At 34.7% G+C, this 63,877-nt stretch overlaps 5 protein-coding genes across 10 annotated transcripts; 4 read left to right on the top strand and 1 right to left on the bottom strand.

The window, feature by feature from the left end:
• Nucleotides 1-11,609: 11,609 nt before the first annotated feature.
• Nucleotides 11,610-16,001, top strand: LOC142555158 (cytochrome b-c1 complex subunit 9-like). The gene is made up of 3 exons (XM_075665867.1): nt 11,610-11,828; nt 12,080-12,127; nt 15,682-16,001. Exons 1-3 carry the CDS (start codon nt 11,709-11,711, stop codon nt 15,727-15,729), a joined length of 216 nt encoding a protein of 71 aa, XP_075521982.1. The 5' UTR covers nt 11,610-11,708; the 3' UTR covers nt 15,730-16,001.
• A 1,722-nt stretch (nt 16,002-17,723) lies between these two features.
• LOC142555159 (large ribosomal subunit protein uL1z) lies at nt 17,724-20,103 on the top strand. Of its 2 annotated transcripts, none has more exons than XM_075665870.1 (6): nt 17,724-17,833; nt 17,973-18,010; nt 18,682-18,901; nt 18,995-19,160; nt 19,341-19,546; nt 19,760-20,103. In XM_075665870.1, the coding sequence occupies exons 2-6, from the start codon at nt 18,006-18,008 to the stop codon at nt 19,811-19,813; spliced, it is 651 nt and encodes a 216-aa protein (XP_075521985.1). In that variant the 5' UTR covers nt 17,724-17,833; nt 17,973-18,005; the 3' UTR covers nt 19,814-20,103. The 2 variants fall into 2 exon arrangements, with proteins under 2 accessions (XP_075521985.1, XP_075521983.1); XM_075665868.1 differs by having other exon boundaries at nt 17,726-17,833; nt 17,970-18,010.
• A 10,161-nt stretch (nt 20,104-30,264) lies between these two features.
• Nucleotides 30,265-32,397, top strand: LOC142556521 (uncharacterized). Of its 3 annotated transcripts, none has more exons than XM_075667979.1 (2): nt 30,265-30,433; nt 31,735-32,397. In XM_075667979.1, the coding sequence occupies exon 2, from the start codon at nt 31,741-31,743 to the stop codon at nt 32,197-32,199; it is 459 nt and encodes a 152-aa protein (XP_075524094.1). In that variant the 5' UTR covers nt 30,265-30,433; nt 31,735-31,740; the 3' UTR covers nt 32,200-32,397. The 3 variants fall into 3 exon arrangements, with proteins under 3 accessions (XP_075524094.1, XP_075524093.1, XP_075524095.1); XM_075667978.1 differs by having other exon boundaries at nt 30,378-30,502; XM_075667980.1 differs by lacking the exon at nt 30,265-30,433 and adding an exon at nt 30,523-30,547.
• A 660-nt stretch (nt 32,398-33,057) lies between these two features.
• On the bottom strand, nt 33,058-38,194 carry LOC142555160 (double-stranded RNA-binding protein 1-like). Of its 3 annotated transcripts, XM_075665873.1 has the most exons (5): nt 38,081-38,194; nt 37,137-37,363; nt 35,996-36,258; nt 33,782-34,181; nt 33,058-33,682 (listed from the first exon to the last, which is right to left on the bottom strand). In XM_075665873.1, the coding sequence occupies exons 2-5, from the start codon at nt 37,336-37,338 to the stop codon at nt 33,324-33,326; spliced, it is 1,224 nt and encodes a 407-aa protein (XP_075521988.1). In that variant the 5' UTR covers nt 37,339-37,363; nt 38,081-38,194; the 3' UTR covers nt 33,058-33,323. The 3 variants fall into 3 exon arrangements, with proteins under 3 accessions (XP_075521988.1, XP_075521986.1, XP_075521987.1); XM_075665871.1 differs by having other exon boundaries at nt 33,058-34,181; XM_075665872.1 differs by having other exon boundaries at nt 33,058-34,181; nt 38,048-38,188.
• A 9,771-nt stretch (nt 38,195-47,965) lies between these two features.
• LOC142555161 (protein transport protein SEC23 D) lies at nt 47,966-58,186 on the top strand. Its single transcript, XM_075665874.1, has 13 exons — nt 47,966-48,445; nt 49,336-49,395; nt 52,999-53,052; nt 53,126-53,298; nt 53,442-53,628; nt 53,803-53,948; nt 54,024-54,178; nt 54,384-54,465; nt 54,539-54,654; nt 55,621-55,719; nt 56,848-56,971; nt 57,110-57,602; nt 57,825-58,186. The coding sequence occupies exons 1-13, from the start codon at nt 48,121-48,123 to the stop codon at nt 58,037-58,039; spliced, it is 2,229 nt and encodes a 742-aa protein (XP_075521989.1). The 5' UTR covers nt 47,966-48,120; the 3' UTR covers nt 58,040-58,186.
• The last annotated feature ends 5,691 nt before the right edge of the window (nt 58,187-63,877 follow it).

Raw genomic sequence — 63,877 nt, forward strand, 5'->3', positions numbered from 1 at the left:
GAAAGAGGATGCGTCGATGGCTAATAGTTAAGTGGTTTGGGAATGCTAGTTGCTAAATTTAGTGCTATACTCGGTGTATATAACAAATCTCATCAGCCCTCGATTTTCCCTTTATATTCTGCACGGGGAAGGAATTATGGGTTTTCTCTAGCGGTCTTATTTTCTTTGAGGAAGATTTGTGGCTTTGGATGTTACAACATTAATTCACATTGTCCCGACGGGGTGGGTAATGATGCGAAGATTACCAGATTGTTATAATAGTTAGTTAGGATAGTGGTTATAACAGCCAATGTAACTACCCGATGATATAAAAGAGGAAAAAGACTTGTATTGTTATTCATTAAATGATCTATCTGAAACTCTTGTTCTTATCTTCTCTCGATCTTCATTCTTGAGGAGGCATCGGTTGTCTGGAGACTCTATTTATTGCCTGAAGCATACTTTTCATTCTTTAGTGATAGACTTGCTACACGGGCTCTACCAGACAGGTTTGGATAGTTTGGATCATTTATTTTTTGACTCAGAGTTTAGTAGAGCATACTTCACATGAGGTTAATTACGACAGAAAGGGTGGAAAAGAGCGCTGAACAAAATCAGAAAGAGGATGCGTCGATGGCTAAAAGTTAAGTGGTTTGGGAATGCTAGTTGCTAAATTTAGTGCTATACTCGGTGTATATAACAAATCTCATCAGCCCTCGATTTTCCCTTTATATTCTGCACGGGGAAGGAATTATGGGTTTTCTCTAGCGGTCTTATTTTCTTTGAGGAAGATTTGTGGCTTTGGATGTTACAACATTAATTCACATTGTCCCGACGGGGTGGGTAATGATGCGAAGATTACCATATTGTTATAATAGTTAGTTAGGATAGTGGTTATAACAGCCAATGTAACTACCCGATGATATAAAAGAGGAAAAAGACTTGTATTGTTATTCATTAAATGATCTATCTGAAACTCTTGTTCTTATCTTCTCTCGATCTTCATTCTTGAGGAGGCATCGGTTGTCTGGAGACTCTATTTATTGCCTGAAGCATACTTTTCATTCTTTAGTGATAGACTTGCTACACGGGCTCTACCAGACAGGTTTGGATAATTTGGATCATTTATTTTTTGACTCAGAGTTTAGTAGAGCATACTTCACATGAGGTTTGCTATGACTGAATCACTCTCAAGTGGTTCAAGAAAGTATTTTTCATATCAGCAAGGCTAGATCTTTGGCGTGTCCGGTTCATGTGCACATTTATGAATGCTAAGATTTTCGAGGATATTGATTGATACTCATCTAAGCAAGACTTTATTTTGGATTAAGCTACATGCGTTTAGATTTTATGTACTATGATGCGATCATAGTAGGTCAAGCTCCAAGGAAAACCTGGGATCCGTTAGAGTTTCCCGAGGGGCCAATCACGAGAGCGCGACTGAAGAGATTCAAGGAAGCATTGTATGGATTCATGAGCAATAAAAAAGAAATTTCAAGTAAGGAACCAACTCCTGAGGAGTTCGTGATTCATGGGAGTAATTTTGGAAGTCTGAGAAGTATGTTGATGAGGTATTGTGTGATGTGATGTCAATTCATGCTTGTCATATTTTGTTATGGAGACCATGACAATATGATATACAAGTGACTCACAAGGAGTTCAAGAATAGGTATTCATTTGTATTGAATAAGGAACCCATTGTTTATCTTCCCTTGTCCCCAAAGAAAATGTTGGAGGATCAATTGGAAAAAAAAAGATGAGATCGAAAAAAAGAGTGAACGGAAAAGTGAGATGTCCTTTTATAACAAAAACAAAATGAATGAAAAAAGAGTGATTAAAAGAGTTATCAAAAGAGTGAGACGTCATACAAAAGAAAAAAGAAAGGAAAGAAAGTGAGAGGAAAGAAAATGAGAGGAAAGAGGCCAAGAAAAAACATATATGACCCAAAAGAGTGAGTTGAAGTAATTGTTGCACACACATGATCCACTTGTGTTGATTCTTTACAAGTAGATTCTCCTTAACACAAGTGATATAGCCGGGACCCTTCCGAGTATTGTTGTTTCTCTTTTGCAGGAATTTAATAATATATTTCCGGAGAAGCTACCTCAAGGGCTACCACCATTGAGGGGGATTGAGCACCAAATTGACTTTGTGCCTGGAAGTGCATTGCCAATCGTCTCGCCTATAGGAGCAATCCGGAGAAGACTAAGGAGCTTCAACGGCAGGTAAGTGAGTTGTTAGATAGGGGTTTTGTGCGTGAATTCATGTATCCTTGTGTTGTACTTGTTTTATTAGTACCGAAAAAGATGGCTCATGGCGTATATGTGTGGATTGTAGAGCAATCAATAATATGACCATCAAGTCTATGCATCTCATACCTAGACTAGATGATATGTTAAATGAATTGCATGGTGCTTGTATCTTTAGCAAAATTGATTTGAAGAGTGATTATCATCAAATAAGAATGAGAGAAGGTGATGAGTAGAAAACGGCTTTTAAGACCAAATACGGGTTATATGAATGGATGGTAATTCCTTTTGGCTTAACTAATTCCTTTTGGCTTAACTAATTCTCCTAGCACTTATATGAGGTTAATGAATAATGTTTTGCGTGTACACATAGGGAAATTTATTGTGGTCTACTTTGATGATATCCTAGTGTATAGCAAAAATTTAGAAGAGCATGTTGAACACTTGAGACTTGTGCTAATGACACTAAAGGCTGAAAATTTATACATGAATATTAAAAAATGTGATTTTTGTACAAACAAATGTGTCTTTCTTTGTTTTGTTGTAAGTTCATAGGGGATACAAGTTGATGAAGATAAGGTAAGTGTTATTCAAGATTGGCCAACGTCTACTACTGTTGGTCAAGTCTGAAGTTTTCATGGTCTTGCAAGATTCTATAGGAGGTTTATAAAGGATTTTAGCACCTTGACAGCACCGATGACGATGGTGATAAAGAAGAACATTACATTCCATTGGGACGAGGAGAAGTCCTTTAATATTATCAAGTAAAAATTAATTAATGCTCCTTTACTTGTTTGCCTGACTTTGCTAATACTATTGAAATTGAATGCGATGCTTCAGTTGTAGGTATTGGCGGAGTATTGATGCAACAAATACGAACGGTGGCGTACTTTAGTGAGAAGCACAATGGAGCAGCAATTAACTATCCGACGTATGATAAGGAGTTGTACGCACTTGTGAGGACTCTAGAGACGTGGCAGCACTATTTGAGGCCTAGGGAGTTTGTGATTCATACAAATCATGAATCCCTAATTCATCTTAAGGGACAATAAGAGTTGAACAAGAGACATGGCAAGTGGGTGGAATTTGTGGAGACATTTCCCTACATGATCAAATATAAGCAAGGTAAGGAAAACGTACTGGCTTACACACTATCACGAAGGTACATACTATTCTCTACCTTGGAATTTAAAATCTTGGGATTTGAGCATGTCAATGAGTTATATATGCTAGATGATGATTTTAAGGGTGTGTTTGAAACATGTATGCATGGTCCACATGACAAATTCTATGTGCATGATGGTTTCTTGTTTAGAAAAGATAGGTTGTGCATCCCTAAATCATTAATTCGTGAATTACTTGTTACGGAGGCACATGAGGGTGGTTTGATGGGAAATTTTGATGTGACAAAAACTTTGAGTGTTTTGCATGAACATTTTTATTGGCCACATATGAAGCGTGATGTTAAGCGTGTATGTGAAAAGTGAATAAATGTCGACAAGCTAAGTCTAGGACACGACCACATGGATTGTATACACCACTTCCCGTCCCTAGTGAACCTTTTTATGGACTTTGTTTTGGGATTTCCTAGGACTAAGAAGGGGAAGATTCAATATTTGTTGTTGTTAATAGATTTTCTAAAATAGCACATTTCATTGCTTGTCATAAGACTGATGATGCATCTAACATTGCGGATTTGTTCTTTAGAGAAGTTGTTAGGTTGCATGGTATGCCTAAGACTATTGTTTCTGACTGTGATGTTAAATTATTGAGTTACTTTTGGAAAACGTTATGAGCTAAACTTGGCACTAAGTTATTGTTTTCTACGACTTGTCATCCTCAAACTGATGGACAAACTAATGTTGTTAATAAGACATTATGAACTTTATTATGTGTTATTCTTAAAAAGAACTTAAAAAATAGGAAAGAATGTTTGTTATTTGTTGAGTTTACTTAATAATCGTACCATGCATTCTACTACAAACTATTCGTCATTTGAGATTGTGTAAGGTTTTAATCCTTTAAATCCGTTGGATGGCAAAAAGAAGGCTAATTTTGTAGCGTCTATCATTTTAAAAGCGGAAATAATTTTTTTTTATAGCTCGCAATTACAAAATAACATTTAAAATAATCGTATTTATTTGCCAACAAGAATAACGCAGTTTAAAAATAACTAACGTCATCCAAAATCAACGTAAACGTGTAAAAATCGTAATACCATCAACATATAAAAATATGCAACTCCTCTCAAAACACGTGAATCAATATGCGGAAAAATAATGGTCCTCGGGTCGTGTCACCGCACATCCGACCTGCCTACTCAGTCTTCGGCACCTCTGGTCCCCTGATCAAAATGCTCACCTGCATCACACACGCTCAGTGAGTATAAAGACTCATAACACCTGTACCAGTAATAACAAGTACACATACGTAGCACACAGCAGTGAAAAATAGCATAATCAACATACATTTCATGAGCTTAAAAACATGAACATAAGTGTGTCGTGTAAAATCGTAACGTGTTAAAACATGTCTCATCATGTTATCATATCGTATGCGTAACTGTGACCTGTCAAAACATGGTAATAGGATGTATCATCGTATCAGCATATCCGTGTTAAAATCTTAATTTGAATTTCGTTCATTAGCTGTGACTTTTGTATCATCATGTCAGTCGATGGATCCATCTACGTGTAACCACGGTAACGGACGACAGGGGACATCAGCGACACTTTCACCCGTCAACTGAGCCCGGGCCTATCATATCATCATATCATGTCAATGGAAATACGATCGTCGGGCTCCCTCTGGGGCCTTCTCCCGTAAACGGGCTCCTTCTGGGGCCTTTTTTCTCACGATATCTCCAATCATATCATCATGTCATCGTGTTAGTCACAACTAAATCACTTTCTTCAAGTGTCATCATATTCATCAGTTAATAAAAGCATGCATATACGTAATTTTTCCTTTAAAACAAGCATGCACCGTATTTATCATAATTGTGTAAAAATCATAAACATGATGCTTAAACATTTAAAATATCATAATTTTGTGCTCAGGGCGCTGCCAGGATCAAAATCTCACCCCGGGTGCAAAATGATCATTTTGCCCCTAGAAACCCGAAAATTATTGTTTCATCCATGGACCTCTAAAATCGACCCGAAACTTACCAAACTCCTTAAAATATCCCAAAATATTTTTAAAAGCATTCCTGAACGATAACTCGAGCCAATTTCAGAACTTAATCGATTCGTTTTAAAAATTGGATCGAGGTCTCGGTTTTAACCCGAATCGACTCGAAACTTCACCGAATTTTTTCCCAACTTTTTATCATAACTTAAAAACACTATAATGCTCCTAAACATATTCACCAGACCAAAAATCTCACATATGATAATTCCAGAAACTTATCAAATTCTCGGCCTTCCCTTATTTGGCACCCTCGTGCACTCCCTTTCCCAAGCTCACGCCACTAGCCTAACCCGACGCACCAGCCATATACCAGCCTACCATGGACCTTGACCAGACCCTAAGGAGCCTACTGAACCATCGCAACCAGCCCCATGTACGCTCATAACAGCTAGGAGCCGAGAATCATCAACAGCTCCTACCGCGGCTCACCCCTCTTCACTTGACTCAAGCGATCTTTCCATCAACTCCGACATGGTTCGAGCCATTCCAGACCCCAACTCAGACCCACCAGGGTCTGGTCCAGGGCTGGAGGAGGCCCTCGCGCGGTCAGAACCACGGAAGGCACTATCGAACACTCCATCTCGCACAACCATTGCAAAAATTCGATCGGCCCTCACAAACCCACCGATCTCGACCAAGCTTCCAACTCCAGCACCTAAACTCCGTTGATCACAACATGTACAGCCCCCTTACATCACGATACAGCAGCCCCTTGCACAAACATAGAAAAACCGTGAGCAACACAATACATGATGCGATAAAATGGTGCAAACCCGAAAGATTAATCGTGCTCTTGAATAGATCGAAAGATTTCGTGAAGAAATGCACACACAGCATTAATATGACGTGCATGATGCAAAGAAATAAGTAACAAGCGTGCCTTGGTGATTATTTAAGAGCAAATGATCGAGGAACACACGGCCTAGAGGAGGAGTTCTTGCTTGAAGTGAAATGGTGACACCGAGACCTTTAGCTGCTGCACTTCACGAAGATGATGACTGATTGGAGGGGGGTGGGCGGCTGGTGGGGGGATTAGTTTAGGTTAAGGAGTGGTTTAGGTTATATTATATATTATAAAAATGGTTAACCAATCACTAATGGGCCCTAAATGTTATTTTAAAGGTTTAAAAAGATATTTAAGCCCAATAAAATTAAAAGTAGGCCCATTAACATACTTGCGAAAAATATTTCGTGTTGGTAAGTTCTTGAAAATATTAGCCGAACTTTTAAAAAAGTCCCTCGGTTCGATAAAATTTGCGTACCGTATAAAAATAAAATCATTCGGGTAAAAATAATCAGCAAGGCCCATTTCTTGAAAAATACATTTAAAATATCTTACATTAATTAATAAAATTTAATCATGTATTAAAATAATTTTCCTGAAAATTCTCCGGTCTCCATTCATCGTTCGAGCATGAAATGCACCTAGAAACCCTAATGCATGAACTTATAAAATTTCATTAATTAACTCCTATCATGCATGAAATGCATAAAAATAATTAAACACAAATTAATGAAATAAATATGCATTTAGTGCTTTAAAACAATTTAATAAAATACCAAAGAGATTTGATAACTTGCATGCACGTGGTTCACGTGGACCTCAAATTTTCGGGACATTACAGATTTGTTAGGAGTTTGCATGAAAAGGTCAATGCCAACATAGAGAAGAAAAATAAGCAATATACCAAGCTAGGCATGCTTAACGGACCGGTTCGGGCCGGAACCGACCCGGAACCGGTCCGATAAGCCCGGAACTGGATCCGGTATGTGAGAACAAACCCGAAACCATGTACAATCCATTAATTTGTGGTTTGAACCGATTCAGCATTTTCTGAACCGGTTCAACCGGTTCCGGATCCGGTTCCGAACCGATTCCGGGCCGAATCCGGAACCGACTCGGAACCGGACCTGGAACCGGACCCATACCCGGTAACCGAATTTTTAAATGTGCCATACTGAAATGTGCCATTTTTTTTTCATTTTGGCCCCCAAAACTGCAATTATTTTATTTTTTTTACCCTCAAATCATCTATAAATACAAGTCATTTTTTATATTTCATATATCAATTTTCTCTCAACTTCTCATTTCTCTACAATCGATATATTTCTTTGCTATTATTTCTCCAAATATATTCAATAATTGTGTTATAATTTTATCTATAATTCATATTATTTTTATTGTTATTTATTTATTATTTCGCAATTTACTCAGATAAATAATTCGAATTTCAATGGCATCATTTTCAAACCGTCGTGGTGGTGGTGGCGAATACGCTCCCGACTTTGGTGAACATTTTGGCTACATCCCCGACTTTGATGAAGTCGAACCTGGCCACGAGGATGAAGAAGCCATTGAACTCCCCAACAAAGATGTAGGGACGCCATCGTCTACTCGAGCAAGCAACACAATGTCAACGAGCACGACGACAGCCCGTGCAAAGCGAAGCAAAGTTTGGGATCACTTTGATATTGAACAACAAGGTACGAATAACTCTTTTGCCGTTTGTAAAATTTGCAAAACGAGGTATTCTTACAAAACGGGTGGTGGTTTCGGTGGTACCGGTACTTTGAAAAAACATTTAGTTAAGGTACATACCCTGATACGCTACAACCATTCGGTTGGGAACCAATACAACAACAAATTAATCCTTTTAGTGGTAAAACTTTTACAATTACAAAAGAAATTTCTCGGAAAGCCATCGTAAAATTTGTTATCAAATGTTGTCAACCTTTTATAATAGCTGAACAAGAAGGTTTTGTTGAATTTACTAGTACTATTCAACCTGGTTTTCACAATATTTCTAGGCACACACTTAAGAAATATTGTTTTGATATTTACAAAGAATATAAAGAAACACTAAAATCATATCTTTCAAATATTTCTTGTAGAGTTAGTTTAACAACTGATATTTGGGCTAATTTAAAATATGAATCATATCTTGTTGTTACATGTCATTGGATTGACGAAACTTTGACTATTCAAAAAAGAATTTTAGCGCTAGATCATTTAGAATCGTCTCACAACGCATACACTATAGCCAGATATGTTTTAAATGTTGTTAAGATTTATGGCATACAAAATAAAATAATGTCGATAACATTAGATAATGCGAGTGTCAATACTCTTGCAATTAAATATCTTTAAGATTCACTAAAACCAATTTTAGAAGGTAATTTGCTTCATGTTAGATGTGCGTGTCATATTATCAACTTATGTGTTAAATGTGCCTGTAATGAACAAATGTCCACTGTAACAGAAAAATTCAAATTATGTGGGAAATTATTACGTGAAAGAAGATATGGACGTGACTGGAAAACACCAGTCGAATCAACCGGAATTAAATTTAAAAAATTTCCTCTTCCTATTGAAACTAGATGGAATTCTTTATATCACTTGCTTCATACTTTATTACGTTTTCAAGATTTAGTTACTCCATATTATAATAATATTACAACACAATCTTTAATGCTAACTGACGATGATTGGAATATTTTGAGTAAATGTGTTTCTTTGTTATAAATTTTTAAAGAAGCAACCGAAAAATTTTCTGGCATTAACTACCATACTTCAACCATGTTTCTACCTTTGCTTTTCAATATGTTTTATAAATTTATTGAATATCGCGATAATTCTGTTATGCGTGATTTTGTTTCAAATATAGAAAACAAATTTTTAAAATATTGGGAAACTATCCCAATTATGCATGGTTTAGCAACATTACTTGATCCTACTCAAAATCAAGGAGGATTAGACGTGTTTTTTGAATATTATGCTAAATTTCTTGGGAAGAATGTTGACGATCAAAAGAAGTCAATCATGCATTCTCTCCAAGAATTGTTTGATTTGTATGCTAGTGAACAATGTGATGAACCGAGTGCGCAGCCGGAGGAGATACCGACATATAAGAGCAAAAGTGGAGCACTGAACTTCTTTCAAAGTTTGAAACGACAAAAGTTCAAAGGAAAATCGGTGACAACAACCAATTACAATGAGATCCAAATTTATCTAAGTCAATATATTGAGACTATGGATAATTTCGATGTTCTTGATTGGTGGAAAGCAAATTCTAAACTTTATCCAGTGTTATCTGCAATTGCAAGAGATGTCCTACCCATTCAAAGTTCAAGTGTTGCTTCCGAATCAGAATTTTCAGCATGTGGAAGGATCATTGGTGACTAAAGAACTAATTTAAAGCCAGAAACACTTTCCATGCTAACGTGCCTACAAGATTGGTTTGCAGCAGAAAAAAAGAATAGGACCTCTGGCGTGATCGACGAATTCCAAAGCTCAAGTTCCGACGAAGATCCAGAATATTCCAAATATATTTTAATAAACCGTGATGAATTTTAAATGTTCAATTGTAAAAATAAATGTTTAAGTTATTCTGTTAAATTTTTTTATCTAATCACAATTATTTGCAATCAAAATACTAAATAAAAAATTGTCCATTAATATTACTAATTTTAAGTATATAGTAAAATATAATAAATTAGAGCTCGGAACCGGTTTAAACCGAACCGGAACCGGTTTATTAGAAGCCGAACCGGTCTTGGTTTGGATTGGTTCCAAGTTTTTCATCTTGGAACCGGAACCGGTTCCTAACCGGTTCGGACCGGTTCCGAACTCACCGGACCGAGAACCGGTCCGAAACCGGTCCGGTGGAACCGATAAGCATGCCTATACCAAGCAAGCCAAATAGGAGAAGAAGAATGTGGTATTTGAGAAGGGTGATTGGGTGTAGCTGCACTTGCGAAAGGAAAGGTTCTCCGAGAAGAGACGTTCAAAGATATTACCTAGGGGTGATGGACTGTTTAAAGTCCTTGAAAAGATCAATGACACACCTACAAACTCGATCTGTCAGGTGAGTATAACGTCAGTTCTACTTTTAATTTTAGTGATCTTTCGTTATTTGATATAGGTGATGAATAAGATTTGATGACAAATCAATTCAACAAGGGGAGGATGATGCGATCATGGTAGGTCAAGCTCCACAGAATTAAGGGATCCGTTAGAGTTGCCGGAGAGGCCAATCACGATAGAGAGACTGAGGAGATTCAAGGAAGCATTGCATGGATTCATGAGCAATAAAAAAGAACTTGCAAGCAAGGTACCAAGTCCCAAGGAGTTCGTGATTCATGGGGGTAAGTTTGGGAGTCATAGGAACGTGATTTAAGTGTTAAATGATTAGGAGTCCAGAAGCCTCGGCGCTAGGGCGGCCATATCTTACTGCTCGAGCGCCACACTTACTGTACGAGACAATGATTTCTAGAACACTCGGCGCCCGAGCGGTAAAATGTCGCGCCCGAGTGCCAAAATTCTAGAACACCTGGCGCTCGAGTGCACATCCTACCGCCCGAGCGCGAAGACCTGCTTAAAATATTTTAGCTTCCTAGTTTAGAGTTCAATTATTTTGGGAACTAGATTTGATATCTTTTTGAGTATGTAAACATATTTTGCATGAACTTTTGAAGACAATAAACAATTATCTTTGAGTTTATACAATAATTTTGAGTTTTCTCTCAAACTTTTCAAGGCTTGTGATTTGTTATCAAAATCAAACTTATGAAAGTTTTACTTTGTGGCGTTTGTCGATCGTTTATTACGCGGATTGTCAAAGACGAGTTATTTGAAGATTCGTTTGAGTGTTGGTTGTTCCTTTGTGATCGTTTATTACTAACCACGTAGTTTAGGGGTGAAGATCGCGCATTGCTTGAATCAAAAGATCGAGACATCACAACACCGATCCTTGTTCGTTTGAATTAAGGACACGATTCGAATTTAATCGTGTTTGCCATTCTTTCATATGAAGATTTGTATCATACTACTTTTACTTCATGTGGCTTAGACAGAGGTGATAAAAGGTGATCTCGTTCTCATCTTGAAGGGTTATAAGAAGGTGAATTAACCATAATCACTTAGCAAGTTATAGTTGGTACAAATAATATAAACCAATACTATAATAGATTTGACATATTTGTATCATAGAAACATATCAAAATGTAACAATACAATGGAGTGTAATGGAACAAAACTGTAATTTTCATGGTAACTGATATCAGTCCACTAAAACTAACATGTCATTGGGAATTGAATAGTTAGGCCCAATATAGTTGGTGGACCCTTTCAATCTTTAGGCCCAAAAAATTGGGTAAAGTCCAATGCGTTGAAACATGAAGCAAAGCTACGTATACAGGATCAACTGATATTTACCCATTTCTCTTATTTCTGTGCAAAATACCAGTAGAATTCTTTTTTTATTTTTTTTCGTTGAAAAAAGGGACGAAATGGAATCGGCGGCTAGACGTAGCGGCGGCGGCGTGTGGGAAGGCCTCTACAGGATGGTTATGCGGCGTACTCCTATCTACGTGACCTTCGTCGTCGCCGGCGCTTTTCTCGGTGAACGAGTCCGTATATTTATGCGTCTAATTTTGAGTGTACATTTGTGCATTTTTCTGTAAACATGGTTGGAATGACTTGATTAAGTTTGGATCTGAATACTTTTGAATGGATTTAATCGATTATTTTGTCGATTTAAAACTTTGGATCTGTGTTAATGTTAAACTATGCTTTGGATTGTTTGGTATTTGGTTTAATTTTCGGATTAGGTTGTATTTACTTCTATGTTTGATATGTTTTTCTATGTGGAAATTTGCAGGCTGTTGACTATGGCATTCGTAGACTCTGGGAGCATAACAATGTTGGGGTATGTAATTAATTATCGTTTCTTATGATTAAGACATTTTTAGCTTATTTAAATTGCTATCCTGCGTCTGAGAACATCAAAATCATATTTTTGGCGCCTCTTTGTTCGCAAACATTTGGTATTTGTGATAGTTTTTGTTGGTAAATAATAAATATATTGTTGTGTTCGAAAATGGCGAACAAGCATCAATGCATTGAAATGGTGTCGATTATTTTGGTGTTGCTGAAGCATATATCACCAAATTTATCACACTTTTCCCTCCTGTAAAAGATCTTAAAAGCATCGAACGAGATGCTCATTTTTTCTTTCTGATATGCCTGCTCTTGTTGATAATCCATTTCAAGTCATCTTCTATTAATTGTCAAGATAAAATTCCATTTTTTTTATTCTGGTTATGAATTGTGTGTTTTTTTGTTGGTGCTTGTACTTGCTTTGTCATTTGTTCTGTGACTTAAATTGTTCTGTGGTTATCTAACAATTGGGCTTTACTTGAGAGTTGAGAAGTTTCAGAGGGAACTATGTGCGAGTTGCATGGAGGAAATGAGGTTGTTTCCTGGAATGTGATAAGTAGTTGGGTTGATATAGTAATTAGAAGTTAGGATGAACAATTCCATCCCCAAAAACACTGGATGAGGGCGTATGGAGGAAATATAATTCTGGCTATAAGTGGTTGCATTTGTGAAGTCTTCTGATAGATTTTAGAGCATGCCAGGATTAGTTGACTAAATGACTCTGTGTTGCCTTACCATCTGGTCTGTTACTCTTTGTCAGTTGAATGACTGTGGCTACATGTAACATCCCTAAAATCTCAAGTACCTAATTTGAAGAATAAGTTGAAAATATATTAATAATTAAAAGATTTAAAGTTTTAAACTTCTGTGTATAGATGTTTTCGGCATCATTTTCTGAATATATGTACAGTACATAAATATCCGTAGTTAAAAATAAATAAATAAATAACTGTATAATTTTTTCATGATGAATGGATAAATGTTATGTTGTCTGTATGTATCCGTACATAATCATGGATACCTATGTTGCATGGATACGGGTACGAGTATCGTATCGAATACGATACGGATACGGCGACACGTCAAATTTTGAAAATTTTAGACACGATACGGCTAGGATACGACAATCATTAAAATATATATAAATATTATATATATTTATATAAATTTAGTATTGAAAAGTAAAATTTATAGAAATGGAATGAAAGAGATGGACAAATGTATTTAGGGATTTAAGAGCCCATCCAAATTTATTTTAAATTATTTTTCTTTAGTCCCTAGAAATTTAATTTTTTTAATTAACCCCTAAAACTTTTAAATATTTGCAATTTTGCCCAAATGTATCCGAAAAACGTATCCATGCCGTATCCATGACGTGTCCTCGCCGTGTCCAAAACGTATCCGACTGGTCAATCCTAAACAAAGTCAACGATACGGATTTTGAGGTATCCGACACGCGTATCTGTGTGTCGTATCCGATACTTCAAAAAAAAAATTTTAAGGTATCCGTGCTACATAGATGGATACTTAATTGAATAGATAAATGAATAACCAAATAATATATTTTATATTAAGATGCTATATGAATATCATTTAATTTTTATTATAACTACATAAGAGTTAATAAAAGATACCACAAATATACAATATCATTTCCCAATATTTATTTTATTAATTTTCTAATATTTATGTAATACATTATGAACACAGAAATTTATTAAATACGTTCTAAAATAAATTTTATCACCCAAGATAATATAAAATATATTGACTAATAATCAAACAATGAGAACAATACCTAAATGATTTTTCATACTTAAATGTCTCAAATTATCAAATGTATATGAATAAGTCATTTTGCAATAATTATCCGGTATATACATACATATGTATATAGCAGGAAATTTTGTCTATCGTACTAAGAAACTCAAGAGAAACAAGGTAGATATTAAAGAAGTTGATAACAAACTAGATACATATTAAATCATAGTATATACATTTCATTAAATTAGTGGGAAAATATCCAATTACTTCCAAATTGGTGAACTAATAAACTAATTATAAGATATTCCTGACATATATATATATGCGTGCACACTTAAATATATATGCACATACATAAACATTTTACACCATGGAACAAGAGATTAGCAAGCACCTTCCAAGTCAGGGCCAACACCACTTATGTACCAACTGTTGGCAAATGTTTTTTAGGTTTTAGATTAATGTGCCTAAGAGCTTATCTGATGGAGTAGGTTCTTCATTAAAATTCGACAGGCGCAGCCAGCCGCTCGCTTTTAACAACTATGATTAAAAAATATAGAATCCCATCATGTACCAAACTCTCAAGTAGAATTGATGGATAAAGTTCATCATTTAACAAACTAGGTATAATATGAATCCATTTATGTCTTTCTATGCAAACAATCTTTTATCTATTGTGAAAGTTCTTCTCAAACCCAATAGACTGTGGAAAAATAGAACATCTTGTGAACTTCTTTTTTAAGGCTGAGTATTATCAAACGAATCTATGGTTGGTTAAGGAACCTTGCATATACCCTATGTTAGGTGTCAGAGCAGTTTTGGTTTCATCCGGCAAGGATTTATATAAACCAATTAACTAATGACTACCTTAAATTTTTGGATTCATTTTTAATCAATAATGGGTACGTTTGGCGGCCTGTTTTTGCCTTTTCCTGTGTTTCATGTTTCTGCTTATTGAAGAAATGATTTTTAGTTTTTGATATACAAGTAAACAAGTGTCTGTTTGGGAGTCCGAAATGTTTTCACTATAAATAGAATGACTGGTCTACTTGGGATGATAATCAAAATCAGTTTTTGATTCATGAAATGCCTGAAGATGATATAATAAAATAATATTTTGTTTTTTATTTTTGCTACTTTTTAGATTAAATAAAAATAGGTAATAATGCATTTAAATATTAGTAGTTTTTGTTGTAAAAATTATTAAAATAACTAAATATATAATATTAAAAGTAAAAAAAAAAGATGTAAAATAAATAAAATTGATAAGAAGGGTAAAAGTTGATGAAATGTGAAGGGCAGAAATGGTATTTTTTTGGAGAAGCAATAAATAGAAATAGGCTGAAAAATAGAAACAGGGAGGGCCTTTTTTTCTGTTGGAGGACTGTTTCTGCTTATTGTTTCCCCATAAACAGGTGCTTGCAAATTTAACTACCTGTATATTTTTTTGGAAAACAAAGAAACGAGACTCCCAAACAGGATCAATGTTATTAAAAAGTTAAATAACCATGTTTCCATCATTCCTCATCACTGGCCAAAGTAATACTCGTGGGTCGTGGCATTTTTTGTGAAGTTGATCGGCATTCTTGATCGACACTATTTTCAGTATCATCTGTACAGAAAGTGGAGAAAAAAAGTCATCATATTCTACCTTGTTCCTTCTCTCCATGTTATTGTTTTGTCTCTCCATGTTATTGTTTGTTTCCCAATAAACTGTTAATTTTCCCTTCAAAATCAGACATTCTGCTCATGTCAACTCTTTGCACTTCTCTGTTGCAGAAACGGTACGAGGATATTCCAGTCTTGGGACAAAGGCCATCAGAATGAAGTAGCCATTCTGGCTTCATTTAATCTGGGATGTTCAATAATTGTTACCTTATTTCAGCCAACTGTGTTTATTCGAAACCTTTTACAACAATTGTGTTGGTTTGTAGATCATCTGATATTTTGATACGGGTGAATAAATGAGATTGAGAGGGAAATCTGTATAACCATAGTGCTGCAAAGGCATTGGCATCATTGTAGAAGTCTTAAATTTGATCTCAGACTACCCGATCATCAGATTATAAGTCATAATCCTAGCCCCTTTCTTGTCTTGGTTGAATGGGTCTATAACTTTTGTCCTTGCTGTGTTTGAAACTAAATATATATATTTTTATGTTAGTTTTGCTTAAAACTGTTAAAAGGACTGACCTACCTCGTCCCGCCATGATATGCCAATCTGGTGGGTTGGGAAAACTTCAACCCCTCTAGTGCTGGGTGCAGGCTAGGCAGGTTAACTCACCAATTTTTTTTAATAAAAATTCGGAAAAAACACTAATAATTGAGATTTAAAACAATAATATTAACAATGTTACATGATAATAAATAATAAATATCATAATAAAATAAGTCATGTAAAATTTTGAAAAATAATAATATTAAATAATGTAAGATATTAAAATTATATCAAATATTAGTTTTAAATTTCTGAAAAAACATAATTTAAAAATAAGCATTTTATGCAACAATTCAAAAATTAACGAAAAAATAAAATTTTATTTATTTAAAAACTGGTGGGCTGTTTTGCCTTACCCCGTCTTGCACAACCTGCGGCCTATTTAGGCTCGACTCCAAACAAACCACCAAAACAATAACTCAACCGATCAATTTCCCATGACGGTGTGGATGATTAGTTCGACTAACCTGATATATTTTGACGGCTCAAAAATTTTCCTACATAAAGTTTGCACAGGAGAACTTCTTCCAAAAGCTTAATAGGAGAATTTCTCAATAATGTTTATTGAACCAGTGTTTTCAAAATCGGATCGGACTATTCGGTTTGACTGACAACCGATCATGGGTCTAATTCGAAAATTTCTCAATAATTGTTTTATTTGTCAAGAACCGATGAACCAGTTGAAAACTAGTTGGACAACGGTCAATAATTTTTTAAAAATAATTGATTTTTTGGTTATATGTATAATTATTTGGATTTTTGCTAAAATATTATTTTGGCAGTATTAGAGTTTATTTTATTTTTTAAACCTTGATAAATATTTTATTATTATTTATATACACATTTAAGATTTTTAAAATTTAAATATATTATCTACTAAATATACTACTATTTAATATAATATAACATTGTTTCAGTCTACCATTTGTTTGAACCAGTCTGAACGTTTGAACTATTATTTTAAGATAGACTGGTTTGATTATCAGTTAGGTTATAGTAACATTGTATTGAACTACATACTTAGGGTTTGACTTTTCCATAATTATGGGAGGATGTTTCAAACTTTTTATTTTTTTGGAAATTTTGTTTAGGCGGATGGATGAATTTGATAAGAAAAAAAATTTCAAATTTTGTATGATTGAGTGCTTGCCGTTTTATTAAAAGTTATAGCTATCAGTCAAGGCGCAATTTTATTTCTTTATACTTGTGGCAATGCAAAGTACACTTACATGGATACTAATGAGTCGAGCTGTTAGGTGTGTTTAAAGTTGTGTGAATAAACTATTTCACAGCTTTGGTATTAACAGTCTTGGTTTAAACATGTGCAATTTTTCCCCCTTTCCCTAGCAAAATTAACAATCTCTTCCCTCCTATACTTTGTAATTATAATTCATTTAGAGGGTAATTTGGTCATAGACTGGAAAAATTCTTAATTTATCTCACCCACAAAAATCATCTAAAAATACTGAATAGGTTCTAATTACAATTCTGGTCATTTTATTTATTTATTTATTTATTTTATTTTTTTTTGAAAAGGGCTCTATAAAATTTTGATTTTGATAGCCCGAGATTTAGTGGGCCGTTCAATAATCATATGGGCCGCAATCGCGTGGCCCAAATCGACATGCTCTAGGGTTTTGTTGCTCCACATTTATATGTTCTCCATTTGCCGCTTTATCTCCTCTAGCACACTCATCTTGGTTCCCTGCTCAGGTACCTCCTTCCACCATTTACAATCTTTTTTCATGCGCGTATATGTATTTGTAGAGGTATTTTGTTTGTTAATTCATTGAAGGGATATTGATTTCGATGTTTTTTTAATTTGTGGAATTGTTTTGCTGATACGCAGCAGACCTTGATTCGGAGGAGTTGAAGTTCTTGAATCATGAGGTTTGTTGAATTGTTTTATCCTGTAGTTTTCGTTGATTTTGATAGTGAAGTGTAATGGGTGGTTCCTCTTGCTTCTATGTAACATCGAGTAGGATTCCTAATTCATCCTCCAATACTTGGTATTTTCCATTTAATAGTTTTAAGAGGATTTAAGTGATGCAATGTATGAGGATATGCTTGGATGTGTTGTCCGTAAGCAAATATTTGCATCCTTTGATATGTTTTTCTGTTTGATCTCCTTGAGTGTTGGCATTCTGATTGAGAAATTTTCCGGTTATATGTATTTTTAAAATTCACCAAATCATTTATGGTGTTGGCTGTGGTCTGAAGGATATGAGTTATGATATCTCTTTGATTGTTTCGTTTAAATTTATGCTGCTCTTTTTACCTATGGTGCCAAGATTCCATCTTTTTCTTGGGGGGATGGTAGTTGGGCTCTGGGTGAAACTTTTTATTTCAATTTGAATTTTTACTCGAGTGGTATACATGCTTGCTTACTTTTAACCCTTTGCAAATCCTTGGTTCGCGGTTTTCCCCTGTTTATAGTTGTAATTATGAAAACAAAAGGGATTTTATTTCAAGACTGCAATGAAGTGTTAAAGGTTCATACAGAGATTATTGGCACATCTATATGTGAATGCTTCTGTGCGTTGATTCTAATGCTTTTGCAGTAAACTTCAGAGTGATGCTGTGAGGGAAGCCATTTCTCAGATAACAAGTGATGTTAAGGAGAAAAAGCGCAACTTTACTGAGACAATTGAGCTTCAGATTGGATTGAAGAACTATGATCCTCAGAAGGACAAGCGATTCAGTGGTTCTGTAAAATTGCCTCACATCCCAAGACCCAAAATGAAAGTCTGTATGCTTGGAGATGCTCAGCATGTGGAAGAGGTATACAATTTACCTTGTTGAGGGTGTAAAAATTTTCACATGTTCTCTATGACAATCTTGTTCATTTCATGTAACCCCCATATATATTTGCAGGCCGAGAAAATTGGTTTGGAATCAATGGATGTGGAGGCTCTGAAGAAATTGAACAAAAACAAGAAATTGGTCAAGAAGCTCGCAAAAAAGTACCATGCTTTTTTGGCCTCAGAAGCTGTTATCAAGCAAATTCCCCGTCTCTTGGGCCCTGGTCTTAACAAGGCAGGTTAGTGAAAGTGACCCTGCTGGGATTTTACTCGAGTATGTGTAGCAGTAGGTAAGAGATCATCTTCTGAATGATGATGATCATATTTTGTGGGCACCTTTTTGACCAATGGAGATAACCATTGTCATAAAATGTCATAAAATTGAGTCCAATTTCAAGTCGCCTTGTATGAAAATGCAGGTAAGTTTCCCACCCTTGTGTCCCACCAAGAATCTCTAGAATCCAAGGTGAATGAGACCAAAGCTACCGTCAAATTCCAATTGAAGAAGGTGCTTTGCATGGGGGTTGCTGTTGGAAATTGTGACATGGAAGAGAAACAAATTTTCCAAAATGTGCAAATGAGTGTCAACTTCCTCGTTTCTCTTTTGAAGAAAAACTGGCAAAATGTGAGTCAAAAATTTCCATTATATTTTAGCCATCTAAATATATCTTGCTTAACATTAGCTATAATGTTTGCTGACGGTGATGGAATAAATTTTTTTAGATGTACCATATCTCAAAAATATTGTTGAAGCTTGAAAATAATTTACCTTAAATGTGTCGTATATATGGTTATTTCACCTTCTAATTTGCTGAAGGGTCGTTTTGTTGTCAATCAGGTGAGGTGCTTGTACTTGAAGAGCACGATGGGGAAGCCACAACGCGTATTCTGAGGTGATATTCTTGTTTAATTTGGAAGATCAAATGAGTTTTCTTGTATTCGAGTTGAAATGTGGAAGATGGATTATGGAGATTGTTTTGTTTTGTTTTGAGACAACAAACTCTACTTTACTCATTTAGTATTTTACCATGAAGATGTGGGCAAGAAGACAGGTCGAAATGTGGGCAAGAAGGTGTCATTTTCTTTTATGGTTAAGAGAAGTAATACTAGGAACCTGATTTAGGTGATTTTAAGTGGATGAAAAAGCTTTTTTTAATCTTTATGGAAACTTTATATTTTATATACTTGGCCCTTGGATGAATGTGTTTTTCTAAAAGGCAACGACATAATGGTTAACTGCTGGAGTTCTATATTAAACATGGGCTTCCATTTGTCTTCTTGGACGAAAGGGATATGGAAGAATCGTTCAACATGAGATACCAACTCGTTCTACATCACTCCCATTTTTTCATCTTTATTTTCTGCTTTAGATTATAATTTGATTTGATTTGGATATCTAAATTATTATGAGTAAAATTTATTTTGGTATATGAATTATTAATAAATTGATAAATGAATTAATTGAAATATCTTAATTGGTACATTAACTGTAAATTGATATACGATCAAATTTTAAAAAAATTAATTTTACCTTTAACTTCATTACTTTTAAGTTCCATTACCTGTTACCATTAATAAATTCAAGAACAGATGTTTATCCATGACATGGCAACACAGTTTATATATATAATATAAGGAATATTTTGGCATATAAGTAATATTTTTAATGGTCAAATTGGGTTGGAGATATTTCACAAAATTGATATGTGAAATGTTCTATTAGGAGTTTTTTTTTGTAAATTCATTTTGGTACACATTTTTATTTTTTAGATTATTTAATTTGTTTTATTGATTAATTTTTGAAAAATTATATTTATTTAAAAGTTATATTTTGATAAATAATTGTCCATTCGAATATAAAAATAATTTTTTTATTATATTGTTAACAATATAACAAAAAAATATCTATCACAAGAACTCAAATATATTATATTTGGACGAACGAAATAAAAATAATAACCAATTTAGTTTTTCAAAATTTAATATTGATTTATTGGAATTCGGGAATGTGATTATCATGAAATTTATAGATTGAGAATGATCGAATTTTTTCATGCGTCATCGTCAAAGATGAAACCAAGATTTCTTGTTTGGGCCGACTAAAATAAATATCATAATTGTTTGATATAAATTTTTATTATGTGAAAATATATTGCAAATGTAACACACATCACGCTAGATAATATTTTTACCAAAAAAATAAATAAATATATCAAATAAACGAAGACAAGGCATATGTGATGCTCATGTTAAAAGTAAAAATTTACTGTGAAAAATAAAAATCTCAAACTTACAAAATATATTAAACTAGACACTTTATAAAATTTTGTCTACTTAATTGTGTTCTTCTTCACAAATTGAGGGACCTATTTATATAATTTCTTTGAAATAATCCAAAAATAAATACATCATTACATACATCATCCTACACTAATTTCAATATTTACAACTCTTATTTTCAACATTCAATACTTTCAATTCTTTATTTTCAACACTCCCTCTTGTGATGATGATCATGATACAATGATTGTTTCATTACGTGTTTTATACTGCCTTGTTAAAATTTTTACTAGGAAAAACCCATTGGGATAAAAACCATAGTAAGGAAAAAAATGTACAGTCACGTAAAATTTCACTCATGTTAACACGAATTATTTTTCACAAATTTCGTAGATTGCGCATCTCAATGTTATATATATATGATTTCTGAATATTGTCGTAGGAAGTGCCTTTGTGAACAGATCTGATGAGTTTTTATTTGATTGAATGTAACGAATATCAATATATCTATTCTTCTCAAGCTCTTGGGTGAATGCGAAAAATTTAGGGGTAATATGTTTAGTTCTATCGTTTTTTTTGCATATTTCTTTCATTTGAGTAACATGTGCAGCATTATCTTCATATGGTATCACATGCTTCTTGTCAAATGATAATACGCATGAGATTTTATATGTTCGGTCATTGATTTTAGCCACACACATTCACGGTTTGCTTCATGTAGTGCAATAATCTCGGCGTGATTTGATGAAGTTGTTACAAGTGTTTGTTTCAGTGAACACCGAGAAATTGTCGTGCCTCCACGAGTAATATCCGATTTGGGAACGTGCTTTGTGTGGATCAGATAAATACCCATCATCAGCATAACCAATTATTCTTTGATTGGTATCTTTTGAATTCAAAAGTCATAAGTATGTCGTTTCTCGTAGATAACAGAATATATGTTTAATTTTATTCCAGTGTCTTTTTGTTGGATATGAGCTAAATCTTACTAATAAATTTATAGTAAAAGATATATCAGGTCTTGTACAATTTGCAAGATACATAAGAGCACCAATAGTACTTAGATATGATACTTCTGGACCAAGAATAACTTTATCATCTTCACATGGCCTTCCACGCTTCAATCGTTTTGTGACATCATGAGTGTCTTCAATTTGTTTCTTTGAAATTTCGATTCGAGCAATGGCATTTACAACATGTATATATGATTTAGTTACTCTTTTTGTGTCTGCAAATGCATCTGGTATTTGATTTGCTATTCTTTGCAAGTGCACAATTTGTTGTACATTTTTTCACATTATTTAGTTCTTGAATCCAAATGTAACAATGATGATGTATACCACGTAATTTTCTTTTCGATATATTTCTTTCTCCCCTAACATTGAGAAGATTTCCTCGTTAAAATGACAATCGGCAAAACGAGTTATAAACACGTCGCCTGTTTGAGGCTAAAGATATCGAATGATTGATAGGCTATCATAACCGATATAAATTTCGATCTTTCTTTGAGGTCCCATTTTTGTTCGTTGAGGCTATGCATAGACACATATATCATACATCCAAAAATTCTCAGATGAGAAATATCTAGTTTTTTGCCGAAGGCAAGCTGTAATGAGAAGTATTTATGATATGTACTTGGTCTGATGCAAATTAATGCAGCAGCATGTAAAATTGCATGTCCCCATATAGAAACAAGGAGTTTTTTTTCCATAATCTTTGCTCTAGCAATCAGTTGCAGACGTTTAATCAATGATTCAGCTAATCCATTTTGTGTATGTATATGAGCAACATGATGCTCAACAATGATTCACATTGACATACAATAATTATCGAAAGTCTGTGCCAGCATTATCAAATCTAATTTTTTTTGATTGTACGATTGGGAAATTGATTCCGTAATTTTATTATTTGAGCAAGTAATCTTGCAAATGCCATATTTCGAGTTGATAATAAACATACATGTGACCATCTGCTGGAGACATCAATCAATACCATAAAATATCTAAAATAGTCTACATGGTGGATGAATTGGCCCACAAATATCACCCTGAATACGTTCAAGAAACATGGGTGATTCGGTTTGGATTTTAGCTGGTGATGATCTTATAATAAATTTCCAAGAGAACATGATTTGCATTGAAACTTATTATTTTGAAAGATCTTCAGGTCTTTCAGCGGATGGCCATGTGTATTTTCTATAATTCTTCGAATCATTGTTGAATCAGGATATCCTAATCAATCATGATAATTGATTAACATTGAAGAATTATCAACTACCATGTTTGATTTAATTGGACTTATATGTTTATAATGCAATCCAGTAGGGAGCATTGATAGTTTTTCAACTGCATATTTTTTTCCTGATATATATATGGTAAGACACATATGTTTCTCATTTCCTTCATTTATTATCCGAGTATCATACCCATGGGAATATATGTCATTAAAACTCAACAAATTTCTTTTCGATTGTGGTGAATACAAAGCATCATTTATCAGAAATTTTGTACTATTAGGTAACAAAAAATGTGCTTTACCACAACCTTTTATCAAGTCTACAGAACCTGATATTGTATTCACCATTGTTTTTGTTGGTTTTAGTTCCAAGAAATATCTTTTATCTCGGAGAATAGTGTGCGTTGTACCACTATCAGGTATGCAAACTTCCATGGGATTAGTTTATTGTTTAGCTTTGTTCATAGCATTTTCTATATTTGAACTTCAAAAAAATATGCAATTAAAAAAATTTACTGACAATATATATGTAATAAAACACATATCAAAATTATACATAAGACATTAGCATATGAGCACATGAAAAATAAAATATTTTACATATTTATTCCACCAATATATTGATCATTTTTCAGAAAAATCATTCAGAAAATCTGCAGCATCAAAATGAGTTGAATCACTCAAATGGTCACTGTGTTTAGTGAAGTTTGTCTCTTTTTCTTTCCCCTTTATCGATTCTTTATAAAGCATACAAAGGTACTCGGGGGCTCGACAAATACGAGACCAATGTCCTGGAGTATCGCATCTAAAACAAGAACTTTCAATTGTTTTGAGTGATTTTCATTAACACTTATGTTCTCATGATGTCTTTTCGGTGGGTGGTTCGTGACGTCCTTTTGAGATGAGTTATAGAAGTAACTATCTCGATTTTTTTCAAAACAACAGCCGCGACCGCAACCACGACCACTTCCACGTCCACTTCCACGACCACGACCTCGACCTCGACCTCGACCTCAACCAAAACCTTGTCTCTGAATTTGATTTTGGTTTTCAGGTTTAAATTCATTTTTACTTACAACATTTATTTCTGAAAATCCTGTTGATCCAATGGGCCGGGACTAATTATTTCTCATTAGCAGCTCATTGTTCTTTTCTGCCACAAGAAGACATGCGATAAGTTCAGAATATCTCGCAAATCCACGCACTCTATATTGTTGTTGTAAAGTTATATTTGATGCGTGAAAAGTGGAAAATATTTTTTCAAGCATTCCAATTCCGTAATCTCATGTCCACAAAATTTTAATTGCGAGATTATTCGATACATCGACGAATTGTAATCACCGACTTTCTTAAAATTTTAGAATCTTGACTTATTTCATTCATCATGGGCGATCGGATGTATAACTTTCCTTATATGTTCAAATCTTTCTTTTAATTTTTTCCATAAAGTCATGTGATCTTTTTCAATTAGATATTCACATTTTAATCTTTCATCAAGATGTCAACGCAAAATATCATAGTTTTTGCTTTTTCTTGTGATGATGATATACCATTTTCTTTAGTGGTCTCACTTAGACCCAATGACTCGAGATGGATTGCTACATCGAGAGTCCGTGACATATAATTTTTTTCTCGTAATGTTGAGCGCAACAAATTCGAGTTTTGTCAAATTTGACATGGTGGTACTATAAAAATAACAATGTATTTTATTAGTTAAGTTTTAAATCTATTAATATGACAATAAAAAACAGATAAATTATAAGTACAAGCATTCTTAAAAATAAAAATAAAAACGCGAGGCATATATTATCCGATAAAGACAAGACTAGTGAGTATAATAATCAAAATAATTATACAAAATAGCCTTGAAAGAACCATCTTCTTCTTCTTCGAAAATTTTGATGAAGAAATTTTTTTAGGGAGGAAGAGTAAGTTTGGAGTGATTGAATGTGTGTGTAAAATCATATTTATAGGGTAAAAACTAGCCGTTTATGACCATTTTTGATAGTTACGAAATCTTAAAAAAATAAATGTATGTATATGTAAATTTTATGGTAATAATGTCCCCGATAAACAACTAATGTTAGAATTATGGTATTAAACAATTAAAAAACAACAAGAATAAACATAAATTATACATAAACATATATAAAATAAATTATGCAATGCATGAAATTGAGCTCAATAATGACGGATATCAGGAGCTAGTAAACGATACGATAACAACAGGAGTACTGCTCGCGCTAAAACATACATGGGAGATACATTGTCATGCAACTAAACTGCTATGTCACGTATGTCGTGATGCTAACACTAACACCCACAATAATAGATTACACGTTGTGATGCTAATACAAACACCAACGACTTGGTCTCCGCACATTTTTCACGGTATAACATAATGGCACAACTTAATAGAACTAGATGGCACAATCCCAGCGCTCACCCCGAATGGCTGCACTAATAGGCGGGATTGCTCAATCGAATATACAGTCTCATGTGTTTCAATATAGGTCTATCAGCCATATCATGATCCCGATATATAAAACTAGTGCCTTGAACAAATATAACGATTAACAAGAACGATTAGACTCGAATATATGTCTTAATATCATGTCCTAACCTAAATTTCACAAAATATGTCACATAAATGATTATATAAATCAACGAGACATTTAAGAATTCTCATAATCCACAAAAACACATAAACAACCATAAACAACACATAAGCATGTTTAAAACGTAATTTATGTGTTATCGTCGTATGTTATAAAACCGAATTGTAACATACCCAGACCCAAGTCAACTGTCCAATGATCAATTTGAACTTCTAAGATTTCGGACTAATCCATTTGAATAACCATAAAGCTGATTAAATTCATAAATCGTCAATAACAACTCAAAGCATTCATCTAAGTTTCCAAATATTCAAAGTTGGATTATTTAGCTCAACATTCAATTCGACTCTTATTCATGAACAAGTTTACCATTTTTCAGCTCGTACCTAGACTCGGTTTTAAAGTTATAACTCATCTCATACTTATGTAAAATCTACATATCATAAATGAATGAATTTCTAACTCAATTTTTTTACATTTCATCTGGAGACATCGAAATGAGATTCAATCATTTAGTTAGGCCAATACTGACTACAACAAAAACCATGAGTTACAGTAGGATTTGATACAGATTTTGGGTTCGACACTTAATAATATAAAATTAATATCTCACTTATTTCTTACTCAAATCGAGTTTCGTCAATTGGAAATGAAAGATAACTTGATTATATAAGTCTTTTTTGAGTTGAAACCAAATTCAAAATCTCCGTTTCTTTACTCCTGGAATTTAATTGAATACAATGGATTCATTTAGTTTGCGAAAAAATTCCAGCCGTTGAACAGCTTCAGAAAAATAAACATAACTCTCTCAATTTTTATTAATAGATTTAAAAAAAAAAAATTGGTGCTATTTCGAAGATAAAACATAGCTATACAACTTTAATTGAAACACCAACTCGTGATTCCAAATCTGTGGGGACCCGGACGCTAATTTATTCCTTAATCGTCTTTAGGAATAATTCAAACAATTATAATAAACAGGGTCTAAATTTATTTTTTAAAATACACAGCGGAAACGTAATGTAACTCAATTCAAATTACATATTAAACATAAACATATAAATCTTGTATTATCTACAAGAATTCAACTAGGTTCAACTATATATCAGTGTTGAATCCTAAGTTTCTTCGAAGCCCGGATCTCCACGCTATCTAGTCCAGCCTCGTTCTCTTCTTGACCCTGATCCTATCCCACCTGTTGCCATGCACACATACAAACAAGACAACAGTCGGATAACTCCGGTGAGAATTACATTCTCAGTATAAATCATGTATACATGCAATCATAAAAACAATATAAAAGCATATAACAGATATGTCTAACATGTATTCAAATCAGAATATAAATCCATATCAAGAATAAATCCTATTCTAAACATGTACCATCATCATGAACATAACTCATCATGTGCCATATTCAGGAACATAATCAACATAACTCAATATACACTATCAATTAGACTCATGACGTCATATTTAAGACTAGACTCAATCCTAGTCTAGGGATCCCGGTTCCAGAAGTTAGCATTCCCATATCGACCAACAGTAATAGAAAAGACTTCAGTTCTATCCACGTCGATAGGGTATCGATCACCAGTAATAGAAGAAGCTCTGATTCTATCCACATCGATATAGTATCGATCACCAGTAATAGAAGAAACTCCAATTCTATCCACATCGATATAATATCGATCATCAGTAACAGAAGAGTTACATTCTATCCACATCGATACAGTACCGATCACCAGTAATAGAAGAAGCCACATTTCTATCCACATCGATAGCCAATCATCCGGTGACAGACTTTGGCACTATCGCCAATACACTATCTTGTGACATCGTGCAATGTGCCCGTGGCGATCCCACCACTATCAGGCACTTCTGTCCCAAGATACTCGTCTAATACCTGCTATATATCAATCAAGAGAACAAGTATATCAATCAAATCAATACAATAAGGTAAAGTATGTGATTTAGGGAAACTCGAGTCAAACCTCACTCGAGTTGTGCAATCCCAATTCAACATTAATTTATACATTTATCTTCTCGGTCCGACGAAGACGAAGTATCGAAGTCAACTCTGTCCATACCCAATCTGATAATGACAATCGAATAGATACAATATCAGTACATGACTCAGTTCAAAACCTGTTCTGATTAATACTCAAATCAAAACATAATCTGATCAATGTCAATCGACATATGATATCACAATACAATCTCAACCAATACCAAATCTGATCAATATCAATTTACGGATGTTTCGACGGCATAACAATACAATCTCGATAACCCCGTCAATTTCAACACAACAGATATAATACCAGAACTCATAATCAATATCGGTGCAATTCATAATTTCAATAACAACACCAATCTGATATCGAATCTCAGTTAATCAATTCCAAAAATCATAACAATTACATAATCAGTCTGTTTCTTAATCTGACTTCGATTCTATGATGTCTAACATGTCAAGAACATCATATATGAATCTCATTCAATTCTGACAACATCATAATTTCAAAACATATCAAAACGTAGTAAAACTTACGTCCAGTTGTAGCTGTCGTCGCTAGGAACACGGTACTGTCCTCGGATTAGAAATCTAACGGACGGATTTCGCAAAATCGTGATTAAAATGCCACGGAGAATTTTTTTATTGATTCCTTCGATTTCCTCTTTCTCTCTTCTGAAGAAATATGCATGTTTATATATATATATATATATGCCACGCATGCAGCAAGGCAAGTGGCCTGCTCCCTCGAGTAACACGTCTCGCGCATATGCGCGACATCTTTCGGCGCATATGCGCGAGACACAATTTCTCAGCGCGTGTCTCGGCATCTCTCGCGCATATGCGCGCCTTCCGTTGCGCATGTGCGCCGAACTCACTGCCCTGCTCGCTCATATGCGCCCGTTCACGTCGCGCATATGCGCCGAGCATTTCCTTGGCTACTGGACACCTCGCGCATATGCGCGCCCACACGCCGCGCATATGCGCGGGGTCTTCTGTCCACTCCGCGCAAGACTCGCGCATCACGTCACGCATGTGCGCGAGCACACCTCCTTGCACATACATTTTGCGTCTTTTCTTACCTTTCCCGGTCCACTCTGTTCCGTCTATAATTACCTTGATTAATCAATAAATCATTCCAGAATAATCTCAGATTACGGTAAATATACCCCAAATCATTTCTGATTACGGTAATCAAATTCTCGGACCTTACAAAATCAAAATCTTTTTAGAATTTAATCAAATATATGACTAAAATTCGAAAATAATCTTTACTTTCTTAATATACCTCCGATTTGCAAAATTCTTTAAACCTACCACCACCAACACAACAAATCATATCAAATATTAGACCAATAATAGAATTCCATGTATAAATTTGAAACTCTAGGCTTTGGGGATACCTTCAATTGAGCTCCTAGCTAGGTACCACAATAGAGCTAGAATCGAGCTGCTCTACAAGCTTGGAGGAAGAAGAAAATGACTAGAAGGAAGTTGAAGTATAAGGTGTGTAATGTGTGTGCGTGTTTATATTAAAATATATATATATATATATATATATATATATAACAAATTCAATATTATTCTAAAAATAACAAAATTATCGGATAATTAATTACAAGACTTTACAACATCTTCGTTAAAATTACTATGATTTATGTGTGTGTATATATAGAAAATATTATGATTTATATAAAATATAATATCATAAAATTATTTACAAAAAATAATAAATGACAAATGAATAAGAAACAACATAGTTATTTAATGCATAGACAACTAGGTATATATATATATATATATATATATATATAATGGGCTAATATTATAAAGTGAGAAAAAATGGTGTTAATTGGTATTGGAATTGGTCGAGAAGGTAGATAATTAAAATAGAAATAAAAATGGGTTAATATTATCGAAATTTTAATATAAAAAATAATTTTAATATATTACATTGGTAAAATGTCAATTTTACTCTTATATATATATATATATATATATATTTACAATTACTTTGTCATATATACATGCATACCTCGAAATCTTTTTTAACTAATTATTTAGTAACAAATAAATTGATTTTACATGTTGACACACGTCTTCCATGCATATACCAAACCATGCAGACGTAGGCGTAGGCCCTCTAAATTTAAAAACCATGGAGCAAGCGAAATCCAGGGGCGTCCGCAGGTTTTGTTTGGCAGTGTTGGGTATCTTTCTCTTTTATCATTTACTCTCATTATCAAATTATTCCTACGGAACTCAATATAATATATACATATATATATATATATATATATATATATATATATATCAGCAGTCATTTGCGAGAATCGGGCCCTTTCTCTTCCTACAAATTCAGGTACTCTGTAAAATTTGTTTTCTTGTTTAATCCCGACACCAGCAGATCAAGATTGGATCTTCAAGTTCTGTAAGGATTCAATCCTAGATCATTTCTAAAAAGAGAAGAGTCGAGGTGTTATTTTTTTTGTTTATTTGATAGTGTGTGATTTACTTATTTGTTTTCCTTTGTTCTTTGTGGGATTCCTTTCATTGTAAGCTTAATGGCAGAAACACTATCATAATGATGATGTGACTGTTTGTTTGATGCGTATTTACAAACTTTAGTGTTCGGTATTCATTTCTTGAAAGATTTTGGTGAGTAGGTACTTGGGGTCCACATCACTTCTTGTGGTGTTTCTTGTTTGAAAGGTGTGATCTTGCACGACCAAGTTTCATTCGCGACCCATGTGAAAGATAACAGACCGTGAAATCCGTGATGTAAATCAGTAACATTTTAAAAGAATAACTTCTTTTGGATCCTCTATGCCTGTGATTTAAAACTATTTGTGTTTCAAACGAAAGTTAAGTTTACATAGCTTTTTGGGATTTTCTCAGGGAGATCCCGGGCAGCGATCTTGCATCTACGAAGTCATGTTGCCCCCTTGGTTGTGACTTCAAATGCTTGTGTCAACAATAATTTGCCTCACTCATGCAAACATCTTTGTCTGATGTTTACTTTGAGTTTCGCATAAACTTTGCTTTTAATTTGGGCTTAAAGATCTTGGTCATTTCTTATTTGGTCGTTTTCCCTGACCATGGTTTGTGTAAAATTAGATGAGCAACGCTTAATCATAACAACTTCAAGTTTTCAAAGTTGATGTTATTGTTCAGATTTTTCCGATACTCTTCGCAGCAAGTTTTGGGTATTAATGCTGCATTTTACCAGATTTTGGTGCTCAAAGTAGAAACTTGTGTTTTGCACCCAAATACAGTAATACACTAATGGAACTCTCTTCGAAATGTAGAGTACTAAGAGTCTTGAATTCCACATTGATCAACTTTATCTTTGTCAAAAAGCTGAATTTTACAAGGGGCACTGATGATTTATGTGAAGTGTTCGGAGATTTCTTTCGTTGGAGCTGAATTCACTCCTACCTGCTCTTCCGTCTTGTAAAAATGACTAGATTTTTTTGTTCTTTTATTGTGATTGTTGTTCATCGTTTTGTCTTTGTCCATTTTCTGAGCATATCTTAGCAACTGGAATCAAGAAACTCGATTAAACAAATTTTTTTGCTGTCTTTCGACCTTCATTTTTTATTATATTGTTTTTACACGTCACTACGTGTACAATCTTAAACTGAGACATCTTTTTTTTTTCAGGAGAACATGGCTACTGCCAAGGTTCAGATCAGCTGCATGATCAGAGGCTCTCCTCCAACCAAAAACATGAGAAGTTCATTCGTGAAGATCACATCCTCTTTAGGGTCCGTTAAATCAATCAGCAAAACCTTCTGCCTGAAATCCCAGTCTGGTTATAGAGCAACTGCCATGGCCATTTACAAGATAAAATTCATCGGCCCAGATGGCACGGAAACTGAGTTTGAGGCCCCTGATGATGCCTACCTCCTTGACTCGGCCGAAAGTGCAGGACTCGAACTTCCATATTCCTGTAGATCTGGTGCATGCTCCACATGTGCGGGGAAAATGGTGTCGGGTCGTGTTGACCAATCTGATGGCTCATTTCTTGATGATGATCAGATTGAGGCAGGATACTTGCTGGCCTGTGTTTCTTACCCGACTTCCGATTGCGTTATTCACACTCACAGGGAGAGTGATTTGTATTGATAGTGTCAAGCATGTCGGTGAATTTGCTTGTTTCTTGTCAAGTTCAGTTGCAAAAACAGTATCGTTAGCGTCAGAGGAGGCAGCATTGGCTCCATGAATGTCGGATGTTTTTCATATGATTTTTGCTATCTAGCCGTTTAAGCATCTGCATGTTCTTTTCTTTGATTCGACTCTAGCATGGCAAACATTATGATAAAATGTTGATGCTTTCTGTTTGGGTCAAAAATTGAAGTATTGCCCACACTTTGGCAACCGATTTTAACCAATTAAACCAGACACTAAGCCATGTTCTTCAACAGTGGGGTAGTGTCTTAACCCACATATTTTAACACTAAACCCCTACATAATATTGAATCTGGACCCTTCGACTACCATGTGGATATTACACATCGAACTACTCAAATAGTGGAGAGTTGTGAAAAGGAGCAAATTACAAGGACTATTTAATCAAAAAATTCATCCGACACTTTTCACATCCTTTACTAATTTCCTTAGTTTAATCATTGCAACAAGTCAATTCTTAAATTCTTGCTTGTTGCATTCTTTTATTTAGCAAATCCTTTTATGTTTTACTTGTGTCATATTAAGATATTAGTGCTCCCAAATCGTTTTCATTTCTTGAATGATTCAAGTATGGTAGAAATTCCCATAATTTGATTTTAAATTTTTTTTCTGTTATTACAACATCAAATTGATGATTCAAGAACTAAAGTGACCAAACAGACAAGAAGTGGACTATCATAGTTAAATATCATGGCTTCGGGAGTGATTTGAGGTTTTAACTCCCATCATAACCTAATACAAGACAAGTATAAGAATATAGTGAGGTATGCATTTAAGATAGATTTATGATTACTATTGAAGCAGAAACAATCTGAAATTTAAATTATGTGGCATCACATAACATTACAATGTGTCATTTCCAGTAGCATCGCCTGTATCCAATAAACAGTCCAATATTAGATGAATCAAATACCCGCCCTGAATCGATCCACAAATCCTCAAAATATCCTTTTGATCACCGAATTTCTTGGAAACAATGTGCAGAGAAACAAAAGCAATAAATTTAGATGATTAATTAATCATACACAAGAGGAGTGTATGATCCTTAACAGATTCCCATGTCAGGGTTCCACATACGTGGCGGCTGATCCTCCGTCTTTTCGAAGTCCTTCATCAGATGAAACCACAGGCTTTTCCAGATTCTGGTTGCATGTCTCTGGACGAGTAAAACTAGACATAGTTTCCACGAGTGCAAGTCTGGAGTCTTGTTCTTGGAAGCTATCAGCATTGGCTACACATGATCCAACTGGGGTTTCAATATGGGAAACAGCAGGAGTCTCTATCTCGGAAACAGGCATTCCTATATGGGTAACAGGGGTCTCAATTTGGGAATCGACAGGTGTCTCAACAATGGAGCTAACAGCATCAGCAACACTCACTTGCAGTACTTCCTGTCTGTCCATGTTGACTTCCAAGTTATCTGTAACCACAATAGGTTGGGAATTAACAGCACCAGTTACAGCAGATTCAACCCTGGTTTGACAATTCAAATTCGCCTCCAATCCAATGGGCATCTTACCTTTAATAAAGTTACACTTCTCGATAGCACGTTTCTTCTTCCACTGCTTCTTGAAACGCCCTTTCTTTGGTTTGAGCGCTGCAGCAGTTTCCTGAGTACTGATTCCAAGATCAGTCACTTTCTTTTTATGTGGAAGAACTGTGTGGTACCCAACCTCATCTTCAAAGGCAGAAGTTGTAGACTTGATGGCTAACAAGGCAGTCCTCGCAACTTTAATCTCAGCTTCCTTTTTTGTGCTTGCAGAAGCCCCGATGTACTTGATACCCCCAATGTCAAGAACACAAGAATACATGGGCTTTTTGCCCGATTGGTTATCCAGATGGCACTCGTACAGCGGGATTGCATAGTTCATCTTTTGGGCGTATTCTTGCAACAAGTTTTTACACAAGCCTGTGTCATGCTGAAATATACAACCAAATATCAAGGTCACACTCCTTGCGACTAGCAATCAAGAGAATCAAAATGGAATGAGCATCAGAGTTAAGGTATAAAGTGATCTTTTGTTGATCAATTTTATCTTTTTCAGAAATTTAATCGTTTATGAATTATGATATCTATGTGCCAAGGGATTACCTTATGGAATGCATAAACCAAAATTTCAGATATAAAATGCACTACTTAAATAGACAAGAAACACGGGTCCAAGTTTTTAGGTTCCAAGTGAAACGATGCTTTGAGCTAAGGAAACTGCCAGAAGAAAACTTTTAATTACCACAGGGGAGAATAAAAATACTTAAGGACTATCGATTATGAAGAGAAAAATAATTCCATTTTTATTCATTATAGCTGTAACAGCTATAATTGTAAAAGATCCAAATTTTTTTAGGAAACAATATTATATTAAATAATTAAAAGCTTTTAATTATAAGGAGTGGACAAGTGATCCGCACAGGAAAAAAGAAAAATATAAGCCCTGATTATATTAAGAACATATGTATCTCCAATATCTTAATAAATTTGAGATCGAAAAATTCTTAAACTCTATATGCTTCCCAATACAACTAGATGCTCGAGTCTTAATTTTGTCCCAACATTCATCAACTGACTCTTCTAGATTGTAAAAAATCCTTCTATTCCGCTCCAACCAAACAGAACTGCAAATACAATAAACTACCACTGTCCAAAAAATTCTACCCCTCCCGCTAACTTCACGTCCAAGATCTACAGCAAATAGCTCGTGCGAAGATCTTGGAACTACCCATACCAAACCCATCTTTTCCAATGCTCTGAACCAAAGACAGCTCGCGAAAGGACAATGAATAAAGCATGTGGTTCTGAGTCTCCACTTCTTCCCAACATAGCACACACCAATTCGGACAAAGAGCAAAAGTAAGCCACCTCTTTTGCATCATCTCACAAGTTGAATGATCCGATTTTCATTATAAACATCACAAGTTTCTTGCAAAAACAAAACATTCATATGCACGAAGTAACGTATAACCTACAATACATATATTAAGGTATATAATTGTTGGTTCATAACTCAAAAAGCTATGTCCATTCGTCCAACTCTGTAGTACCTACAGAAATCCCCGATCTTTTTTTCTGCACAAGATCCAACCTATATGACAGTATCACGAAATAGTAGCTTGGAGTCGCTACACTCCACTATATGCAGAAAGTAATGCAAAGGAAAAGTAGTAGTTCTGAATTAAACAAAGTGGCAATATTCAAGTGGATATATCCACATGGTCACCTTCATGTAAGATTTTTTTTGAACAAATTATGCAGCCAACGTGTTTCTAGAAGGAGAGGGTGAAGCAAGGGCCAAGGAGCACGACATAATATAATTTCGACAATCTTGCTTTTCTGAAATATGTCAATAATAATAACAAAATACGTGAGTTGACTAAAGACATCCTACCAGAATGAAGCTTGATCTTCAAACAGTGCTTTCTTGTACGATCTCTAGTAATCTTATCACTCAATAACATCACAGGGGATAAAAAATAACTAAAGAGCTCCCAACATCTTACACACTGATTTTTCACTTCCAAGCTATCCAATCAACCTACCTTTTATTTTAAACTAATTCCAACAGGTATGAACGAGATGAAACAAGAACATAAACCCAAAAAAATCAATGTGGGAACGGCTGAAGCTGTGTCTAGCCATAACAGCGTTAATTAAAGAAATAAGCAAATGGACATATTAGCCCCGCAATATCTACTAGCAGAAACTGATAAATATAGCAAATTAATTGAAGATGATTACCACTGGTTGAGAGATGCCAAATTTCATATCGACTAAGTTGGCAAGTTCCATGAGCGCAACTTCGGCAGCTGATTGTTCTGCTGCTTTGCGGTTGGAAAAACCAGGTAGAGAATCATATCTAACATCGTTCACAATCACAGTTGACCTAAAGGAAGGCTCGTGAGAAGGACCTTCCTTGATAGTTTCATAAACTGGTGTTCGAATACCTGCTTTCTGAGCATACTCTTGCAAGCGACTCTTGAAGAAATAACAGTTTGAGACACCTGAAATGCATTGATAAGTATTAAAATCTAATAATAAAGTATATATGTACATTCAACATAAGGATCGGTAAGATCATTAAGGACAAATTCCTAAGGATGTTTTCTTCAAGAAAACCAACATGAATAATCTTGCATCGGAAGAATATCCTGTTGATTTCAAGAAATTCACTCAGGTATGCACGATATCATTTTTAGAAGATTTCCAAATTAGTTAAACGAAAATAACAATCAAAATATTACTACAATAAAAGGCCAACAAAAAGTGTGCACTCATTTACATTGTATTTGAAAATATAATAATGACATTTTAACAGTTTGTTCAGTTGCAACATTAAAAGATACCACTCTACACATAAGAAACCATTCGCATACAAAGTCAGATATTCAGCCTGCTTCCTCACATGCTAGAAAAAATTACAAGGCAAAATAGGGAATATATCAAAATCTGTAGCCCTCTTAATCAATCAGAAGTCATCAATGACACAACCACAATGATGTTACAACCACAGTCAACGGAAGTGCATGAAGTCATTATTTTAAGTTATTCTCATGCTGATTTTTTAGAATTCAAAATGGCAGATAAAGTTGCATAGTTGATCCTTATTTCCAAGATTCCAAGAAGCATATTACACCACACCTGCGCCCAAATTAATACACCCCAAAGAAAAAGAAGCACTCTATATGAAATTGGATCGACTATATTTAAATTTTAAGCATATTCCATCATACACCTTCCTTTTATATTTGCTGCTCTAAAGACAGAAATCTATAAAACAAGAAAGGTAAAGTTAATAACAGATATAATATATGTCTGTAATTACATTATTAAAAATAAAGAATAGACTAATAGTGGAAACAGAAGAGCAATGAGCTATTACTTGGATGTGTATTTTTCTCAATTGGAAAATGACCGTCAACTGTGCTCGTCCTCTTCTTTGCAGGTGATGCCAGTTGAGGGGCAACCTTTGGACTCCCATAATGTTCTTCCTGGGCAACTGGGATGGAAGGGTTGGCAACCGCAGGATATGCTCCCATTAAATTCTTGGCAGTACCACCAATTTCAATCTGGCCAGATTCCATTTATACTATCAACAGCTTCTCCAACCTATGTTATTCTTGACTCGATTAATTTGGGCAAAAGTCAATGAACCACATATACCATTATCGAAACTTGCAAGGAAAAAGAAACAGACTAGGCAAACAAAAGTAAAATCTCTTCTACATCCAATTCAAGAGAAATAACATGAATTCATATTTCCATTGAATGCATAAACATCATTCTTGACCATCTAAATCTTACTTCAAGCCCAAACAAAATTCTAATTGTTTACATCGTTTCATTTGAACCGAAACAAAAATTCACAACAGTCAGCATATCTTGAGCTCAAGAGCAAGTGACCCAGCAACCTTCCCCCGCTCGCACCTTTTATCTCTCACAAGGTGAAGCGATCATTTTGGCTGCTTTTTCACACGCATTGACATAGAAAACCAAAATACTTTTGGGGTCCTATCCGACATTCCACTTTCCATTGTTTGGTATCAAAATAAATCTACTTCATTTTAAACACGGACTTTCAGCTATTATCCTCTTTCTTAAAGAAAAAGGACTAAAACCAGGATTTTCCTGCTGTATCAACAACTAACAGGAACCCAATTCCAGAATCATCTTCAGTTGTTGCTAAATTACTAAGAACTATATTTAACAGCAGGAAAAACGATAAAAAGGAAAAAAAATTAGCCATTCATATACATACAAAATTCTAACAGCAAGCTCAAAGAAAATGATTACCGAAAATTAAATCAATACAAGGCCGAAACCGACCCGTAGCTTCGATATGGTAAAAGGGCGTGCCCTACTTTTTCGAAATGGAAATTGAACAGAATTTCGAAGTGTAAATGGCATAAAGAGAGGAAAGTATGTGTATCCATATATATATATGTATATATACACGTGTGTATATGTCGGAAATGGTGGAGTGGATTCTGGAGGATGAATAACTATTGGGCCTGAGTTCAACTGAAGTTGGGCCTGAGTTCGTTCACTTGTGGACACATAACATAGTGGTACTGCCTAAACAATTTGAGGAGCGGATTAATCTTGAACCGGTCCGTTTAATTTGGTTTAATTTGGAACTGATCTAATTGAACTAAATTCGACATCAATATTAAATCGGATTCGGTTGCATGAAAATAAATCTCGAACCATTTTAATCTGGTTCTATTCCGATCCAATAATATATTAATTTTTTTTAATTATTTTGTTTCATAATAACTCCTCGTACATATACAGTGGTTGTAAGATATTAATTCCAATCTCGAATAAACATGATAAATAAATATGCAGAAGAAAATTGAGCATTACCTCACACCAGTGAATGATTTGTAAGTGACATGATTTTTTCTTGATGTGAAGCTTTCTAAGCACTCCAAACCTCCGCAGATGGTGTGATGTTGTTCTTAAGGTGTGTGTGTTTAGGAACCTCAAATTATGGTATTTATAAGCCCTCTCATACCATCATTGAGTAAATGACGGAGCCTGATTGTCAAAAAATAGACGAGCACGCATGTCTCAAAAGTTTAAAGTTGAGACAACACATGCATCTTTCGTCTAGAATTCAGAATGCGGTCACTCGATTATGCGTTCTTTTTGTCTCGATTTGGGCCACAACATTATTTGTCAAAATACAAATTTTTATTACATTCATCATTCACAACAAGAGAAAACAAAATGCATGAATCGTGACGATAAGTCATCTAAAAATGAGTATTATATTTCATGTATCACAAATATATTATGTTTCTCAAGCATGTATAACCTAATGAATAAACCTTATGTTTATTCGGGCTCCAAATTTATTGATATTTCTCAAATCGATGAAAGTTCACAAATTAAATATGAGAAATATCACATCATAGTTTCATTATCGTTCTTACAACAAAACTACATAAAAGAACTAAGTCTCATTCTTTTTGTATGATCCTTAAATTTCGATAATGGCATGTCTTTAGTCAAATGATCGACAATTATCAATTCAGTGTTAATGTGTCCGATAACCATTGTCTTATATTTAACATGTTTTCTTATGGGTATGACTAAATACTTAATGTCGATGTGCTTGCTTCGAATTACATTTTTATTATTTTTAGTTATAAAAACATATATTGAATTGTCATAATATTTTCTTAATGGCCTAGATATAAAATCTACAATTCTAAGTCTCGAAATGAAACTCGTCTACCATACACCATGTGAGATTGCCTCAAAACAAGATACGAACTCAACTCCATAGTGGAAGTAATATTCAATATCTGCTTTTCATTTCTCCAAGATACAACTCCATCGGCTAGCATGAAAATATATCATGAAGTGGATTTTTGTGAATCAATGCAATCAACGTAGTCCGAATAAGAGTAGTCAATTACTTCCAAGTTCTTAACTCGTATGAACATAAGTATATAGTTTTTGGTGCCTTGAAGGTACCTCGTTACTTTCTTTGCAAATTTCTAAGTGGTCTAAACTTTGACTACTCTGATATATTTCTAACATCCCAACAACAAATGAAATCTCAGACCTAGTGCAAACTCGAGCATACATTAAGCTTCCAACAGCATAATCATAAGAAATGTTTTTCATTTGTTCTCGTTCTAGATCATTCTTCGTATATTGGATAAAATTGAATTTATCACTTTTCACAATGAGAACTACACATGGTGAACAATATTTCATCTGATATCTTCTAAAACCTTGTTGATATAGGGGTCTTGACAAACCTAGAATATATCGAATTCTGTCTCCATATATCTTAATGTCAATGACATAAGATGCTCTGCGAGTAGGCTACTGACATGAAGACCTGCTTGATCTTCATTTCTCTGCACCACACTTATACTTTTGACCCACAGAAGTCAGAACTACCTTACAATGTTCGAGATAAGTCTTCCTGGTATGCCAAAGCAACATACAATGTTTTTCTATATGAAACTTAACACTTCTTTTTAGCTCGACCTTTACCAACTTGGAGAAATAATCGACTGCTACCAACAAAAACTTTCTTTGCTCAGTCGAAATAGGAAAAGGACCCACAATCTCCAAACCTTATTGATCAAAGGGACATGACAACACCACATCCTTCATGAGCTCGACTGGTTACCACCGCAAATTAGCATGTCGCTAAAATTTGACACTTCTTCATCGTGGAAATATAATCTTTCTTCATAGTAGTTAGAAAAACCTGGCCAGTAGGGCTTTTCGGGCTAGAGCCATGCTGCCTAGATGATTTCGAAAAAACCCTCATGGATTTCTTGCAACACACAATCGATCTCGTCATCTTATAAATATTTTAAGAGAGGTCGGGGAAAATAATTCTTGTACAAAGTTTTGTGTAGAAGGAAAAAATGGATAGTCCTTCTCTTGATGTCCTATTTTCTTTTCTACTCAATAGGGAGGGCCCTTGGGTCATATATCGATGGATATCATATCTTCGATGATCATCATTTATTTACGTCCCAATCTTCTCAATTTTCTCTATCTGAGAGAATAGCTCTTGGCCGACAACATCCGCACTATGGGGTTGACCCAAAGAACTAGCCATTTTTGCTGATTGATATTCTTGCCCATTCTCTGTTCAGGAGACGTGCTGAACAATGAGCTCGAAAAATGCTTCTCGGGCTCAGTTGAAGGCTTGGGAATATTTGACCATCTTGTCATTCTTCACTTCAAACATCTCATTACTTTTATAAATCACGAGTCAGAAGTCCAAGTAGAGAATGGCTCGGCAAATTCCCATATTTCGGGTGGCCTTCGGTTCAAGTAAGAGGGCTTATGATGCGATCATGGTAGGTCAAGCCCCCAAGAGAAGCATGATATCCTTTAGATTTGTCGGAGGGACCAATCATGAGGGGGCGGATGAAGAAATTCAAGGAAGCATTGAATGGGCTCGCAAAGAGCTTGCAAACAAGGTTCCGAGCCTAGGAGGATTCATGATGCATGGAAGTGACCTTGGAGGCCAAACGAGTGTTATTAAGTGAGAAGTAATATGGGTGGATCAGCGCCATAGCGCCCGGAATGCAGCGCCGCAGCGCTAGGAGGACATCACCTAGAGCCTAGGTGCTAGAATTGTAGCGTAGGCCCTATTTGGCCGCAACCTTGGAGTCTAGGCACCACTGACAGGCACCTAAGAGCTACTCTGCCGAAATCTCAAAGCGCCTAGGCGCTTTTGGAGGCGCTTGGAACGCGGGAAAACTCGATTTTTACCTTATTTTATGTATTAGATAGTTTGGAAACTTATCTTTTCATATCTTTTGATTTTATATGTATATTTGGACGAATTTTAAACAGAATTTAGATAATTATTGATTGAATAGAATCCTTGTTCTTGAGTTTTCTCTCAAAACAACAAAAATCTTCTTGCTTGTACCAAAAATCAAGCTTATCAAAGTTTATGCTTTGTGGCGTTTGTCGATCGTTCTTATGCGGATTGTCATAGGCTTGTTCTTTGAAGTTTCGTTCGAGTTTTTGGTTGTTTTCATTGTGATTCTTTATTACTAAATCTCGTAGTTTAGGGATGAAAATCATATCATACTTGATTCAAAAGATCGGGACAACACAACATGAATCTTTTTTAACGTTATTGAATTGAGGGTGCAGTTCGATTAATCGTGTTTTCTTTTTGTTCGTACGATGATTCATAGCTTTTGGTATCAGAGATTTGACTCATTGAATTCAAGTAAGTATTTCGTTCTTAAAATTTCAGATCTACAATTATCCGTTCGTTTGTTTGTCACATCTACGTCATTCTATCGTTCTTCATCTTTTCGTGAATCTATGATTCTCGAAATTTTGTGTTATTTTTTTCTCGGGATTTTCGAGTGCACAAAAAATCCATCTTGTGCAAAAGCAAAAAAAAGTGCCAAAAAAATCGAAAATTCGCCATAATTTGGTTTCGATATTTTATTACATTCTCTTTTGTGAGTCATATTCAAATTTCTCTCACAATCAAAAAAAAATTCAAATTTCTTGTCTACGCAGTTCAAGTGAGTCGATCACAACTGTTCACGAGTTGAACTTGATAGTTTGATATATACAAATACAAAGACCTTTGAGGGAACTATCAAATTCGAATGAAGACACTTGAGTGCGAGCGTTATTTCTTTGGAGTGAACAGTGAGTATTTGCATTGAGAAAAAAAATAGAGATAAGAGACAAGAGAATTTTCTTTGGAGTGAGCGTGAGAATTTGGGTGAGGAATATTTTGTTTTCTACTAACATTTCTTGCAGGTACAAAGTCTGAAAGGAAAATGGAGAGGGAGGTAGGAGATAGTTCGAACCAAGGGTTGTCTAATATTCGAATGGAGGCGTTGTTCGGTCATTTCTCTAGGATGATGAGGACCGAGTTGGATCATTACATGAGAGGTTGGATAAGCTTGAAGTTAGTGCTAGTGGGAGTAAGTATAAGCCTAAAGATATGGGTAGAGGAGAAGGCGATGGGGAATATGATTTGGGGGGAGACGAGGAGAGCCAAAAGGAGAATTGGGGTATAAACGGACGTGGTAGAGGATTTGGTAGAGGAATAAGAGAAGTCGTACGATATAGATAAGATGATGAGAATAGGGAAGATGATAACATGGATAGTATTAAGATGAAAATTCCATCGTTCCATGGAAAATCTGACCCGGAGGCATGTTTAGAATGGGAAAGAGGGTAGAGTTTGTGTTTGAATGTCACCACTACTCCGAACTAAAAAAGGTTTGGTTGGCGGTTGTTGAATTTCTAGACTACGCTCACATATGGTGGGATCAACTATTGATCACTAGGAGGAGATATAATGAGAGATCTGTTGAAACTTGGGATGACATGAAAAGGGTCATGAGGAAGATGTTTGTGTCCAATGACTACTCTAGGGAGATGTTAAGAGGTTACAAACTTTGAGACAAGGAGTAAAGAGTGTCGAGAACTACTATAAATAGTTCAAAGTAGTCATGATTAGGGCAAATATAGAGGAGGATAGTGAGGCGATGATGACACGTTTTCTTTTAGGTTTGAACAGGGATATTCAAGATCAAATGGAGCTTAGACACTACTTGGATCTAGACGAGTGGTGCAAATGACCATAAAGGTGGATCAACAAATCAAAAAGAGAGTAGTTGGCTGCACCACCCAAGTGGGGAGTGCATCAACGTCTTGGCAGTCCAACATTACACGTGAAGGAGGCACGGTGGTGGTCAAGCCCAAAGCGGAAGTTAAGCAAAAGACACCTAAACAAGGAGTGCAAGATAAATCTGAAACTCCTATTAATTATTCTAGAGATATCAAGTGTTTTAGGTGTCAAGGAGTTGGCCATATCACTAGCCAATGTCCTAACAAGAGGGTAATGATAATGAATACTTATGATGAATCTCAAAGTGATGGGGATGACAATGATGATGAAGATAAGATGCCTGAGTTGGAGGATCCTGTTGAGGAATATGAGGCGGTTGTAGGTGAAGCATTGGTGACTAGGCGTATCTTGAGTGCCCAAGCCGAGGAGGAGGAGACCAATAAGAGGGAGAACTTGTTCGGTTGAATGAATGTGCGGAAGTGGAAGTGAACAAGTAGGTTTTGGAGTCTTTTTCGATTGGTAAATATGTTGATGAGGTATTGTGTGATGTGGTGTCAATGCATGCTTGTCATATCTTGTTGGGTAGACCTTGGCAATACGATATGAAAGTGACACATGGTGGTTTCAAAGAATATATATTCATTTGTCCTAAATAAAGAACCGATTGTATTACTTCTCTTGTCTACAAAACAAATATTAGAGGACCAATTAAAGAAAAGAAAAAGAGATGAGGCCGAAAAAAGAGTGTTCAAAAAAGCGAAATGACCTTAGAAAAAGAAAGAGATATGGTCAAAAGAAAGAGTGAACACAAGAGTGAGATGACCATAGGAAAAAAAAGTGAAGAAAAATGATGAGAGGAAAGAAAAAAGAAAAGAGGCCAAGGAAAAGAAAAAAAAAATGATTTGATGGCCCAAAAGAGTGAGATAGAGATTTTTTTATTTTTGCATAAAACTTTTCATGTACCTTTGTACGAAGTGGTTTGTCGATATTGTGATGATATAGACTATTCAATCCCGAACATTGCTATTTCTTATTTGCACGATTTTGGAGTTGTCATGACGAGAAGACAAACGAGTCTTGTTGAAGGGAGAACCCAAAGGTTTGAACCGCGAGAATACAAGTGCAATTTCGATGAGATAAAGTTAGTTGCCAACGCAACAACCGCGAGATATGATTTGATTCTTTATCTTGATTCAATGTGGTTTTGTCTTCAAGCAATTGGAGAACGGGTTGCAAATTTGATGGTTAGGGGGCCAAATGTAACTTTATCCTCATTCTTCGATTGTTATGGATTTGAGAATATTGATAAATTGCATGTACCAATTATAATGTTGGATTTCTCACGAGTTACTAAGTTTGTGGGATTTGTTGGCTACAAGAGTTTATATGCACTAGACTTAGATTCTTGTGATGGGATAAGGAATTACCTGGATCGTACATGTGACATGTCCTACTTGCATGACATATACTTGATTGGATTTGATAATTTCTTCATTCATGATAAATATATGTTTAAAGAGAATAAATTTTTCATTCTATATTCATTGCATGAGTTACATGATAGTGATGAGTATTGTAATGGTTTGATAATGGACCTAATGCATGAGTATATGTGTTGGTTGCATAGGAAAGAACATATTGAGTGAAATGGTTAAACATGCATTGCATGTAGGAAAATAGCTTCTAGGCTAAACTCTTATATATTGCATGAGATAAGTTTTATTCCTAGTGAACTATGATTCTACGAGTGTTTGGATTTTATTTTTGTGTTAACTAGGTCGAAGAAGGGGAGGAATCTGATATTTGTGATAGTTAATGATATTTTATCATTTGATGTCACTTGTTATTTGGTGTATGTTGAGGTTGATGAATTGATAGTGAAGACAACTATGGAGTTAGGATTCAAAGCATTGATGGAGCACGTGGGCGATAGCACCTACAAACTCGAGTTTAAAGGTAAGTATGTTGGTCATATAATACTTGTATTACTAACTTACTTCGTTTTTGTGTAGGTAACAAATATTTGAGGACAAATTCTTTTTAAGAAGGGGAGGATGATGTGATCATGGTAGATCAAGCCCCCAAGGGAAGCATGGTATCCTTTAGAGTTGTCGGAGGGACCAATCACGAGGGAGCGAATGAAGAAATTCAAGGAAGCATTGAATAGGCTTGTAAAGAGCTTGCAAACATGGTTCCGAGCCTATGAGGATTCATGATGCATGAAAATGACCTTGGAGACCAAACAAGTGTTGTTAAGTGCGGAATAATATGGGTAGATCAGCGCTACAGTGCCCAGAATGCAGTGCCACAGCGCTAGGAGGACATCACCTAGCGCTACTTGGCCGAAATCTTGGCGCCTAGGCGCTACTCTGCCTAAAGCTCAGCGCCTAGGCGCTTCAGGATCAACACCGCGGTGCTTGGAACGCGGAAAAACTCGATTTTTACTTTATTTTATGCATTAAATAATTTGAGAACTTATTTTTTCATTTCTTTTGATTTTATATGTTTATTTGGACGATTTTTAAACAGAATTTAAATAATTATTGATTGAATAGAATCCTTGTTCTTGAGTTTTCTCTCAAAACAACAAAAATCTTCTTGCTTGTATCCAAAAATCAAACTTATCAAAGTTTATGCCTTGTGGCGTTTGTCGATCATTCTTGTGCGGATTGTCATATGCTTGTTATTTGAAGGTTCGTTTGAGTTTTCAGTTGATTTCATTGTGATTCTTTATGACTAAACCTCGTAGTTTAGGGGTGAAAATCACGTCATACTTGATTTAAAAGATCGGGACAACACAACACAACACAAATCCTTTTTTTACGTTTTGGAATTGAGGGCGCGGTTCGATTAATCGTGTTTGTTTTTCGTTCGAAGAGTAGAGAATTAATCGTGTTTGTTTTTCGTTCGATTAATTGAGGGCGCGGTTCGATTAATCGGTTCGATTAATCGTGTTTGTTTTTCGGTTCGATTAATCGTGTTTGTCATATATTCAACTTCAGTAGGTAATTTTGAAGAGTAGAGAAGGTTTCTTCCAAATCAGCGATATAATCTTTGAATGCTCTTGCCTTGACCATAATGTCATCCATGTATACTTCCATATCATGGCCAATTTTATCTCTAAAGACTTTGTCGATGAGTGTCACAACTTTGATTGTTGCACTCCCAAGAGCAGGTTGTCCACAAGCAGTATAATTCAGTGAGTCTGAATGTCATATCCACATGGAAGCTAAGGTAATTAGAAGGACAATATGATGTCATTTTGTTTTTTAAAAAAAATTTATTTTAGCCTTAAATGATGATTTTATATGATCAAAATTTTAAATCAAATAGTCGAGATTAGAGAATTCACTCTTAATATTTAAATACATTTATAATAAACAAACATAATTGAGATTCACTTGTAAAATGGTTCTAATATATTAAATAATCATTATTTATATTATTATTTTATATTATTCTCTTATTCATAAATTATATACATCAAAACTTATAAAATGTTGTCAAGTGTTTATAGAGCTATATATTTTTAAATACCAAATCAAGATAACCACTTTAAATGGTTGATAATATCAAACTGGCTTTTAAATGGTACCAAGAATTTAATATTATGATAATATTCATATATAATAAATCAAGGTAACCATTTTAAATCGTTGGTAATACCAAACTAATATTTAAGTGGTACCAATAATTTAGTATAACATATAGCATCAATAAATCAAAACTTCCACTTATAAGTAGGGTATAAAAATCTTTAATAAAAGATACTAAAAATAACATAAATAATAAATAAAGATTAAATAATATAACTAAAGATTATTATTTTATTATCATACCAAAAGCTTCACTTTTTCATCTCGAATTTGGAATATTAGCTACCTATGATAGAAAAGAAGAATTTAAAATATATACTTAACATGATAATTTTATTAAAGTGAAGAAATAAATAAAGAAAATTATGAGATCAAACTTTATTTCATAAAATAAGAGCTTTCCTTCGTCACAATACACTCTTATTTATATGTCGATTTGGGGAGACAAGAGAAAATAAAATATTTTTTTGTACATATAATTGGTACAATTTTTCTTCATGAATAACTCAAACATTTATTGCATCTTTCACTTCATTTTTGACAATCTTCCCATGTGATTTGATCCACATAAAACAAATGTATATATGGTCAAAATATTCAAACTTGGTAAAACTATAATTCTAATGACACCACTTTCACTTGTTGCTCAATTTGACCTTAATTGTGAAAAGAATTTTATCTCGTTTTTATCTTCAATATTGTGGGCATTAAATCATCTTTATACATGTTTAAGAATAATTTCATTCTCATTTTTCTAGCCAAAATTATTCTTGTTTTACCGAACACGTAAAAATAACAAAAATAATATAATTATTCAAAACATATATTTTTTTATACAAATGATTAAATATTTAAATATTTGAGCAGTGAAATTTTTTATTCATGACTAGATGGAAAGTGCTAAAATATTTGGGAGAAATATGTGTATTGTTGTGGATGTAAAAAAATTGAGACCGAGTTGGCGATATACTATTGGCTCTTCTTATGTGTTAGGTCGCTCTCCTCCCCCGATTGCAGTTGTGAAGTGCCGCCGTTTTATAAACTATCTTGCGCAATCGTGCCAATTACATTTATTAAATTAAAACCTGGAATAAACCCTAGCTTGGATTCAATTTTGCTTTTCACAATCTTACGGATATAATACTAGTTCTGGACAATCCGGATCGGCAATGGCGGTTCGGGCGACTATGACCCGGTTTCCAGCCGACCCGAGGGAGCAGGAGTGCGGCTTGCCGTGGGGCATCACGCTGATGCCGTTCGCCGCGAAGGATGAGAACGGGAACCCGCCGGTGTACGGGTCCGGCGGGGAGTTGTTACCGCGCTGCGAGAATTGCTGGGGCTATTACAATACCTACTGTGATCAGGATCAATGGTCATGGAGCTGCGTACTCTGCGGCACACTAAATGGGCTTTCAGCTCAGTCTATAGCTAGATACTCACTTCCGGACTCATGCCCAGAAAATATGTCGTCTTTTGTTGACCTCGATATACCACGTAATTACTGCATCATTCGTTTTGCAACTCTTTATTTCAGTTCATTTTATGTAATTTGAGCTGGTTACGAGTGTTGCTCAGTACAAATGAGGGTGCAATTTCATAGTGTTGGTTCTATATGCAGAGTTGATTGTTTTTTATTCCGTTAGGGTGAGGTGTGAATTGTTCTGGTGGACTCAGGAATCTGTTGTGCTGCTTGCTGGAAAGCAATTTTCATGGTTCTGTAGCATTGGTACATTTTGTCGTTTGAAAGCAGATGCAACGCTGCATATCTTTCCCATGAATAGTTGTTCAGCTTTATAGCTGATCACTTTAACTCCATTTTAATTCTTGTTTGCCACTAGGTTGTGTGGGATTGTATCATTTTATAACATGTTCATTAAGTGTCACTGTGTTGTCAGTCTGTTGCTCTGGCTTGATGAGATCTGATAAGGTACATATTGTTCTTTCAATATTGATCTAGCATAAACATGGTTTACATTATCAGAGTGTTTTATTACTTGTTTTTTGGACATATTTGGTGGTTTGAATCTATGGTACTTCTTGGTGTTCACTTGTGTGCTGCAATGTTATCTATTTGTAAAGGCATTGAATGATGTGGCAACAATTTGCATTGCTAGGGAAGACATTAGGTTGGCTCTAATATTTCTGTCATTGGAGAGAGCGTATTTCACATGCATAAATTGATTGACGTATTTGCTGATATAGTGTGTAAAGATTGGGATACAGTAATATATTAATGATATTATTGGAAAGAGCTGCATGAATATGCGCATGCTCACCTTGCATGTGGGGTTTCCGAGATTGATTGTTGAGATGACCCTACAACAGTAGCCATATATTAAGTCTTGTAATTGATCAACTTTTTATTGATTGTTTTATGGTGGCAGTGGAAGAATCAGAAGAAATGCAGCCAAGGCCAGTCTATGTTGCCGCAGTTGACCTCTCTTGTAAGATTTTGTTTTAAGTTGTGGTAATGTATAACTGCTCTAGGTTATTTCCTATTCATTATTTTTTGGTAACACTGAGATTCTACTCTCTTTGATATGGTTTGGAACTGAATGTGCGAAAGAGGATTTTCTTGTTGATTGCTTGAATGTACAGTAATGATGAGAGCAATTATGCTGATGGAAATTTATTTATGAAAACCATATGTTAGATCTGTCATAATTATGTGCTCATTTTTTGGCTAGAAGATAGAAGAGTTGGGAATATACCTACATTGTTATTGGAAGTTCTTTATATCCATTAATGTTAATTGAGTTTCATTGTAAATTTAAAAATGAATGGTGACAGAAATAAAATTGCACTTATCCAAGTGTATCAGTTCGGTTGTTACAGAACATGAATCTGACATATATAAACTCCTTTCGAATGTCCATCTTTGATTAGCTGACGATTGTTGTTCCCTTCTTCTTGGTAATCTTACCTTTTCCAGCTATTCCATATGGGGATGAATCTAGGACAAATATGATGTTATATTTGGGACTTTGCTATTGGAGCTCTTTGCCCATCTATTGAATCTTATTCTAGAAATTCCTATTCATTGGGAACAAGTTTTGGCTTCAAAGCTAGTCATTTAGGTAGGGATGTAAACGAGCTGAGTTGAGACTATTCGGCTTGAGTTCGGCTCATTTAAGATTTATATAGGTTGAGCTCGATTCAAGCTTTTATCATGAGGTTCGAGCTCGACTCATTTTGAAATTATTAAGCTTGCGAATAGCTCGTTCGTTAAAAGCTCGTTTATCATGTTTAACGAGTCCGATTCTAGCTCGGCTTGAGTTTGATTCGTAAGAGAATTCGAGCTCGAGTTCGAGCTCGATTCGAAATTTTCAAGCTCGAATTTGAGCTTTTTCGGCCATTGCTAGGTTTACCAGCTCGAAAACAAAAACTCCATTTTAAGCTCGATTTTGGTTCTGAAATATAGATCCAGAATAATTATAAAAGCACAATTACATAGAAATACGATGATATACTACCAATTAACAATAAATCTGTTAAACAATCGGACAGCCCATAATAAAAAGAGAATTTTCAAGCATGTTTTCCTCCAAATCTGTCAAAAAATTCGTTAACAAACTGTTGGATGCTCTGAAATCATGTAAATTGCGAAGCAAAGATCGGTGAAATCGCTGGTGAGGAACGTGAATTTTAGCTTTGACCTATGATAATCAGCAGAGAGCACACCAAGCAATGAAGAGATGTTTGGAACTCTAAAGGAGAAGTGGCGGAGAACAATGTAAAAGGCCATGAGAGAGGCCGCGTGAACAGAGAAGAAGAAGCGTCGCTCACTCTTTGGGGTTTAGAGTTTTAAAACGTTAGTGAGATTGAGATGATAATGCTGGGCCTGAGCTAGTTAAGTATTCTTAAAAATATATTTATTATATTATATAATAGCAACATAAAATATTAAATAGAAGTTCACAAGCTGTTCACGAACTATTGATCAAAATAATTTTGGCTTGAATTCGCTAAAAAAAAGTTCGAACATGTTCGACTTCGGCTTGAATTCGATAATTTCATTTTGTTTTTAGTATTTAACAATTTATATTAGATAATTTAATTTAAATTACCAAAATAATAATTCATTGTAAATGATTCTAATTCTTTTTATATATTTTAAATTAAATTGTTATTTCATTCATAAATAAAAATATAAGTATGATCCCAGTAGTTATTTTCAATACATTAATAGGTTTCATTTAGATAATTTCATTTATTAAAAGTTTAAAATATCATTCATTATATATAGTTCTATTCTTTTTAGATGTTTTAAATTGAATTGTTATTGTAGGAGCAAGCGTTTGCCGCTCTACCAAAACTATAACTGGTGGTAACATTATTTTAAATCGCAATAGAAGCTTAACCACGACGTTTCGATCGCTCTACCAAGCAAGGACAATTATTGCACTCAAACAATCTCCTTCCCAGTAATTGCACTCTTTGTAATCAATGAAAATCAAACACATGACTTTGACTCTGGTAACAATTGTAGGACTGAGTGCTTGTCACTTTACCAAAACCTATATTTTGTAGTAATTGTGCAAATCAAATATTTAAACCACAACAATAGCTCAAGTGCTACATTTCTATTGCTCTACCCAGTAGGGATAATTATTGCACTCCGAAAGTTATTTCATTGCATTATAAAAGTTAGCGATTGAATCATCATTCATTAGACATATTAAACACAGAACTATATTCATGTTATCATAAAATTCATTTCTTACCTTTGTTCTGTTTTAATCATTCCAATCATGATGTAATAATATTCATTTTATTAAAAAAGAGTGAATTCTTTCTAATTTTTAATCATAATAAGTTCAATATCATTAGCTTAAAATATTTAGTAATGTCGAATGACATATCAATTTAGCATATAAAATGTTTAATTAACCATCATAATATACCATCCTAGAATTTAGATTTTAGTTCTTTTATCAATATAAATTAAATATACTTTATTTAAAATATTATATTCTAAAATATCTTAGTTTTAGCAAATTTATCTATTTAAAGCTATTTATTGTAAATGGTTCATAAATCATACTAAAATTTAGTTTTACAATTTATTTGATTAATGATAAGTCTAATTTTATTATTTTAAACCTATAAAGTTATATTATTATTCTATGAATTCTCCTGATTATATATAATTATGTAATTAATTTTTCTAGATATGTCAATGCGATAATTCCATTATAAGATTTTATTATATTTTATTTCTTTATTTTGTTAGTTTTTGAAAGAATGTTTCGACATAATATATACAAGTTTACTTAAATTGCAATCGTCTTAATATTACAAGTTCATGTTATTTTAATGTGTTCAGTCCTTTTAAATGAATTATCTGGTATGTTTTTGTTGAGTTTTATTTATTGATTATGCTAGTAATTATAATAATTTGTGAATTCACTCAAGCACATGGCTTAGTGGTGTAAATTTTGGGTTGAACAATATAATAAGTTGGTGAATTTCTGTTATGTTATTTTATTTTTTGTGTTTTAAAGAGCTTTTTAGTATAATGATCTGCAAATTAAATTAAAAAATGTAGTTTAGCTAAATAGCGTAAATTCATCTTTTTTTAACAAGATCTTGTGTTCAAATCATTCCAAATACATTAGTGCTATTATTTTTATTCGTCAACTCAACAAATGAGTAGAGCTTGAGTTTGAAAGCCATATAAATTAGCACATTCACGAATATGTAGACGAGCCAAGCTCGAATAAGATAAACGATCCGAAATCGCGAGCCGAATATCCTTAAGTTCAAGCGTGGCTTGATAATACTAACGAACTATCTCGAAAGAGCTTTTTACGGAGCCGAGCTCCAAATAACTCATGAGCGGTTTGGCTCGTTTACATTCCTAATCATAGGGCTTAAATGACTAGTCATTTCGTCGTGGGACCTAATTTTGGGACAAATCCCGAATCCATGAAATGTGATATCGGTGCTAGAAGTGAAAGTAAAGTGCTTGTGTTTTTAACTTAATCCATGAACCGCTAACCAACTATTTGCCTCTTCTAATTCACTGAATTGTGTAAAATTTGCAGCGTCTGAAGAATTTTTGGAACTTACTAAAAGTGCCCTCTTAGCGGCATTGGAAGGTGTGTCATCTTATTGCATGTATGAGCTATAATAGTAAGTAGATATTCTGATATATCTGGTTTTTTTTTACAGCTCTAGCACCTGAATCGCTTTTTGGTCTTGCAACGTTCAGCCATAAAATAGGCTTATATGATGTTCAGGGTCCCATACCAGTGGTGAAGAATGTATTTATTCACCCTGATTCTCATGTTGGTCTCGCAATGGAACTTGAAGATGTCATGCCATTATTTTCATTTTTGGCTCCTGTATGTTAGCTGATATTTCCATGCAATGAAACTTTCTCTTTGTTTATAATGGTTATTTAGTGTTGGCTTTATATTGTTAGTTCTTTTACTTGCAGCTCAAAATTTTGATGCGATAAGCCGATGTTCAATTAACGTTGTTGTAGGTTGACGCGTGCAAGGATCGTATTGCATCTGCTCTTGAAACTCTAAAACCGACTACTTCATGGGAACGGACAACAGCTGCGGGTCAAGTAGTAGATGGGGTGTTACTTGGTGGGCGAGGTTTTGGAGTAGCAATGGAAGCTCTCCTGAAATATCTTGGATCGGAATATGGAAATACCTATGCACTAGGTACCATGGCAATGTAGATTCTTTTGAATCTCTTTGTATAGTCACAAATTGGCTAGTTTTCTTATTGATGAATGTCTCTCAATTGAGAAGTTTTATATCATATCTTATCTGTCTGAGCAGCTAAAAGATTCGCTAATATTTTCATTTTGTTTGTTTCACTAAATTGAAGAGCAGCCAGAGTTTTTGCCTTTCTATCTGGCCCTCCAGATTTTGGTCTTGGCCAGCTAGACACAAGACGCTATGGTGAGCAATATGCTAGCAAAGGAGAAGACGCAGATCGTGCTCTCCTCCCAGAGCAGACTCCATTTTATAAGGATTTGGTACTTATTGTGATCTAATGGACATATTTTGTTGCCAAGTTTGTTGGAAATTAATTGTTGACGTATATCAAACAGGCTGCTGTTGCTGTTCAAGCTGGCATTTGCGTGGATCTATTTGCTGTGACGAATGAGTACACTGATTTGGCATCTTTGAAATTTCTTAGTATTGACAGTGGAGGCTCTTTATTTTTATATTCAAATACCGATGATTCAACACTTCCTCAGGACATGTGAGTGTTGAAAACCTACTTCAAGAATGATTTTGCAACTTGGGAAGGGTATAATAAGTACGTTTTTGTCCAAATACTTGGTCGATGCACCAGATTTTTTTGGTACAAAATGAACTAAATCCTTGTATTTACCTGTTCTAGATTTAAGGTATTTTCTTATTCACCTTCTTTGTCAACTCATATTATCTTCATGATCTGATTGCAGGTACCGTATGTTAAGTCGTCCATATGCGTTCAATTGTGTTATGCGCTTAAGGACATCTTCTGAATTTAAGCTTGGCCATTTGGTAAGTCTGAATCTTTCGACTTTTATTTCTTTTCCTACACTTAGATATTAATCCTTGCAATTTTATGCTGCAGTATGGGCATTTCTTTCCTGATCCACGGTATGAAAACGTTCAGCATGTTATTTGCTGTGACTCATTTGCCACATATGCATATGATTTTGATTTTGTGAATGACAGTGGATTCCCCAGGTAAAAGAAATACTTTATTCTTTTGTCCTGTTCATTATTCCTCTGGTATAGTGATTTTGGATGTGTTTGGAACAATCAAAGCCAGCTGATTATTCCTTAGTTCTTTAAAACAATGCCGCAATAGAGTGCAGCATTGATTTTTTTCCCCGATGAATGATTCATTTTCAAATGATAGTAAATGCCTGATAGATTATTTTGCTTAAGAGTACGATTTGACTAGCAAACAACGGTACCGAGAACCAAAAAATGAGACAGTAACAATCCAGAAACAGCACATTATCCAGTCTCTCTCATCATGAACATGTTACTAGTGTTCTGAAGAAAATCCCTTTACCCACTTTGGATAAGCTTGAGTTGTTGCAATGTGTGTTTTTCTACTGAAACCTAGGTTTCGTTTTTTGTATTCCCACGTTTAGATGGATGGCAGTTTGGTAAGATAGACAGTCATCCTTAGAGTAACCATTCTATTATCATTGGTATGTATAGATGAAGAAGATGCTCACCATGTAGTTCTGATTGGTGAAGGTGGAGAGGAGTTAGAGTGGAATGCCAAGGGAATTTTACCTACATTTTATCAATCATAAATGGAGCATGTGCCTCTATGATCTGTGGCACGCATTATTCTAGCAATTGTGTGAGTTTCAGGAGAAAGGGAAGGCTCATGAAAAAGCCTTGAAATGTCTAGACTCTTGTCACTATACCAATCCCCACCCACCGCGTCCTTTCCCGAACACTGAAACAAGAAAAACCTTTCTAAAGTTTTTATGACATTTTATCGTGCCATAGATGCTAGCATGTGCTAACTTTGGACCATATAAAATGATGTTTTTCTTGGAATGGATGGAAAACTGTAATTGGTTCCTCAATTTTATTGTGTCAAGTTTCTTCTTTGTTTTCTTTTTTCTTTTATTTTCTATTTTTAAAAAAGTGTGATGCAAATAGATTAGTGCGTATTTTTGCCTGCAGACACAGCCAAGAAATGCCTACATTGCAGATTGCATTTCAATACTCTGTTGTTGTGCCCCCCATTGAAAAGTCAATTTCAGGTTCAAGCCCTACAAGTAGGTATGCTTCTGTTGATGCATTTTATTAGTTTGTACATTTATATTAAAGTGCATTTGAGTTGTCTAATCATGATACAGTCCTTTATATACCTGCTTATTCACGAGTTTGGCGTTAAAATTCTAACTTCACAAAATAGAAGCCAAATTTGATCCTTATGTTAGCTGTATTCAACTTCTTATTAAACTAAATTATTAGGTATGTGTTCCCATTGCAGCAACGCAGAAAATGTAACTTTGAACCAATCCCTACAAAAAAGCAGGACGTTTGTAAGCATCACACGGGTGTGCATGATTTTGCATGATGCTCCGCTCGCACCATTGTGAAACAATGCCTATAACTGGGAAAGAGTATCAAAATGTTATATAAAACAATCAAATTATAATTTTGAATTAGCATTACTTGACTCCCAGATAAAAATAATTAGCCCAAAACTAAATTCAGAAACACAGAAAATTGCGAAGAATTTAAAAAGACAGAATCAAGGAGCTTTGGGCTATTCTGTTTCTGGATCCACCATCTCTGCTCGTTTGAGTGAAATCTTCTCTCCAAACTTCTGTTCTTAGGTACAGAAGTGTAACCGTAAAAAATCAAATGATGAGAAACATTCATATGGCCTGAAATCATTCTGTTGATTAAAAAAAAGTTAATGTACCTAGAGGTGCTTGACCAGCTAGAAACAAGAAAATAAATTGTATCACCATATGGCTCAGGGCACATGGTCATGTACTTTTCATATATTATCATCTTCTGTGCCACCCCAGAACGAGTAGTACAACGTAACAAAATTAACAAATACTTGAGTAAATTGTGAGTATTACTGGACTACACAAGCTGAATATTTGTTTTGATCCAAGTTTATGGCTTAAGAAACTAACTTGAAGAGTTCAGCAATTTCTATCTTTGAATTAGAAATGTGCTAAAGCTTTCTGAGAAATCAAATGAAATTTCAATTATTTTTGGGTCAGGAGTTTTGAAGTTGATCTGATGTAATTGCAATTGCTAGGACAATTTCCGTTATCCCTACTGTAGCTAAACTTGCACCTTCTGTCTGTGGAGAATTGTGCAAATCTTACACTTCTTACACCTCCATTTCTTTAGTTCAAGTTTGAACATTTTAAATGTGTACAGAGCTAAATATTCCCTGAAAAGGAGACTGAGAATCAGAACCATACAATTTGGAACAGCACGGAACATCAACGAGATTTATGATAGTGTTGATCCTGAAGTTGTTCTTTCTATCCTTGTTCACGAGGTAAAATTCTGCTTCTAAAAACTCTTCTTTGCATCAAGCAAGTTTGATTTTGTTTTGGCAAGTTTACTTCTGTTCTTTTAGCTTTTGTGTTTACTGTCAGTTGGTCCTATCATTTTTATCCGGCATAACTATTCTCAGGTGATTTTGGCCTCTTTGGAGCAAGGAGTTCGAGAGGGCCGGAGTTCACTTCAAGAGTGGCTTGTAAATCTTACAGCTCAGTACGATGATACTTGCAAGATTTCTGAATACCCGAGAGGAAGTATGACGATCGCTAATGTTGACATTGCGTTCACCCAATGCCCTCAGCTGCAACCTTTACCCCGCTTAGTCTTTGCCTTGCTAAGGAACCCACTTCTTCGCCTTCATGAAGAAGGAGTTCATCCAGACTACAGAATATATCTCCAGTGTCTGTTCAGTGTCATTGAACCTTCGTCACTTAGCCGTGCTATATATCCGCTGTTGACATCGTATGAAACTCCAGATAAACAAGCGTTTCCTCGCCATTCCTTGAGTCGTGCAGCACTCGTAACAAGTGGCAGCCCAATATTTTTCCTCGATGCATTCACAACTCTCGTAGTATTTTATTCAACCACAGCTGACCCCGCAATTGCTTTTCCTCCACCTCAGGACTGTAAGTCATCTCATTCATCACTTTACCATCGGTACACTAAGAGCGCGATGCCCTCACTCGACTTTAAAAGTCAAATTTTTGTGTGTAATTTTTTGAAGATCTAACTTTTAATGTTCCCAATATGGTAACCATCCCCGAAATCTAGTTTCTGCCCGGCTTTTCAACATGTGAAAACCGGGATTTCGTGGTGCTCACTAACAATTTTACTACTCTCTAACACAGGCTTGTTAAGAACCACGATCAACAAGCTAAAGCAAGAGAGGAGCATAACTCCTAAGCTCATTTTTATCAGGGGAGGGCAGGACGATGCGACGGTGTTCGAGAACTATCTTATAGAGGAGCAAGATGTTGAGGGAAGTGGCTTCACGAGTGTACTGGGCTTTGTTTCTTTTCTTGATGAGATAAGTCATAGTGTATTAGTTTACAAAAAGCAATAGATGCTATATATACCTTTGGTCATGTGTTTGAAGCTCTTTTGTTTCCTTCACGGAAAGGATTTTTATCGTTCGAGAAATGATTTTGTATGGACAATCGGATCGGATTCAAAAGTTTTGAATGTAATTTGTTAAAAATATTGTTTAGAAGGCTGTTTGATATTGCTTCAACTCACTTCCAAGACGATGGTATTTTAGAATTTTATATTGCTCGTGAAAGTGGAAAACACAAATTCAGCAAATATTATAGTTATTTAAAAACGTAGGCATCAGAAAATTTTAATCTCAAATAATTTTATATGACTCCACTTGACTAGAATTTGTAATCAATCATTATTATCTTAAAAATATAACAAAAAAAAAAAAAGGATATGAAAAGGACTTAAAATCCATGTACCCCTTTTAAAAAAATAAAAATAAACATCAATCTATGTATCATACTATCTTATTAGAAAAAAATTATATATATAAATAAAATCTAAAAACTTGTTAAAACTTAGAAAAGTTAAAATTTTATTTTTAATTTCAACTTTTTTAACAAGAGTTTTTTTAAAAAAAAATTGATTGGACATGCACTCGAGACCAATAATTTTAGAAAATAAACACGCAATTTGAGTGGATTTTTTTGAATAATATGAAATTATTTATTCTTTTAATCTGTCCATCCAAACATTTCCTCAGAAACTGAGTTATGTTTGATACGAGACTCACACCACATAGTTTTATAAAATAAAAACAATGAAACACGTCTTTATTTTCCTAAGACTTAAAAATCAAGCAACATATGGAATACAAAAAAAGATTCAAACCATAAGAATATGGTACCTTTGATGAACCCCAAAGGACAAGCTCAAAATCTAATCAAGCCCAGAAAAAATAATAAAGACAATGTGTACTAAGTGCAAAGTGTTTTAACAGATCAGGACATACAGATAGGTAGAGATCGGTGGGAGAAAAAAAAAAAGAATCGACGGAAAACGAAGAAGAGCTCAATCGCTCAACAACACAATTTCTAGAAATTCTCTGCAAAATATCTAGTTTTCATCTTCAAGCAATTTATCTTTTTAGTCTAACTACGTGCGATGCACGTAAATAACAATTATATGATAAAAATAAAAAATTTGATTTAAACTATTTATTTTCAATTCTTAGTTAAAAAACCAAAAAATATGTTAGTATTAAACTTCATATTATTATATTATTATATACTTATCATGTTATTATATTTATTGTATATATAATTAATTTTTTCATACTTCTTATTGTGATACTATAATTTATTACTTAAATTAGAAAATGCACTAAAAATATTATTACAAATTTGCATTAAAACAATAAAATATGATGTAGAGAGAAAATTAAAAATATAAAACATTTAAAGTTAGTATAATGATGAATTATTTGAGAAACTTAATTACGAATTACATTTTATTTCTAAAATGATATAAATTAGTATAATCAATGTAATTGTAGTGATAATTCATTACCAATTTGTTAGAATTTCACACACACACACACACACACACACACACACACACACACATATATATATATATATATCCTTATTGAGTATTTGGATTTTTATTAATAAGGAGAACATTTGTGTCTTTTCAAAATTGGATTTGATTGGAAAATAAATCAATAATTCACACTTTTTAAAAATCTATATATATACTTTATAATGAGTCATTTCATTATGAATATAACTCAACTTTATTTCTCTCACGCTCATTTACAATTGGAAAAATCCACACATTTATATTTATATAGAATGAAATAATTTTTTAAATTAAATGAAATATAATATAATTTAAATATTATAACGAAAAAAATATAAGGGTAGAAGGTAAAAAAGACAAAACCATAACCATAAAATGTGGTTAATTAGTATTAACTATTAATTTTCCAGATTTTTACAAGTTTATTGTAATTTCCATCATTGCATATTTCTAGTGATTTATAATAATAAAATCGTATTGATAGTTTGTTTTCTTCAATTTTTAATGTCGTTTCAATTAATTTCCTTTATTTTTGTGCATATTAATTTAAGATATTAGAACTAACGATCAAATTTATGATTTACAATAGTTAGAAGTTAGATTTTTATTATTTTCACACAAATTGGTACTTGTAGCACCTGACACACGCAACTCAAGAAATTGTGCAAACAAAATTGACACACCTAGTGGGATCGGAGATATGCCGTCAAAGACGAGAAAATTCTGAAGGAGTGGAAGTTCCACCAAACCTTGAAGAAGATATAATTGAAGAAAGTGCACAGAAAGTTTATGTTCAAGACATAGTTAAATAGATTGAAGGACAATATCATGGTCATGGTACATTCAAGGGAATGAAGAAGCCTCAAACCAAATAAAAAAAATAGAAGTGTCAAAGATTCTGGCCGATGGTATTCTAGCCTACATGAAAGCAGTGGTGAAGCAAACAACGATCAAATCTGTGAAGGCAAGTTGGGGGAGCAACTACCCCAATGAGATTGAAAAAGGACCAAAGAATGGCAAGGCAGGTGGCACTTAACACTCCACGATCATGACGACATATACATACTACCTCACACAAATGAAGAAGTTATTGTGAAAAAGAAATTCATTCATCAAAGAATACCAAAAAGCGAGTGGCAAAGAAGTTAATCACGAGAGTAACAATAGCAAGGATATGAGAAAAGGTATAGGGTGTTCTAAGACATGTAACATCAATTGTTCAATCTCATTGCTATCTGCTAATGACAAAGAAGTGAATCAAGGGAGTGACCAACCCAAGAATCCAGAAAAAAGGTTCAAGAAGTTCAAAGGCAGGTGATCTTCATTGCCCTGAAATTATATTCCTCAATCAGGAGAAATGGTTCAAAGTACCACAGAGAAGGGGTGAGGTGCTTGATGAAACGAATCAATCAACTGTGCAAGAGAACATCAATAAAAACGCAGAGCTCACGATGAATTATATGCATGTGAGGACCAACCCTCTATACCAACATGAAGAATTTGAAGATGAGATCGTGTGTGGCTTCTTAGGAGTATATAATGTTGTCAACTCTGGGGGCACAACCATTCAAGGAGGAGTTGAAAGAAAAATATCTCTCCTATGTGAATTTGAGTGTCATAAATTTACATGCATTGATCATCCGAGAGATATCTATATTGCGTGGAATTCCAGTGTCTATTATTTCAGACAGAGATCCGAGGTTCACATGATCTCTCTGGAAGATTCTGCATTCGGCTATGAGAACGAAGTTGTTGTTCAGTACAACGTTTTATCCTCAGACCGATGGTCAGTCCGAAAGGACGATTCAGATTCTGGAGGATCTACTCAGAGCTTGTGTGATCGATTTCTAGGATAGCTGGGAATCCAGGTTACCTCTAGTGGAGTTCATCTATAAAAATAGTTATCAGTCGTCTATAGGTATGGCTCCTTACGAGGCACTTTATGGGATGAAATGCAGATCACCGATACATTGTGCTGAGGTTTGTAAAAGAGGAGAGTTAGGGCCGGACTTGGTCAAACATACAACAGATCTAGTAGTCAAAATCCAAGATAGAATGAAGACTGCTCAAAGTCGCTAGAAAAGCTATGTGGATAAGTGATGAAAGGAACTAGAGTTTGCAGTGGGTGACCACGTGCTTGTGAAAGTATCACCTATGAAGGGTGCTATGAGATTTGGCAAGAAAGACAAACTCAGTTCGAGGTTCATAGAATCGTTTGAGGTTCTGGAGAAGATTGGAACATTAGCTTATAGAGTGGCTTTGCTACCGATTCTGGTTGGAGTGCATAATGTGTTTTATATCTCGATGCTGCGAAAGTACGTGTCGAATCTTCACATGTGGTGAATTATGAGCCTTTGCAGTTAACACCGAATATGTCTTACGAGGAAAGTCCTACACAGATTCTGGATAGGCAAGAGAGAAGGCTCCGGAACAAAGTTATTCAAATGATCAAAGTCAAGTGGCTAAATCATTCGGAGGAGGAAGCTACTTGGGAAACTGAGACTGACATGAGGAGTAGTTACTCAAGTTATTCGGTATGTCTTAGTTTCGAGGACACAATTACATTTAAAGGAGGGAGGAATTGTAAGGTCCAATATGCGATGACATAATCCAACTGTACTGCAAATATAAGAAAAATAAAAAATACATAATTAAATTATTGTAATTGCATTAATTAAAAGTAGTAGACATGTTTACATGTTAAAAATATGAATTTCTATTAGAATGCATAAATCAGTGTTTTCAAGGGTTATACGAGGTTTGACCGAGGAACGGAGACCGGTGACTGTCAAAAGAAAAATATTTTTATTAAATAATTATTTTTAATTATTTAATATATGGTATAATTAATGCGTAAATTTTGAAAATAATGTATTTTGAGATACTTTATATGTCGAGTCATATTTTAAACTGATAATCGATTTTCAACTAAAACAAGGACTTTTTGGAGACTCGGATAATAGTTTCTAAAATTTTCTTAAACGAGATATTTTTCCTACACACTAAGTGACCCTATTATACTAGGACTATTGGGCCTAAATGTCTACCTAAGTATTTATATCAAAAGCCTCGACTCCCAAGCCTATTTTTCCCACAAATCTCACGTTAAAAATAAAATAAACTAGGGCTCTCTTCTCTAGCATCAGCCGCACACACACTCACGTCCAGAGGCTGTCTCATGCTAGTTTTGAAGGGAAAAATCACAGGAAAATGTTCCACGTCCCTCCGGCAACACTCCTACGTGTCTAGACTCGATTATTCGTGCTTGAATCAAGCAAAGACACGCTTAACACCTTCATTTTCTCATCATTCAAGCCGTATTATGTGTGAATATATATTCTTGCATGAAAAATCTGATATCATGATATTAGTTTCGTTTTTATGGTTGAAGCATGGAAAATCTTGGATTTCTTGATATATGACTCACGTCCTTGATGTTGAAAAAAGGGCTGCCAAGTTACGGATGGTATGGGCATGATTTGAGGCTATCTAGGAGTCCTAGATGGGGTTGGACATGTCTGGTAAAGAGAGGAGAAAGATCCGAACGAAATCATGGGATTTTCAAGTGTTAGGGTTCGACCTTGGTTCTTCGAGGGTGCAGACTGTGTGATGTGGTTGGGTTGCATCCAGAAGACCTAGGAGGGTTGTGTCGTAGTCCTAGACGGGTTGAGTCATGCCTGGTTTGTGGGCAAGGGATAGAACGAAGTAGCTTGGTCGCGCGATCACCATATGCACATGGTTTTGGAATTTGGTGCATGGCTCAGTGCAAGGACTGTACATAGGTCTTAGGCTAAGTCGCGATGGTCCAGAGGGGTCATGGGGTGGTCTAGTCATAGGCTGGTATGGGCTGGTTCATGGCTAGGCTTGGTTTGGATCGATATCACCCCATGATCGATGGGTGTTTCTTGAGGGCCAAGGGTTTCCTACGTTCCAGAGATTGCAGCAGGTTTAGGGACGTTTCAAATAATGTATCTATTGTTAGAGTAGGTGCCCAGCAAGCCAACTTGTGGCTAGGGTTTTATTGACTCTAATGTACAACAATCTTTATTTTAATAATATTTAATTGATTTTAATCATATTATGACATTTACTTTATCTGAATACCCATGCAAGCTGCATAGATAAAGTCCTTGAATATACAATAAGTACCATGAGGTCTGCCTTTCAACGTAAGATCATGAAACTCATTAGGAAGAGTCTGTATATTCTAAATCGGTTCCTAGTTGATTCAGCCGCCTAAAATAAGGATAAAGGTCGCTCGAGCTTGAGACTAGCATCTGTGATGAAAACGTAATGTTTCATTGACAAGGGCATGGATAGGTCCATTCATACAGATGGGTGA

The sequence above is a fragment of the Primulina tabacum genome, chromosome 9 (genome assembly GCF_025594145.1).
Source record: "Primulina tabacum isolate GXHZ01 chromosome 9, ASM2559414v2, whole genome shotgun sequence".
NCBI classification, from domain to species: domain Eukaryota; kingdom Viridiplantae; phylum Streptophyta; class Magnoliopsida; order Lamiales; family Gesneriaceae; genus Primulina; species Primulina tabacum.

What these genes read in the sequence shown, in the direction of transcription:
- LOC142555161 (XM_075665874.1), top strand. Translation starts at nt 48,121, where the DNA reads ATGGCGGTTCGGGCGACTATGACCCGGTTTCCAGCCGACCCGAGGGAG. An exon ending in GGTTCAAGCCCTACAAGTAG is followed by an intron (nt 55,720 to 56,847) that starts GTATGCTTCTGT and finishes AAATGTGTACAG; the next exon opens with AGCTAAATATTCCCTGAAAA. An exon ending in TTTTCCTCCACCTCAGGACT is followed by an intron (nt 57,603 to 57,824) that starts GTAAGTCATCTC and finishes TCTCTAACACAG; the next exon opens with GCTTGTTAAGAACCACGATC.
- LOC142556521 (XM_075667979.1), top strand. Translation starts at nt 31,741, where the DNA reads ATGGCTACTGCCAAGGTTCAGATCAGCTGCATGATCAGAGGCTCTCCT.
- LOC142555158 (XM_075665867.1), top strand. Translation starts at nt 11,709, where the DNA reads ATGGAATCGGCGGCTAGACGTAGCGGCGGCGGCGTGTGGGAAGGCCTC. An exon ending in GCGCTTTTCTCGGTGAACGA is followed by an intron (nt 11,829 to 12,079) that starts GTCCGTATATTT and finishes GGAAATTTGCAG; the next exon opens with GCTGTTGACTATGGCATTCG. An exon ending in GGGAGCATAACAATGTTGGG is followed by an intron (nt 12,128 to 15,681) that starts GTATGTAATTAA and finishes TCTCTGTTGCAG; the next exon opens with AAACGGTACGAGGATATTCC.
- LOC142555159 (XM_075665870.1), top strand. An exon ending in ATGCTCAGCATGTGGAAGAG is followed by an intron (nt 18,902 to 18,994) that starts GTATACAATTTA and finishes ATATATTTGCAG; the next exon opens with GCCGAGAAAATTGGTTTGGA. An exon ending in CCCTGGTCTTAACAAGGCAG is followed by an intron (nt 19,161 to 19,340) that starts GTTAGTGAAAGT and finishes ATGAAAATGCAG; the next exon opens with GTAAGTTTCCCACCCTTGTG.
- LOC142555160 (XM_075665871.1), bottom strand. Translation starts at nt 37,338, where the DNA reads ATGGAATCTGGCCAGATTGAAATTGGTGGTACTGCCAAGAATTTAATG. An exon ending in TGAGAAAAATACACATCCAA is followed by an intron (nt 36,259 to 37,136) that starts GTAATAGCTCAT and finishes AATGCATTTCAG; the next exon opens with GTGTCTCAAACTGTTATTTC. An exon ending in TTGGCATCTCTCAACCAGTG is followed by an intron (nt 34,182 to 35,995) that starts GTAATCATCTTC and finishes TGTATATTTCAG; the next exon opens with CATGACACAGGCTTGTGTAA.